The 72,089-nt window shown below is 37.2% G+C and overlaps 1 protein-coding gene across 1 annotated transcript; it reads left to right on the forward strand.

The window, feature by feature from the left end:
• Positions 1-8,335: 8,335 nt before the first annotated feature.
• On the forward strand, positions 8,336-50,487 carry LOC124156653 (WSCD family member AAEL009094-like). Its single transcript, XM_046531312.1, has 5 exons — positions 8,336-8,427; positions 8,510-8,765; positions 38,421-38,631; positions 41,017-41,268; positions 50,004-50,487. The coding sequence occupies exons 1-5, from the start codon at positions 8,336-8,338 to the stop codon at positions 50,375-50,377; spliced, it is 1,185 nt and encodes a 394-aa protein (XP_046387268.1). The 3' UTR covers positions 50,378-50,487.
• Positions 50,488-72,089: the final 21,602 nt, after the last annotated feature.

A 72,089-nucleotide genomic window follows, 5' to 3' on the forward strand; every position in this document is an offset into this window, starting at 1 on the left:
TAAATTTGCTTAAAATGATTCACTATCCAACATCCGTCGAGTACGGCAATTCCCGTGGCCAGCAGCCAGCTCCGGGCGGTGCCGCACGTTCGAAAAATCGATCTTAATTTCGGCGTCGCAAGTGGTCGCAGCTGTACTTCCGATTATCGTAATCTATATACTTTGCAGTATATGTGGTGTAAATATCTCGAGGTAACTCGGTGATCCTTTTTTTAAAATCCTACATAAACACAAAAATTCGACGAAAAACAGAGTCCGCCATTTTGTATCGTATTGGTCACAAATACAACAACTTAGTCGTGAAAGTTGATGGTAATCAATGCTAACAAACCGTTTAACAATTTTGTAAATTTTTGTTGCTATTGAATTACTACTAAAGGTGTGACGTTAGTTTAAACATGCTGAATTTCGAAAAAAATTCAAAGCGGGTAATTTGCGCCGAATTTGTTCAACTCTGAGGCTATGTATTTTATATAAAAAATTAACCTATGAAAAACATTTTGCGTCAAAAAATGCACTAATGTGTTGGCAACAACTGTGCAAAGTTTCAACTTACATACTCAAAAAAACCATTTTCAAGGTTTTGTCCAGCTTTTTTCGATTTCAGCCCACTGTGCGCCGTTTTCCTTTCAAGTCACGTGCCTCGATCCTCACCCCCAAACTCAGGAACACTTCAATGAGGCAAGGGAAGTGAATTTACTCCCCCTCCTCCCATAATTACGTGGTAAATTATAGATATGATTTTATGGTGATCTGTGAGTTATTTGCATCATCATATTAATTTATTATGTAGGCCTCGCACTCCTATTTATCAAATAAATACTGCACTATGAAGAAATAGTTTTGAATTAAGAATAGCCGACAGAGGGATGTTTTGTGCACCATGAAAGCCAGCGCCAAAAATGTGCCCACTTTTTTATGAAGCTCAGTCATCCGTCGATTGGTGTTTTTAGTGATCGTACCTGTTTTAAATATCTGTCTGAAAGTATGTGAAGAGACGTTGATAGTTGCTGCTTTTTTTGGAGTTCATTGAAGAGCTTAATTGTCTCTATTTCTTTGGAAACACGTCTCCGCAATCAGCGAGAGTTCAACCGAGGCGCAAACGAATGAATGCGGACTGATGAGACCAACTGATTGGAAGACCACGCGACGGTCTGTAATCGCAACATCACTTGGTGACGACAACGTCAGAATGGCTGCTCCGTCAATTCCAGCAGATCTCGTCATTTGGGGGTGGAGGGAACCCCGCACCCGACGGGCTTAGCCAAAGCGATCGAGCAGGCATTCTGTGAAAACTCTCGCCTGGATTTGAAGCGGTGCCCACGGGACGGGAAGCCAGCAACGCAGATCCTCCTCCTCGGAGGAGGAGAGCCACGAATAGACGCAATCGTTAATCATCTGCTCCCTCCCTCTGTCTCCGCTGTTTATTTATAGTGAGTGTGTGAGTGGGGGCTGAGCAGAGAGCCGCTCGCCCCCTACTCAGGAAAGGGGGAAAGAACTTTGTCAGCGCATCCCGAATCGGGAGAGGAATTCCAATTCATGAGCGATTGCAATGAAAACGGTGCTAAAAATCAAGCGGTGACATCACTCGAACGATGGTGATGCTTGATCTGAGGTTTCCGCGGCGTTTCTTCATAAGAGTCTTGGCTTCCGGGCGTTCCTCCGCGTTTAGATGTCCGACAGTTTCTCCAGCCATCGTGCTGGCGTCTTCAGGTCAGAAGTAGCGATGCATCAAATTTGGCCGTCCAATGCAGGTGGCTTGGGGATCAGTGGCCGATTTTCAGGTGGGCTCTGATTGGTCATTGATTTTGAAGACCCTTTTCCATGCGTTGGCTAATGTGTAGCCGTCTTCTCTGTTGCAGTTCTCTGGATGCTTAGTTATCTCTATAGCTTCTCGGACTAGCCTAGTACCTATATTAGACGGCAAAATTTTATGCATCGCTACTTCTGACCTGAAGACGCCAGCAGGATGGCTGGAGAAACTGTCGTCACTTATGGACATCTAAACGCGGAGGAACGCCCGGAAGCCAAGACTCAGATGGTGATGCTGTCGAAGTCCAATGGTTCATCTTGGAGAGGGACGGCCTCTTGTGATTACGAAGCTTACCAGAAAGAGCCATTCTCACTCCAGCTCCCGATTCAACATACTCGTCAGAAGTATCCCATTTATTATATAGTTAACAAACATTTGTGGCGTCGATTGTATATCGTCGAAGATTTAGGTCGTATTTCTGAGATTTTGAAATAGTTATCGCGTTCATAGACTCGAACGATCAGACTATCTATGCGCATATTTCTATTGGACGCCCTGCGGGAGGAAAAGGTAAATGTTTTATAAAATTATATTTATGAGTTAGTAATATTAAGGTGTGTCTAGATTGTAATTCATGAATTTCGTCCAATTCAGGGATTGAGTATTTTAGGAAAGGTCAGTAGCGGATGCAGAAAAAATTCAAGGTGGGGGGGGGTGCAAAAGATACATTGAGTTACCTTTACTTTCATTGTAATAAAAGAAATCAAATCACACGCAAAGTTTAAGAAGGTTTTAATTAAAGTGATTACGTAAAATACAAGACAATGCCATCTTATGATGTAAAAAAGTTTAATTGTGGTTTTGCAATGTGTGGCCCCCCAAAAGGAGGGGATCTGTGTCCGCCACTGGGAAAGGTTGATAATAATAAGTTTTAAATCCAACGTTGGCAGCAAAGGGATTTTCATAATTTTTATACAATAAATACGTAACGCAAAGTCTTCGCTGTAAAGTAAGTCATACTTCCCGGCTATATGATAAATCATGAGAGATATTGAAGAAATTTTATTATTAAAGGCGAGTTTTTCGAGAAATATGTGATAAAATCAAAGTGCGTATCAACGGACAAATATTTGTTCGCGAAACGGTCTGAATGCATTTAGCGCGAGGTGACCCACTAACAGATTTTATGGGTCGTCCCGAAGGAACAAAATTTTGCTGACAAACCACGAGGCCTGCAACATTCAATGTCCTATTGGTGTCTGCTATGTCCTAGGCCCACTCTTCGACACGCATTGCGTCGCACGAACATAAGAGGTTAGGCTCGATCCGGTTTGGTTGAACTAAGGATGACATTGGAGAGTATATGTTTAAAAAGCTTTCAGCTGAACCCATTGAACTTTGATGAAAAGTGCTCCTCGATTCGAGGCCATTAAATACGACGTGGTGAATGAACAAGTGAAGGGCGACGACGAAGCGAACGAAGGCGATATTTACGCGCACACTTCATGATGGCGCTGGGCGCACACCCACGGCTCATCGGTTTACTAAAGTCGCCACCCTCGTCGCCTTCATCATGGCGATCCGAATTCCACGCAGCCGAGGGAAGCTCTTGAGGAGCACAGCCGACCATCAGATCAGGGTGGAGAGAGAGCGTCGCAAACAAGACCATGTGCCCATCTTCAACCCTCATTCGCAAGGCCGTATCGTAGTACGTTGTTCGAGACCTCCCTTGCTCATGAAAACATTGGACCAAAGAATCACTAATGTGTGATGATGTAACCCGAAAACACTCCAATTTCTAATTCCTGTAATTTGGATAACAAACAGGCCACACTCTTAATTTTGGAACAATTCCTCATCATTTTTAATTAATTTGTTATGAAAAACTCTTTGTGTTGAGTAGTATATGTATTATCAATTCCACATTTAAAAAAAATTTAATCTCGACATTTTCTCCATGCACGCAGCTTTATTTAATGTGAAAACTTTAATATTGTCAAAAATCGGTTTTGATACGCATTAGGTACTAATTTTATTGCTTTCGTATCAGTTTGTCATCTAATTTTTCACTCTTGTTAAATGTGAATGACAAATGATTGAGGATATGAGAATGAATTTTGACAGAAGGAAGGATTCACAGAATGCGTTGACGCGCGCACGCGTGTGTGGGAACTTTGCGGCGGACGCAGAGTCATCTGGCGGCGGGACGGAAATAGGCCGACGCACGCGGCGCGCGGGCTATATTTACACACACACGGTTGGAGAGGCAATTCACCATGGAGACGGCGGGGAGTGGGGTGGGGTGGGAGGGCAAGGCGGGACTCGAACCCGCGACCTTGTCAGTGGAAGCCGACCGGTGGCGCCACGCAGTGGATGGCGGCGTTCGAACGAAGCCGGAGAGGAGGATCCAGTTCAGGATACTGGAGCTGGAATTCCAGACTGCTGGAAAGTGTGTCGGTGCCACAAAGCTCACTCGCTCAAATGCGAAAGCGCAATCCATAGAAGTAATTCGGAAGTTTAAGAGTGGGCGAATGAGAAAGCCTTTCTCAGCCATTCATCCGAGGGTGCAGAATAAGAAAATCAAGAGTCGATACTGAAGTGAACAAAACCAACCAATCGTCGCGAGGCGCCACTCACGTGACTCGCAACGCCTTCCATATTTACGGAAGTGTTTTTTTTCCTTTCTCTAATGCGCATCTATTAATTATTGGACGCGCGAGTTGTTGTCGGTGGGGATTGGAAGAGGGCGCTGGTCCACATTGCACGCACAAGCGACAGCTATATTGGAAGTCTTCGGTGTCAGCTCTTGGGTACTTACCTACTTCATTGGATGATTTGAAATGATTTTCTCGTGGCCTGAGGCGGGCATTGGGGGCAGGGGTTAAATTCCCTTTATATTGCTTGAAAATTAATTACGGGGTGAAATTGTTAATCCTCCTTGCGAATGCCTACTTATTGTATCCTCTTGAGGCGTGGGACCTGTTATGGTCTCTATGGAAGGCCTGACACTTTTTGTCTGCCGTTTGTTACTTAAGGATCCTTTACTTTTCAATTAGCTAGATTAGTTGTAAGCATTATTTCCACTTTCAAGTAAAACTAGTGCAAGGCACGTAGGTTAAAATATGAAAAGAAATTTTTAAAGAAGAGCAACGTTTTTTGAGGGACTGAATATATAAAAAAATTCTACCCGTATGACAGAGTATCAAAATTATTTAATTCGAATGCAAAAAAACGTTGAGAGCATATTCCTCTGTAACACTCAATTTATACTTAATATTACTACAACGAATTTACGAAATACAATGAACTACATATAACTGCATTTTAATTGATAAATCATTACATGAAGCGAATAAACACCGCAAAAAGTATAGTTAGAAATTCCAGTTTCTGATCGAACTCATCGCTATTGGGATTCATGTGGAGCATTGAATATTCCTGTTACTTTTACATAAAAAAGTTTGATAATAGCAGTTCAATAAATACTATTAACATGGCACCCATCACTTTAATTAACAATTTAGAATGGCAATTTTTTTATTCCCGACACCCCCTTCTATCCAATATCTTTTACTGGTACCGTTATGTTGACGAAATCATCTGCTGCTGGACCGGAAGTGTCATACAATTAGATAACTTTCTGAATCTTTTGAATACCCAACATCATAATATAACATTCACAGTGGAAATAGAATCCAATAAACAAATAAACTTTCTTGATCTTTCCATAACCATAGTTGGTGACAAGCATGAATTTGGTTTACAGATAAAACCCTGCTATAGCGATACAATCGTTCCAAGTGACTCATGCCATCAGACCTCCCAAAAATAATCCTCATTTCATTCCATGTTACATAGATTGGTTAATCTACCGTTAAAAGCAGCACGCATTTCAATTGTGAACTTTCCAAAATTAAATCAATTGCAGTTTCAAATCGATATAGTGTAAACATTATTACTTACCAAAATGCTTCATAGAAAGTTGAAAACGCGAGCCATTTCACAGCTTTGCTCCTTTCCCCTCATCACAGAGAAATCTAAAAAAAATGGCGCCGGCTACTGTTTGTGGGGAATCTTTCCAACCGGCTTGCTCGCAAATTCCCCAAAAATAAATTCAATGTTTCTTTCTACATCCCCTACACTCTCGGTAAAGTGATGTGTCGTATCAAGGACAAAATAGATCCCATCCATCAATCTGGCATTTACGAAGTTAATTGTGAATCATGCAAAATGTGTTACATCGGTCAAACAGGCAGAAGTTTACCTATATATATATATATAAAACATGCAGTGCAGAGTTAAGTCTGTAGTGAACTTAATTAAAAAACCAGTGGGCTTTACTGACGGCTGATTTTGCGAGATCTGGTTAATGCTAACCATGACATTATACAGTTTTTACCAATAACAGTAATATCAGTAATAACATAACCAACCTTACCTGGATGTGGTTGAATGCTCTGGTAAGCTTCAAATCTGGTCTGCAAAACTGACTATAATTTTCAACCACCAATTGGTAAAATTAAAGGCAGTGTCATCTGGCATGTATCGTCAATCAGACATTTTATATCCATCCCTAAATCTTTCTTCTTTATTGCTGATAATATTCCCCAACGCCACACTGGACACTCTTGTAGCCAGAAATAATCAATGACATGTCATATGAATACTATTTGCAGCCGGATGTAATCCATTTTCAATGTTTTACTTTAAAGAATCATAAAAAAATATTCCCAAAAATCAGTTACAGTGAACATACCAAAGAACCTCCAGGCGCATTAATTCCATTTTGAAAATTCAAAAAATGTATTTTCCCGTATCACATGGGTGCCATATTGAATACTTGCATGGGCTCCACAGAAAGCAAGAAGGGGGCAATTTCTGAGGCTAGTTCTGTATATTTTTTTAGGATTTTTCAGATGACCCTTAAACCCATCAAAATCAGCTCTTTTAAAAATGAAAAATTTACGTTCTTTTTTAAAATTTTCAGCGGTATTTAGAGAAAACTTTGCAGTTACTACCCTATGGTCACTTATTCCTTGGACGGTGTTCACGTTTATTACCTGATGAGGTATACTTTTCGCTAATAAATCAATAAAAATCAGCGGGTATTGCAATGTTTCATAGTAAAGGTGCGTTTTTTGCAGTTGCCCAGTATCACAATCGCAATATCACGTTTTCATCAGGATTTCAACTTCGTCTACACTATTGCTGGAGTATTGAATGCTCGTTCGTATGTTCCTGCTGCTCGTTCATCTGCTCTAATCAGAGATCGTTCGTCATGCGTTCCAACGTCGCCCTGAAGAGCGTAAGTGAAGAGCTGCAGCTAGCTGATGCAGTGTTTTCGAAGTTATGTTTGGTTACGCGCGCTCCTTCGTAATTTTAGTCCGGAGTACTTTTAGGGTAAGAAAGCATTATGCTGATGAAGTAATGCTGCAATTCATGAAGAATTGGTGTTTCCATTGCTGGGTTGATCTTCTCACGTCGATAAAGTTAAATCTCAATATTACCAATGAAGTATACTTTGCCAGAATGATTACTATATTATACAAGGCACAAGCTGGCTATTTGCAGGAATTTTATACTTTTGCATCATAGGCGAATCTAGGGGGGGGTAAAGGGGGCACGTGCCCACTACAGACCCTTAAAAATATGCAAGATTTTTAATACGGTCCCATTACCTTTGCGTTCGTTTTGTATCACGAGGTATCCTTGTGCCCCCCCCACGAACAAAATCCTGGATACGGCCTTGCTTGTGCCCCCCCCCCAAAAAGAAATCCTGGATCCGCTCCAGCTGTGAAACTTCAATAGGTAACGATTATCCAATGTGAAGGTGAATGTGATCTACTTAATATGAATTTAAAATAAATTAGAATTTAAAATAAATTAGAATTTAAAATAAATTAGAATTTAAAATAAATTAGAATTTAAAATAAATTAGAATTTAAAATAAATTAGAATTTAAAATAAATTAGAATTTAAAATAAATTAGAATTTAAAATAAATTAGAATTTAAAATAAATTAGAATTTAAAATAAATTAGAATTTAAAATAAATTTTACTTTGTAAAATTATGTATAAATATGTAAAGATGAAGAAATTAGTCATTAAATCGCTCCCTTTTGAGCTGACGTTCCAAATTGCGCGAGTCTCGCCAGCGGAATTATTAGAATTATAGTTTATCTTTGAAATCAGGCATGTCGCACGTCCAGGTAATACCGAACCAAAAATTTGTCTTTCAATTTAGCTTTCAACTTCCGCGGGGCGGCCATTTTTGCCAAACGTGACCACTTTTTTTCTGTATTTCCCATTGTCATCTCTTTGGACAGCAATTGTTTCGGCGGCCATGAGAGGCGAATCGACGAGCATCGAGGCGACCATACCCAAGAACATATGACACGTGTGTTAGTGATTTTTTTTGTGGTCATATTTTCGAGAGACGATAAACGAGCTATCTTATTAAGAACGCCGTTCTCACAACCCAAAGCCTCAACCCACTTCCATAAAATAACGTATGGGTGGATAACGACACATATATCAATTCCCGATCACAGGTGGTGGCGTACTGTTTTTTACATTGTAGGTATGTATGTTGTCTCGGGGTTGGAGGTGGTGCCAATTCTCCGAATGATGCGATTGAGAGTGGTGGATTTGGTGGCCGAGGGCGAATCGATTTGGTGTTCTAGCTCTAATGGAACACGTTGTTGTGTTGCAGTTGGTGCTTTTGGGGGGCGGGTGGAGCGGCGGCAGGTGACATAGGGGCGAGGGGGCGGGGGGCGGCGGCTGCCCCTGCTGCTGCTGCTGCCACCAATCGGCGCAGCCCCTACACTACTCGGGACCGCGCCTCCTCGTGGCGGCTATAGTTCTCGCTTCGGCCGCTTACGGCCTCGCCGCGCTGCTGCTGGCCGCCGCGGAGCATCACCAGCCACCGCACCAACACCGCGTCGCGTGGCACCACCGGGCACCACCACCGGCCAGGCCCTCGCACCAGCCGGCACCACTGCAATCGCACCAGGTGAGCGCACCAAACAGAGTAATGAATGGTCTCACCGAGGAAGGAATTCATGCGGCCGTTGTCTGCGCGCATGCGCAAACCAACGCGATAAAGGACCACTTTTCGTCGGTGGGTGACGTCATCAGGGTGCTGTTCCATTGATTCGTGGGGGCTGATTGGTGGAAGGAGTCGCTCGCGAGAAAAGCGAAACGTGAGGCCGATATGCGATTTCAAGGAGAAGCGGAGAACCACTCGTAAGAGCTTGTGACGTCATCAACTCACCTGCGAAAGGATTAAGGCCGTCGCGCAACGGGTGGGCTGAAACCGAAACTGAAGGCCAGGAGATGCGGCTCCCATCACCAGCCACCTTCCTGCATAGGGAGTCATTTCTCGCTGTCATTCTCAGTGAGAGAATGCCTATTATTCAAAATGCATTGCACTCCTCAACGACTCCACTTCACTCATGTCTATTTTAAAGTTTATGCGCTTTTATAGTTTTTCCATAAAGATTAATGTCCAAAACTGGACTAGAAAATTACGAAGAAACATGTATAATCAAACATAACTTCTCAAGCTGTTTCTTTACTCAAATACTCCTTCTTTAAACGAACACAATCGGTCAAAATGTAATATTCTTGGATATTCTCTTTTTAAACAAACATATGAGTGCATCTTCAGTGTTCTTTACTTCCCCTCTCTAAATGACACTCCCAATAAAGCCAAAGCAAACTCATTGGTTACCACAACAAGCAGCATGAAAACAATCAAATATTAAAATTGTGTTATTAAATGAATTAACAAAATTAAATTAGCCCCATGGAAAAATGAAAGTGGAATTTCTTGAAACATTTCTTTGCTAGATGTAAGAACTAAAATTTACAAACCAAAGACGTAGGAGTGAAATAGGAACGGGGAAAGGGAGCAGAAGAAGAAGGAGCTTTAAAGAAAAGAGGAGAAAGACATATTAGGAAATGTTCTACCATGTAACTTTTGAATAGTCAAATTCTTCATATGAAACATACCAAACTGAGAAATATGTCTTGCACTTTTCTAATGTTTGCGTTTGTCTGTATGTGCTGTCCACGTCGCACAGTGGGCTAGAATCGAAAAAAGCTGGCCAAAAGTCGCTAGAGTCTAAAGAATTGGTAAATTAACGAAACTTTTTACAAATTGTGTATTGTAAAAATACAATTGAACTTATTTAGGATTATATAGGCCACAATATTGTTTAGAAGGGCGATAACAATTAAAATAGGCTAATGTGATGCGGGAAGCAAACTCTACAGGGGCATGCCTACCTTCTGCTAAGGAAATATCAAGGGAAAAATAGAATTTTTCTGCCGTTGTAGCTGTCAAATAGTTGTGCATAAGGTAAATTTTGAGTCCATAAGGTTAAATTTTGAGTTGAAACTTTTCTGGTATGTTTTTCCCGATATGTTCTGATCTTCTAACTTCCTCGTGTCGGGCTCCCAATGTCTCCTCGGAAAGCTGTCCAATAGGAAGAATGTCATGTTTCACAATTCCCGCTCCATGTATTAAAACTTTGTGAATAGTCCCCTCTCTATTTGCCAAGACCACATTATGTAAATCTTGACTAGTCACTTTCGTTGTATCCATAACTGAGCAACTACTCTGTGAACGTCATTCGGCAATTCGACTAGGAATACTGAAAGGAGACTGACTCGGCTAGAAATGAGCGAGCCAATCGCAGCAGGTCTACCAAACACGGTGTCCTGCGGTGAATCTGTAAAAATACGAATTAGTGACATAGAAAAGCGATTCTATGTAAAAAAAAACTATTCATTAAAAATTTTAATGAACGTACCGTAGGTAGCAGGAAGATATTTGTACACTACTTCAGGGAATTTGATTTCTTCCTCTAGCCATTTGCTATTATTAGCTCTAAAGTAGCTTTCCCTTCGCTGCGCCTTATTCCATTTCTCAAAATATCTTGCGAAAAAGTATGCTTGAAGGCACTTCGTCAAAATACCTTTTAAATTAGCATCTCCATTCAATCGATATTTTTCAATCAAAAAATCTATCACAACATTTTTTTTCTCACGTGCCGTGGTACTTTTTTCCTCCACAATTTTGTCATGAAGCTGTAACCGTCACTTTTCTACTCTCCATGGTTTCTAACAAATTTAGTATCAAACACTACTATATGAAATAAAAAAATATCAGGTAATTAGTTCCATCGACAGCCCAACTATCATCAGTCGTACATGGGTAGCAAAAAAAAATTGCGGACTCCAACTAGGAATCCATTTTAAAAATGAAAATTTTGCTTACCATTAGCACTGCTTCTCACCACAATGGAGAGTAAAATCGTTTTCGATGAATGAGGAGTACACTTATTGTAGTCACAAGCAACGGAGGCGGGTGCAAGGAGGCTTTGCTTCCCAGGTACAACTATATCCTCCTTTGAAGTGCTTCTAACTTTGACAGATCAATCCAGTGTTATAACACAGCACAGTCACTTACAGTGGATATTCACTCGACACTCTCTCTAGGACAACTGATGCATGTGGTAGGCAAAAAGAACCGGAAAACCCCTAGGGGCACTAACCGAGAATTCCATTTGTCGGAACAAGTGGCGGAAAGGGTCGGCAAGAGGCAAAAACGTGTAAAAAGCATAACTTGGGATAGCTACCGATGAATTAGGGGAAGTAGAAAAGAGTCATTACCGGCAAGGTTGTAAAACCAGCATTGTCGGGCCAGTAAGTACGGAGGGTCGCAAATCCTCAACCAGCCGGCGCGGGCGCCTGCCGCTGCACGTGCATGACCTTCCCTAAACCCCTCGACCGCAGCCTGCCCATGATGCTTGAGGGAAATCCGAAATTCTGGAAAAATCTTTTCAAACTCTGTAACTCTGCCCATAACTCTGCTGAGAAACCTCCCAATGACCTCCTAATCGTAGAATTGCCAGTCACCAATTTAGCAAGAAACTGTTATCTGCGCCAAGATGTACGTTGAATTTAGCCATTTATAGTATAATATGCTAAAATCAAGGTGATTATTATTCATAAAATATGTATTCAAGGGACTAATGTCATTGAACAAGCATTCCGTCGTCTTTATGCACGGATATCATATCCTTTCCTCGCGTGTGCGTGGACGTGAGTTTCCTCAGTTCTTTCTACTCGCAAATCTTAATTCCGGTTGGGCTAATCCCCCTAGAGTTTGACTACAACTGCGGTTGCTCAGTCGCGTCCGCGATCGTCTTCGTCGGCTCTTGATGCCGTGAGGGCAAAGGATGCAGGTGGCTTCATGTGCCAACCTTCCAAGTTTTCGCATACTACTAAAACGAAAGTACCGACAAAACTGTGGCGAAGGGGGATTGTGTTTGTATGGAGGCTAGAGTGTTGGCTTCCCAACATGTGGGCTCGGGTTCAAATGCAGGTGGAGGCAGTGAATTTTCAGAGACTGCCCGATTCCTACTCGAGTACTTTGTATCGATGGTAAGTCACATTCAAGCGTTTAAATTACAGAAAGTTTTGGTATGTGTTTGAAGTAATTATTAGTATTGTAAAACTAAGCGTCTGAATAAATGTAATTTTCGGTCAATCAGTAAGCGTCAGTTCTTAGGTAAGCGCAAACGTCTTCTTGAGGCAGAACGGTTGAGGCGGAATGGGGAAGTAATAAAAAAATGGAAAAAAAGAATAATGGGATGAAGAGACAACTATATGTTTATACTGCTGTGATTTTCAATAAAAATCATTTGAAGGCTGGGTCACCTGTTCCATTTGTAAGAAATTGGTTCACAACTCGTGTGCAGGAGTGGATAGCGAAGCAAATTATTCTGTACTTGAGAGTGAATGTTGTGATTAGGCTTAAAAAAGACTGTACTGCTCCAAAAAATTCATTCAAATTAAAAGACAAGTACATCCAAATAAAAAAAAGAACATTCACATTTATTTCAAATTCACTTTCAATTATTTCGTCCGATATTAATGCCATGCATCCAAGCCTTCAAGCTGTCTGGATTAAAATCGACGTTTTCTAATAAAAAAAACTTCATCATCACTTGACGAAGACATCTCGGCAACTTAGGACTACAACTTGTTTCCAGCGTGTTACGTGAAAGGCCGCAAAAAATGCCCGCGCTAGTAAAAGCCGGAAATGCTGGTTTTCAGGCGCTCGCAACCAGCGTTTTACGTGAACGCACCCTAAGAAATCCGGACGTAAAGAATAGTGCATTGGCCCTTCCGTGACTGTGCCTAGAAAACTTACGCGAATCTCACGGAGTATCTCAGGTAACACCAGCAGTAATTCATAAACTTTATGTTATATTTTAATATTTCCTGTAACCCAGCACAATGACTCTTTTTCAATGATATATTATCTTGTTTTATATAATTTAAAAATAAATTCTTGGCTTCATTTATGTTTCTACGTTGATTTTGTGCGAAATGGCAGGAATCTTTCATATTTTGCTACTGTAACTGCGTACATTGACTAACATGCTATGAAAAAATGAATACAAAAGGTGAGGCACGTCGAATTCACGTGGAAGTCACGTCACAAGGTCATGTGGAGTACTGGCGTAATTGAAATTAAAATATAATAAAATTTATAGCATTCAAATTTTATCCCTGCACTCATACAACAAACAAGTTTTTATTCCCGCCAACAAATGTGTGGGTTAACTCAGTTACCCCACCTATAACTGAATTTTTCAAAAACAATTTAATGTAAAAAAAATCGTTCGTCACCTAAATGACGACAAATTGGTTGAGGTCAAATACAAAAAAATATCAAAGGGACCAAAAATTTAATATAAAACAGTTATACAACATTACTATAATTTGGGGTAACTGAGCTACCCCGCACAGTCACGGAAGGGTTAACGACAGCTCACAACATCAACAGGTTGTCTTTTTTTGGCCCGCAGACAAACTGGAAGAATCAGCACTGATAGATTACTTGGACCTTCGCAGGTGTTCGCAACAATTGACTTGGAAACCAGAAACATATGATGCACGAATTGTAAATAAAAACAAATTCCAGAAGTATGTGAAGGTTATGAAGGCTGAAAACACTGCTATAACCACGGCTATAACATTATATAATCACTCAGATGACGAAATTAAAAATAATATTGATCATCACAAAATACTGACGTGCAATCGACATGTGTCCGAATTATGGATCGCTAGAAATAAGTATTTGACTCTCATATTAGACAAGGAAGGAAATTTTCATTCGCTAGTAGAATACGTTATCAGTCGGAAGTAAATCAATAATAATAACGCAACGGGAAAAAATATTTTCTCAATGAAATAAAACGAAAGAAAAGTTGAAGTTACATCCCTTGGGCATGATAGAGAAACGCGAATATATACCGGAACGCCAACAATTCACCAACCTCCAACCTTAAGCCTCATTTAATTAGCAATTTAGAGGCTATCGCTAACTTATATCATTCTTAGATTGCCGTAGCGCACACAAAAAGCTTAGAACAATTGCACCATTACTCGCGAATCTGAATCAAAACTCATATCATATCATTCGTCACACGATTTTTTACCTCCGTATGCTCACTCAAGAGAAACAAATGCCTGCCTGAGGCGACGGCAACCGTAATACCAACACTGAAATATTGAATATGCACCTAATTATTTCTCTCGACGTATTTTGGATATTAACACACCGCAGTAAACAAAGTAAATCTCCGTTCCGACAAATATGTTTGGCACAATCACTTCACAATACAGAAAATGTCATCAACCTCACGAAAATGCAATTGGAAAACGAGCGAAGTAGTGCACACTAACCTCAAATATCTACTTTAGAAAACACCGCAATACACTATTTCACGCACAGAAGTAATCATAAGTTAAATTTACATATGGCACCCATACACATGAGGTTAAATTGAAACAATAATCGTAATAATTAAACACGAATAGTTCAATGCAGTGCAAGGCTTAAAATACGCAAAATACAAACCGACAGGAACTCTGGAAGCCAGAAAGTCATTGGAGCTCACGAAAAAATCATTTGCAACTAAATAAATCAACGAAAGAAAGATAAATATGCAATAACACGATATATTCTACGCTCTTACCTTCGAGAACAACATCTATTTACAAACAAACGAAATATATGCGGCGCGTAACCAAGGACAATAATAGCAGTAAGTGAAGCTCAATTTCTCTGAAGGAGCAGAAGTGGCGCCGCTCAATTTGTTAAGAAACTTTTGCAAACCACTGTAAGTACTATCATTTGCAAAAGTCTTGCAACAAATCGAGCGGCGCCACTGTCGCTCCATTGTCGATTTCTGGCCACCACTAAGTTTGAATGATCACTATCTAGGTATGAATCTTCATGGTAGCTCGGGAACGACTCACGAACGGGTCATCGCGACACGGGAGTGAGACGTAGGAAATCATTACGATGTTCAGTTGAGTAAACGAGCGTAGATGTTGTTAAGTCGTCGCGGCGTTTGAGATTATTTTTGTACCCGTAGTTGACTGGAGTAGATAATTGAAAATATTTACCCGTTAAAAGAGTGGGTACCTATGACGCCTGGCTTCCAATGGTAAACCCCATAAGGCCGGCTGGGGCGATTTCGCCATTAGGAACACAGAAATCAACTCGCTCGTAACCCTTTTTTTTAGGGATTCAACGTCGTTCAGGAGACTTCATATTAAGTTGTCGAAATATTTGTTCGATATAGAAGAATTAATAAATGAAAAAAAAATTAACTGGCAATTTTCCGGAAAAAACACGACTCTGTCGTCTCCACCATATTTAATTGATTGGCATTAAATAGTTCTTTACGTAGGTTGAAGCTGATAAAGATAGATCCATGAGCTTTCTTCTTCATTAATTATCACTTTGTTAATTGGATAAATATATTTACACCGTTGGAAATGTTTCTTCGGAAAAAAATGGAATTTTGATTGCCAAAAAAAATCGCTAGGCCTCATCGTTGCTAGCAGAATGTGTCTCTATTTTTACTGTTTACATATCTAGGAGAGGCTTACATTTTTACGATAGCACTAACATATTTAGTGATCATGTCGCATTAATCTTCTTTTTGTTATAATAAATTAGTTATTGTTTCGATTTTAATATTTCGGCCACTATTATATTATTAAGGAAAACCAACGTAAAGAGTGACTTAATAGTACGACTTTTCCCTATCCACGAATGCCTCCAATGGTAAGGTTTCCAATAACAACAACGGACTGAGATTAAATTGAAAGTCAATTTAAACCAATATTCGCCCTTTTTTAGGGAGGGAAATACTTATTTGCGCATCTATTAGGGAGGTAAAATACTTTGCGCATAATTTAGCCGCTCCCTCAGCTCTTACCGCTGAATCGGGTGCTCCCGGGCCGTAGTTTTGGCCAGCTAATAGGTCCTGCACCTCGTCTTGCCCTACATCTTTATCGCAACTTTACCAGCCAGGGACGAGGAAGTAGGTTACCTGGAGTAAAACTTGCAGGCCGTAAGTGATTCTCACGTACTTCCAAAATAGTGTAAATAGGGCAAATTTGTAGCACTATCATATACATGTTGATGCCACAATTTGCTTGAAGAAAGTACGCACTAGATACGATAAATACCTCAAGATAAGCCTTTCCTATATTTAAAAATAAGCACCGTGGTGCGTGCGCGATCAAGGATTACCATTACATAGGTTATTCCTAGGATTGTACTTACTAGATCAGCTAATCTCACATTCTGCCCCTTTCCAACAAAATTACTGTACTAAAAAAACACTGATTGTAGAATACTGAAGCCTAAAGTTTGAAATTAAAATTCTTCACTTAATTTATATCTTTCTCTATCTCTAAGAAAAGTTTCCGTCACTGCTCATTTACGAAACGAAAAAGGGTAAAATTGTTCTGAAAAACTTTACTGGAGAAATTAACTTGGTAGGAAATGGCGACAAGTTGATGACAAATAGGCAGCATACTACATAGACGGACAGCATAATCGCTGCAAAATATCATTCATAATTTTCTTTTTAATCAGATAAAATTGATCTATTTAAGAAATTACGTATATGGAATCTTAGATTATTACGATAGTTCTCATTCCAAAGTGTTGAGCAGTTACGGACCTGTTAAGGAAACCTACTAAAGCACTAGGAATTACATTCACCAGTGATTCTGATTTGAGTTCCTTCAAGAAAACGCAATTAATTCGTCCTACCGCGTTAACTACTCATGATTCCCGTCGCACGGTCATTTAAATTAGAAATTGTTGCAAAAAATGCTCAAATTCAACAGCTGGTACCCTCTTAACATAACTTTCAAAAATAAAAAAACTTTAAAATAAAATACGACTGTGCGGAGGATAAAAAAATTTCGGCCACGGGAAGGACTCGAACGCGGGACCCTCCGATCAAAAGTTCGGATGATTATCCACTGAGCTATTTCTAGCTCAAGGTCATCTTGCGGTAATTTTGATTATTATTTGACACTGAGCTCCTTCATGTGCTTCTCCTACGGCTTCTCACTTGAACGAATTTGATCAAAATAATCACTTTCTCGGTATATTAGTCTTTTATTCGTTTATATGATTATAACTTGAGCACGGAGGCTTTCGCATACTCTTATGTTTCGGCTGGTTAGTATATACAATAGGAATATAATGATGTTGTCGCCTGCGACTTCGGTATGGTATCGTCTTTTTAAGTTATTATTATTTGTTATTATGTTTCAAACTCGGTATTTGTATTTCTAATGAAGCAAGCGTATACATTCATTACAAACAGAAATTCTGTTAGGATAGGCTTATGTCCTTATTACTCGGCTTGAAAGGTTTTATGAAATGTGCTGCAGTTCCACTGATGCCTTAAACATAAAACGTATTGCCAACAAACACATTTCCTAATACAATGTAACCTACTTAATGCAAGTAGATAATTCAATTAATAATCCTAAGTAAGTATCCTACATTATCCCGAATTCATCAGTGTGTATGTAAATGATTGCATCTGAATAAGATAACTTAATCATCAACGACATAGCAGCTTAGAGTTATTATTCGCATTCATACTAATTCAGTAGTAGAACATATTATCAAACAATACCTGTTGAAATCCGACAATCATTAAAAATGGGACTTTTAGCAGGAATTAAGTTTTCCACGTCATACTTCGAATAAGTGGAAAGGAATACATCTATACCGATTGACGGACGTCTCTTAACGGAGAACTCTGTTATTACTTACGCAGCGATTAATGCCGATCAGCTTAACTAATTCATATTTTACGTGTATGCTCAGATATTTATATGACGAAACACTGGGAATTTCAAAGCTGCCTCGTATCATAAGTCGTAGATATTGTATTAAAACATCAACCCGAGTCGATAGATGTAAACAAAACTCTGCCATGTTCACAGTGAACGACTCGTGATTTCCAGCTCTCTGAAAAGAGCTGAGATCACACAAAAAGAGCCAAGCTATCAACTTTTTAAAATCTCTCCGAGGAATTACCTTCGATCTTTCCTACTGCATTAAATGCTACAATGTGTTTGGGGGAATATCATGAACATTAATTTCACTTAAATGGAAGCGGTCAAATCCCGAGACTGAAAAGGATGACAAAATACCTCACCCACCCAATGACCCGTTCTCCATGCATTGAACCATGAAGACTAGTATTGGATTGTTGTATACACCCGAAAACCATAGAATTTCCGGGCACAATCTTTGTGGAGCGAAAGTGGCGCCGCTCGATTTGTTGCAAGACTTTTGCAAATGATAGTATATATAAACGATAATTACCGTTAAACATAAAATTTCATGGAAAATCAACACAGTTTTTGAAAAATTATAAAAATATTAATTTACTAGTAAAATCAAACAAAAACTGTCTCTATTCATTTAATGAAGATCAACTTTATGGATAAAAATACTTTGAAACCAATATTCTTAACAACGACTCCGTAATGTAGCCACAAATTTAGCTATTTTCAACGGAAAAAATCAGGTCACTAAAATCTCTCTGACATGCTCTACTTTGACCAGCTGTAAAAATTATATTAACGCATTCTATGCTCTGTATGGCACCCTATCTTAAAGAGTACATGCTTAATAATAAATATCAACTGTTTTTGGTTGATTTGCGCTAACTTCATTATTCGCCTTTTGGCCAGCTTTTTTCGGTTTTGGCCCACTGTACGTCGGTGGAGCCGTGGGGAAAAACGCGATTATTCTTTGTTGTTGCAATTATTAGCTGATTTCTTCCCTATCAGTGAATTACGCCAAAAGCAGAGCGTAGAAAAGGAACTCGAACGTCGTTCTTTGTCAAATACCTTACTTATAACTACTGTCTCTAAATAAAAGCAACATACCCGAGTGTGAGGAGCTCTAGCGTCTAAACGAAGCAATCGATTTCAATGCAATTGGAAGAGCACACGAAAGAAAATTTGTTTCTCCGATGGAGCATTCAATATTTTTTCTAATCTTCCCCTATATACTATTTCCTGTACTTAATTTTTTCTCAGAAAATTACCTGTTTTTTTGCTCTTAAAATCAAGTTTTTCAACGTTGAGCCCTTGGTATTACCGCAGTTTTCGTTCCCGTAACTTGCAATTTTGATATGAAGAAGCCACATAAGTGAAAAGTGACATGAAAACAAGTTGTTTATTCCGCTAAAATTAACGGAGTTGTTGTGAACAACGCAAACCACTATAAAATATGAAATGAAGTCCACCAATCAAACATTTTGTTCATGACGAGATGAAGAAGACGACCATAGGGTGCTCTCCTATTATTTTTTTATTCATACCTAAATCGAAAGATTATTACTACTGGAGTACGTATTTCACGCTTTTAAAATTTAAATGACGATATCTATTTTTCGCGATTAAATGAAAAGTGAAAATTTTCAAGCGAGCGAAAACGCGACGCGTAAGTATGAATGCCGGGAAATCTCTCCGTATGACGTGTTTCTCGTTACCGCTGCCGCCCTGTGAGGTGACCTTGAAGGATTCTTGAGCGCTGATACGACGCAGAATGCTAGTAGGTACCAGAGTACCCTGCTAGCAGGTAGCGCTTGGCTTAAATGAGGATTATTAATACCTTATCAAACGAAGGAAACTTTCCGATATTAGCCAGTTTGAATAAGTGATTATTAAGACATGTTTCCCTGAGCTCTGCGCCTCATGCATGCATTGGTAACCTCAGGCGATGTATAACTCCTATCCTCTCGTGTAGAAACAAGATCCCTGTGACGTCACGTGGAGTGGCATCGCATGGGCGCCAATTTGGCCTTTTCTCAAATGACGATAAAAATGGACCAATGCCATTCATCTAAACCGGTAAATCTAAAACGAAATAATTTGTATATTATGAATACACTAATGGTGTGTAACGAATCGCAATCAATGCCTTTCGTTTTCTTTGATGAAGGGAACTACCCTATTCCGCCGTTTTATAGTTTTTAGCATAGTGTTCGTCTTTACTCTTTCGACCGCAGAAGATAAAAGTTTACGTTTAAACAATGTTTAATGATTTATTGTTAAATTCGAATAAACAATGAGTAAATTAATTTATTACACGGCTTTGTGGAGCTTCGGCATTTCATAAAAATGGTTTAAGTACAGAAATGTAAGTGTAAATGTAAGTGCGCAAATAGTATTCGTATATTTCATGATGCTCAGTCAAAATTTAGTAAACTCGAAGTATACTTTGACGAAAATTGCGTGTTACCGAGTAAAAAAATGACATTCAAGAAGTTTGCTAATGGTGGTCTACAGCATTTTGATTTTATTAATACCGCTTGAAATCAAAATTTCTACTGTGATAATGAAAGTAGAAACAGATTTTAGTATGTCGGTCATATTGCATAAAAACTTATGTAGCGAACATCGACTATCATGCGGTGATAACCTTTCAGATTATCGTGAACATCATTTACTATTCAAAAATATTTAACTTAACGTAATTTAATAGAACACAAATTGTAATTCCGCATATCAAAAGTATTTTTTGCATGCCACCATTTGTATGCTGGAATGTATTGGCATGAGCTAATACCACAAGCAGCAGTGATCATGGGCTAAAATCGCAACATATAGATAACGACAGGGAATATTCGATGCGTTCCACAGCCGCAGAAGCGAGCACAAGCTGACTGCCCGCTAAGCATTGGCGTCAGTGTTCTGATCCGGAGTGGAGTTCTCGCAGGAAATGCTCCGCTCCGGAGTGGAACACCTCGGACTCCGATTGTCGTCGCTCCATTAGCGAGTGGAGCGCCGCGCAACTGAACTGCTCCGCTCCGACAATGGAGCACAGCCACAGCCACCTAGAGAGAAGGCTTGTTCACAGGCGTGTGACGTCACTCATTGTAGTGCTACCGCCAGAGAGAGCATGGCAGAATGGAAGTAGTCGTGGTTCTGTCTGCGACGGTGGTTTAGCCGCCGTAATGAAAGGATAATTGATACCTAATTTACTCAGTCAATAAGAAAATAGTCAGCGGGTTCCGAGAAAATACTGACACGCATTAAAAAAATATTTTTCAATCTGAAGTTATTCGTTAATATTACGTGTAATCCACGTACCATATAACTTCGCCGCTCTCCAGAAAAAAATCTATTTATAACTGATTCATCAATTGTCGTTGTGACTAGAAGTACTACATAACAAGATTAAAATCTGAAATAACTATCTAGAAAAGGCTCTTTGTATCCAAAGAGAATTTATTCTTCTACACAAAAGCGTCTCGAAATCCGAAAGCATTAAGTGGTGATGTCAAGTATTTGATTAAACCTGGTTGCAGTCCATATACTTTCCTTGGATAAATAATTTCTTTCTGGCAGAGTAAAAGGTGTTCACATAAGGTCCCAAATGGATCTATTAACTTTGAGTAAATTCTTATTTATTTTGACACTGAATTAGATATGCCCATGGGCTATGGAAATCTTACCTTAGAGCCTGACGAAATAAGATTTTCAATGATAGGTACTTGTGAAATATAAGATCGTTGACACATCTGATATTATTACGCTCGAATACATCAAAATGCCTGCCAAAATTTACGTGTAGTCCAGCCTTAGCTAATAAAACGTACTCGTCCTAGGCGCTTAAGTATTTGAAAAATTATTTGGGATGAGAAAAAGTTTCAATGTCACTTCAGTAGATGTATGAATCTAATAAAAAATCTGAAAGTCCTGCCAAATCACCAGCATAAACATTTGTATAAAGAACACGACATCTCTTAAATCACACCTCAGATCTTACTTTACATGCATGAAATAATCACCACAAGGAATTTTGGTGGCAGGAAAGAAAAAAAACACAGAAATAAAATATAATTATTTTGTATTTTCATTAGTCAATCACAATAATACCTGCAATTTTCTCTTATTGCCATGAACTAATTTGATGAAAAAATACTGGTAATCTCTTTTGAACAAAAATTATTTAAAAGAGCACTGGCAGAAGTCACAATAACTATCTTCAATAGTTTTTTCCGACGAATGTCCATTGTCACATTATTAAACTTATATCCACTTATAAAAAACAAATCCACCATAGTCCTATATGTCACTTCAACCACTATGTTATTCTGCCTTCTAGATGATAGTTCGGTAATTATGAAGAAATGGCACCCTCCTCACCATCTGGGCACCTTTAATTCAACACGAATTATCTTCCCCATCTTCTCTGGCAAGGCCATAGATTCTTTCCTGATGTCACTCGCTGTGAAGTGAAGCTCACACCACTAAAATTAATAAATGAGAAAATACCAAATAAATTACTACGTAGTTATTTCATTCCCAATTTTAGGCATTTCTGCATGAGAAATATATCTAATGACAAGGCCAGTGAATATAGGAGACCATTATACACCTTGACGATTTTTTATCTAAAACTAGACCATAAGTTAATTTTAGATGATGAAAGCCGGGCACAGATAAATTACGTAATTCTTCGTTAAAACTTTCGCGGGTGCTCGTCATGTTGAATTAAAACTTTTGGGCTATGTCGCCGCGTCAGATTTTGGGTGGCCCCAACGTTTCCCGACCGATGCTGGTCGCTTTCTCAAGGGAATCTGAAGAGGTGGGATTTAAAATTGGTATATATAGGTATACGTGTCAGGTTCAGATTCCCTTGAGAAAGCGACCAGCATCGGTCGGGAAACGTTGGGGCCACCCAAAATCTGACGCGGCGACATAGCCCAAAAGTTTTAATTCAACATGACGAGCACCCGCGAAAGTTTTAACGAAGAATTCCGAATAAACTTCCACGAAAACAGTACAATGGATATAATCCGAGGAATTTGCGGATGTTTGATCAATTGTAAGTACTGGCAAATCTGAAATATTATCCCTCCCAAAAATAAGATAAGTATACGACAGAAACCACAGGCTTTAATAAGCAGTAAATGTACTTTTCATGAGAGTTGCATCATCGATAACAGCTTCATTAAAAGAAATCATTAAAAGAGGTATTAAGATGGAAAACGATTCACATTTTTCCAACGTATATAATGAACACACACATGAAATCTACATTTCCAGAATGATTACACAATTCTATCGAAACTGAAATTATTTATACGATCAATGCAAAATAATCTCATTAAAAATAAATTTTAAGTTCACACAATTGAACATTTATATTAAAATAGATTCAATTTAGTAAGAGAGAATGATGAGAGCCGTCGTTCATCTTGCATTTTCTCAGTGTTACTTCATTCCTCCACTGCGAATGACATTGACCACTGGAACAACAGAACCTGTAATTTAAAATATGTATATATTTTGGAGCTTTGGCACACCAAAAAAAGGAATCGTACAGCTATTTCATCGCTTCTCAGGATCCTTGGGGACTCTAAAAAGCGAAATCCCCGAAGTCTTGTGGCCATAACTAGTGGTGCAACGCGGTACCACACACGTCCACGGAATTTTCCTTTTTTCAGTAAATCTACAATATATGTCCACGAAATATTAATGTAGAACAATAAGGAAATAATACAGAAAATTAACATACGAAAATAAATTAAAAATAAATCTTAATTAATAACAAAAATCACCATTTCCACTCACCTGTAGCACGCACACAACGATAAGTAAATGGACTTACCCACTAATGCTTGCCCTCCAGAGTACGTGGCGCCGCCCCGGCAAACGTGCGGCAGGTTGAGGAAACGACTTCAATAAAAGACCATGGGTTCCCAATGGAGTGGGATAGGGAGTGACATAGGGCTGGTCATAAGTAGTACTTTGCGTGAGTCTCGGCGGTCGAGATGAGACTTTGATTCGTCGGCATTGTCGGGCCGAGAGTCTCGGTAGATTGATAGAGTTTACTAAGGCATCCCTTTTGAATTTTACGGATTTACTCGCACTATAAAAATACTTTATTTACTCTCTGCATCCATTTTTAAAGAGTGTGCATGATGCTAATAGAGTTCCAAACAAGAGGTCTGGAAAAAATCCATTTCCTTTTCCTGACCTCAATATTTAATATAAAATTTGAATCTTGAAGTGTTGGTCTTTAAATTGAATTGTAAATGATGCCGACGTTTCCGTTTATTTACAAATCATTATCAGGGCTTAAAATGAAATTGAGCACATAATTTTGATGCATGTTAAAGGGTTACATCAATGTTTCTTATTATCGCAATACTAGCTGACCCAAAAAAGGTTGTTTTGCCACATAAATTATTTCTAGTGAATATTTTGGTGATCAAATAAAAGTAACTGATTTATTGTGGGTATGCGGGGATCAAAGAGGAATGGCGCACGGTGAAAGATGACGACGTATGAAAATCACAAAACACCAAACACTCATTTTTTTATTCAATGCTTTTTTATTATTTTAATCGATTACTTTTAAATTACATCCCTTTAACAAATTATGACTGTTAAAAAAAGAAATATTATCAGTATCTTAGTTCAATGGAGTGTACGATATTTTTAGTGAGTCCATCTGTGGCCAACAAAGCAAACTTGGGCCGTATTCTGTATTTCGTCGGTGCCGCACCGGTCGGTTTCCCTTTCAAGCCCACCGACTGGACATCAAACCGTACCGACAACGGATTCCGCACCGACGACGGCACTTTCAGCGATTCTGTAAGGTCGTCGGTTTCAAACCAGTCGGTACGGTTCCTCTTCCTTCCCAAACAGGGAAAATCCGAATATATCCGAAGTTAAAAGTCATCTAACGTGTTACCACCAATGAAAGAAGGGTAAAAACAAGTGAAGACTCATTGGCACAGTTTGTTGTCGTCGTTTTAAATCTTTTTATTTGCGGAAATTACGACTTATTGCTAGATTAAGATAAACGATATTGGATAAGTTGTTAACAATGTGTGGTAGTAATGCTGTACCTACAGAATCGAAGGAAACAATATTACAACATCACAATATAGTTTGTATGTGATGGAGATTGTTGTTGCTGGAATGAATTATTGAAATTATCCTTGAGATCGTAGTTTCTTTTTTTAAATATTGGTTCCGTATAATGCTATTTATTCATTATTTGGTTATATAGTTGTCATTATGTAAGTTCCGTCTAAATGTTATCAACGGAAGGTTATGCCATTGGCACCGTAGCAGACGAAAATAACATACCATGGAACGTGAACGTAGGATTCAAATGCAAATGTAAATGTTATATATGAGGAACAAGTTAGGAAATTGTTATAAAAATATGGAGCTGGGTGTAATTAAAAGAAGTGTAATGACGAGGAAGTAAATAAATTGTGATTGGGTGAAATACATATATGTATAAGTTGCGCATTCCAAGTGAGAGAAAATGATAATATTGACTGTCGTCAAGGGGACAGTATGCCAAAAACGGTAAAATTTCATACTTTTTATGCATTGATTTACAAATTTCACCGAGAGTCACGTGGAAAACGGAAATCGACTGAAGAATAAAAATATTTCTTAAATTTATATTTATTTCTAAAATTTAAAATTCTTTTTCTTTCCAATGATTTACGTCTAAACTAAATGCGACTACTGTCACTAATATACAAAAGAAAAAAGGTCTGGATTCATTACGAACGAACTTTACATGTATTTCTTATGGAAATGAATCAGAGCCCTGGAGAAGAATGAAAAATAGTTTAAAACATATTCTCAGTCCTACTGTGCAAACACACTAAATTGCATAGGAATCGGTCTGGCCGTTATGGAGGAGTTTGGAAACAAAAAACCGTGACACGAGAATGTTAAATCATAATATAGCGGCAATTCGATTGACTGACTGACTCATTGATACGAATTCGCACCCCAAACTGTGATAGGTGTGGATATTTGGCTTATTGGACGTAAAAGTAAAAAAAAAATCATCCGGAGGAAAAATCTTAAAACTTAAAAAAGTCGATTAGTTTTCCAGATGTATCGACTTGAATTAACATGGGAGCCTTATGGGACTAAAACTTTTCCGCTTTTATTTTGTACTTTTAAACGTCTGAGGAACATGATATTCAATGGACATAAACTAGATTTTTTGGTTGATTTTTTGGTATGAATGTCATTGCGATATATTGATATTTAGTATTTTTTATTATTTTTAAACGCTTCCAATGCTTTTCTTATGGGAATACTTTAGGATTTTTTTTGACCAACTAGCAATAATCGATCGACAAATTCCTTGAAATATAAGGTGGAGGATTTTTTGGCTATCTTGGGATTTTCGTATATTGAAACAATTCGTGGAATAAACGATTCCACCTTTACATTGTCGTGATGGGCGAATTTTCAAACTCGGATTTTCGGCCTCTAGACATGTGCCATATGAAAATTTGGAATCTCCGTGCAAAACCGTGTAGGGTGCGAAGCATATCTACCCCACTTTCCCCGTAACCCTCTTGGTTGATTCACAATTAAATTACGAAAAATATCCTGCACGTGAAAAATCATTGTCGCCATTTTTTGTGGCGCATACAATCTTGAATATCTTAGCAACCATTCAAGCTATACGAATGAAATTTTCAGGATAATACTTTTATCAAAAAGGTCAACTTTTTCAATGATGGCCATTTCAGTCGATTGATTCATGTGCGAGTTATATCGATACCAATCTCCTTGAATACGCTTTATTCGCTAATGACTTTGCTGTTAAGCAAGTTTTGAATATGAAGGTCATATATAATACAACTACTAATGTGTTTTATCCGACGAAAGTTAAATCAAGGGAATCGAATGATTAGAACCGTATTAATGATCGATCAAAGTGTGGATTCGATAGAGCCCTTTTTCAGACTTATTTATATAGTTACGGTGATATAAATTTTAACAATTTGTTAAGACAAGGAAGCTATATGCACACACACGTAAATAATTTTGATAGGTAATGATTCCTAATGAATATATATATCGATATGAATTTATATCGATATGTCTCATTTTCTTCTTTGCTATTCACCGTACCTGTCCGAAAAATTCAGGGTAGTGCATGATCGGTAATTTCAATTTTTAGTTATATTATAGGCTCCGTGGCAACAACGTTTTTCATTTCATATCGATAATTAATTTCAATGTAAATTAAATGGGGATACACTCCAATCGTTTATACATGTTTCCCCTTTTACGAGATAAACTAAAATTTAAGGATATAATCCTTATCACTCAGGTGACTATTAGCAATGATAGACATTCCGCTTCATCTTTGAATCAGCAAGAAAAATCATATCGGAAACCCTTGAATTCGATTTGTACCTATTAATTGAGGCAGGGGAATGAAATTCTTGCTGAAAGATAAAATTATAAAGCAAAATAATATAAAATTAAAAGAAAACTAATGCAGTAATTACAGTCGAAGTTATAATCGATACAAGCGTGCATTCGATAGATCCCTTTTCCAGACAAATTTTAATAGTAATTGGGACGCGACTTTAACCAATATTTTAAGAAAGCAATGTACTCTTCATAAATATAAATTATTTTGATGTGCTACGTTACCTTATGTAAATATCTCGATATGAAGATATATCGATAGGTTTCATTCTCTCCTATATTATTGAACTTATCTGTCCGAAATTTTCAGCGTCACACTTTATTAACAATGTGGTTATTCAATGAAAATTTAGTCTCCTTGCCAACCATCGTTTTCATTTTATATCGATATCTATTATCAATGCAAAGTAAAGGCGAAAAAACTCAAAACATTCTCAATACGATTCTATTAATGGGAGATGAACGAAATTTTAATGCTACAATCCTTACCACGGAGGTCGCATTTGTGAGTGATGGGCGCACCAAATAATCGATTTCTCTTGCGAGTTATAAGAGATCGACTTTCATTGGATTCGACTTTTCGCTAATATTTTTTTCATATCGTGAGATACAAGGCTGAAACTCACTAAGATTGTTAATATTTGGCCACCCAGTCAAATTACTGTTAAAAAATCTTGCAATTACTGTTGATGCAATAAAAATTATGGGTGATAAAATGGTACACTTGATGGTTGCACTCAGAAGCATCACTATGGTGGCTACGGAAATTGAATTCATACAGTGCACTTGGACAGAAATATATTAATGATACATATAATATATAATTACCCATGTTGATTTAGTGTTAACATACATTGATTAAGATACATATATCAAAACCATCATATATCTCCTATAGTTTTATAGGCACGTATCATTAATTAACAGATAATTTATACGGTCTCAATGTTTCATAAATAATCGTCCTAAATGTAATGGGCCCCTTTGTGTTTTCCTTTAAAAACGATATTTGTTTTCTGTGTGAATTAAATGGAAATAATGCTGTGATTACTTTACGTTCGATTTCATTCGTGGTTGCTTAGGCGGGACGTGGTTGCTAAGGCGGGATGTGGTTGCTAAGGCAGGATGTGATTGTTGAAGTCTGGTTATCCAACTCCAATTCGCCAAATGCTGTTTTTTAATTTATGTAAAGACGCTGACCGTTTATGATAATTGTCCATTTCCTTACGTAATTCATTGTTTAAAAATGTTTTACACGGGAATTGCATGGGATTCAAGCATTCAAAATTTGATATCTAATGAAGGTCGCGTAAGGCATAACGAAAAGTGAATGCCATAGCAAAAAATTGAATATTTCCGGCGATGACAATTTGCTGTGAATCTGTAAAATTTACTTCGCGATTATTCTCGTTCTTTTCGCTAGAGCGATTTCTTTGTCGTCGCTTACGAAATTTGCACTTGGCGAATGTTTACGTTCGCTATTTGCTCGCCAGTCAGAAAGAGAATAAACTTTTCGTCGCCAGAGACACGAAGCGAAGCAGCTAGCGAATTAAAATGAGAATACGAATGCACACTGCGTTCGCCAATATTTTCGACAAAATGCGTTGGCTATAGCCAGAAAGAATCAGAATCAGGCTCCAGGAGTTCTCTTGAGCTTTGCTTTGGGGAAATAGATTAACATTCTCTTAAATGTTCAGCATTTCTTCGCTCTACAGTGCCATATCCAGTTTTCACAAGGCGTGATATAGGAGACGTGTGTTTTTTCACTACTGTAGCCTTTTCCCAATTGTCTGTGTTTTTCATTTTTACCATTACCATCTCCCCCTTTTAAAGTGTTATTTATTTAACTTCTTTTAGCATTCACATCATGAAAGTGTTTTATTTTAGAACTAGCTTTCGACAGTTCCTTGACAACAAGATGAAATGGGGAAATGACCCAGGGTGTCAGGGACTCATAGGACTCAGGAAGATTGGCGCGTAGTCTCCCATTGAACTGCAGTTGTGATGGTCAAAGGACAATCGCGAAATTCACACAGTAACAACAGATATGATGTTTCAGTTACAGCAGCCTTTTTTAGTATCCCCTAACTTATTTTGACAGCCAAATCATTACCCCTATGACAATCGGGACCGCCTGAACAGAACTTTATCCCATGAGTTTCAAAGAAGAATTCCGTGCACACGAGTGAGTTGAATGGCATATTTTTGTTGCCTTCAGATCTCTGGCCAAGCCATGAGTACTAAACACATTGAGCATGGCATCACCAATCATCAATCCGGATGCAGAATCAGATGGTAACTTACAAATATCAAGCCATTTAGAATATCTATCAATGATCAAGGTAAACAAGGTAGGAGTTACATGCAAAGTCAAGATTATCAATACACGCTTTTTCATAAGGCAAATAAGGCAGAGGATGTTAAAAATTCTCTGAGCGATATTTCACAATAAGTCCATTATCTTATAGATGACAGATACAACGTCAGAAGGCAAAGAGGGCCAATAGAACAGTTGGCGAGATTTCAGTCTTGTTTTTGTCTCTCCAATATGACCTTTATACAACAGAGAAAATACTTGCATAAGATTGTGAAGATCTTGGGACCACTATGTAGTCATTCACAAAGAACATTCCTCCTTCAGCACAAAGACAGTCTTTGCAGGCATAGTGTGGACAAGTATATCTTGTGCCAGTTCTTGCAACCCGTCCAACCTTCCCTTAGATAAGTCAGCACCTTACCAAGTATGGAATCAGCTGCAGTTTCCATCTGAAACTCATTATAGATAAATGCTTACTTACAAAATATACTACATCCAACATTTGCGGATCATCCTCTACAACATTTGTCAGGTAACTTCGTGACAAATGGTCTGCAAAATATATTAACTTATCAGCCAGATAAGTAACTTGCAATGAATACTTAAGAAGTTTAAGGCGAAGAACAGATCCTATCTGTTGAACTCCTTTGACATTTCACTCACGCGTGGCTTGTGATCTGTTTGAACTTTAACACTTCTGCCATAGATAAAGTAATGAAATTTGACTGTGGCGTATTTATATGCCGATAATTCTTTTCTACTTGAGAGTAGTTACTCTCTGAACAAGTCAATGACCTTGATGCAATATGAATAGGTTGAAGACCATGGATTCCATCTTGGAATAAAACTCATCGGAAGCCACTTTGAGGGGCATCAAACTGAATTACCTACAACTCTGATTAAAAGTGGCTAACGCAGAAGCAGTAGCAATAAGCTGCTTCAACTGCTCAAATGCCTTTTGATGCTTAGGCTGCCATTTCCAAGTAACTGATGATTTTTAAAAGATAAAATTTCAAGCCAATAAAAGTGGTGAAGTTGTTTTTTCATTGCTGGGTTTACCCAAAAATGGTGTGCTTGTATCATTGCCCAAGATGATAAGTTGGTCAGTAGGTCTTCAATGATTCATGCATCATAATAAAATTATGGAAGACGTCAATGCTAAACCTGAAATTATCAGTCACTACAACTGCACCAAAGGTGAAGTCGATTTCCTTGACCAGTTGGTACATACGCACATGAGTAAAAGGCGCTCAAATAGTTGGCCTTTTGCATTTTACATGAGTGACTTGGATGTGAGTAGAGAGAGTAGCAGCGTATGTTGTGTGGATGAATACGGATCTAAAATTAAATTTTGGTCAAGATCATTCAAGCAGACTATTAACTCAAAGTGCATCCGAGATTCTGGTTGAGGTCCACATTGAAGGACGATCCAATTTGGGTTTGTATAGGACTTATTGATGAAGGAATTTCTGAGCTAAGACATTCATCAAATTGTAGTACAACGAAAAATGGGGTAATATATATATGCCCATAAACAAAATATCATGAACAAAAAAAGGTGTATCAAGTGTGAGAAATCGGAGTGCAATGAGCATAGAGACGTGGAACGTGTAAATCAAAAGTGAATAAAGCTTTGAGGGGTAGTCTATCCTCAACTCGTTGATGAAATGTTGTTTTTCTCTCTAACAATAAGTTTTGATATTGCTACACTGTCTCGTATCATAAGTAACTAATATTCAATGTATCTCTTATGTTAATTGATTCGAAATTTAATTTATCCCCTCAGATATCAATTTTATGAAGGATGAATCATAATTTTTTTAGATTTCAAATTTTTGTTACTAATTAACATGCAAATTTTTCATTTATGAACATTAAAAAGTATTTGAAATCATTGATTTTGTGCAAATTGGCACTATTTGGCCAAAACAATGACATTTATGCTGGCAGGTTGGTCCACTTGAGCCAAAGGAGAGAATTAACAAGGAGGGTCCATCGGGCACTGCTTGCCCGGTTACGTTAGAAATTCGAGGTGCCCGGATAAGGGTTAAAGATATCCATTCTCAATTGTTCAAGCAATGTAAGCCTAGCGCGCAGTCTCCGAGTCACCAGCGGCTACTAAATACGGTCGACGAATCTGTAACTAAATATCGCTCGCATGCTTGCTTGCTTCTTTGCTTGTGCTGCCTCTGGTGGTGGGTGTTGAGAGGCCAACGCAATGCAGGTGGTGCCAGCACCCTGGAGTGCAAGCCCTGCCACACACCCTACATTTCGTTCCCCAGAGGTCGTCTCGTCTTTACAATCGATCGCAAGTGTTGCGTCTCAATCTTCACGTGTTTGTTAAGAATTTAGTTGGTTTGCAATTTAGTGGAGACGGGGGTGGGAAGTATTCATTTGTTGCAAGCACGATGCAACACGAGTGAACCATCTCGAATCTGGTTTGCCATCGTCCCGACCATTTGCGCGAAGTGATTTTTCTTGCGCATTCCATTCGTATCTCGCGGCATTTGAGAAATGCCTCATCGTGCATGCCAAACGTACGCGAAGGCACGAGAGTGCACTCGCGAGGCGTTGTGAGAAGCGCCGAGGCGTCAGACGAAGTGGAACACGGGGACTTCGAACGTGCGGTGGGAATGCCTGAGCCCTGAAGAAGCGGCGATTCGTTGGAAGGGCGGAAATGTGAAAGACAAGACGCGATCACCACGCTCGGCGTGCCGGAGCGGAAGGAAGTATTTGACTGAAGTGAATGAAATAAAATACGACGAAAAGCTGTTCGTCTAAAGCTAGTGCTTACCAAGAGAGGATTTTCTAACCTTTCTAACGTAAGCACATTTATGCAGAGGCTAGATCTTGCCATCAGGAACGAAGACTTTGCGCGGAGGAGTGGAGGGGAAATCTGTGGCAAGTGGTGCGGGCCGTACCTCAGCGGGGCGGGGTAGCGCCCTGGGGGGGTGGATTGCATTACGACGGGCGATATCTCGTAAACGCTTAGAGATAGGTGAAAAAATAACAGAAATTCGGACTAACAGGGCTTTACTTTCGCGATGTACATACATATAGTACTTTTTCTCCCCAAAAGTCTCAATCGAGGGTCCTCAGTACTTAGGGCCCTTGGGGCACGGGTTCCCGTTATTTTAAAGTATTCAAATTTTAACACGTGAATATAGTCCTCATTTGGATCATTTTGAGACTAGGAAAACATAACTTTTCTCAATTCCGAAAAATAAGAGCCGGCCTTAATAATGCAGTTAAGAGCAGATATCTATGAGAGTGACTCGAAGAACATCTTCGGGTCTCGATATTTCCACGTCCAACATAAATTATTGAGTGAGAGAACATTTGAACAGAACGGAAACGAAATGAGTAGCTTATGTTTCAAACAAAAGTTTGTACCGCTGCATTGTAAAAATAGCAAACTTTTGATAATTTTATGATTTTTTTTTGTTTATGACTCGAAATTTTTTTACTTTAATGATATACGAGTTTCGTTTCTCGTAGTTTCTCATTCCAAATTAAAGGATCTTTTTTTTCAAATCTCCGGTAGGAATATTTTTCCCTCCGACCATTTCCATCTCTGCGCCATTTTAAATGCAGTCCAACTCCATCTTTCTGCCAAGGCTGCACATGACCCCTTTCAATCTGGCGTTCATAAGTGTTTTTTAGAACACAATCCGCATTACTTGAAGCTACAGATGATATCCGTGGTGCAATGGATCGTAGTATGGTAACCATTATGGTCCTCTTTCATTTCAGCAGATTATTTGAACTCTGGTGCAGACCAACCTCTCCTTCAGCAAAAATTGAGAAACCTCAACTTCTCCTGTCATATTTTTACTTGGTTCCACTCATACCTAGAAAATCGAGCGCAGCCAGTCTTAGGAGGCGACAAAAGGAGATCGACTTGACTCAGTGATCCATGCTGAGTGCCGCAAGGGTCAGTGTTGGGCCTTCTATTATTCAGTCTTTAAATCCGTGACATTGCAAAGAGCCTCCGAGATTTCAAATGAATGCTTTATGCCGATCATCTCCAGATTTATTTTCATGCCTATCCGAATGAATTGGCAGCCGCGATCTCCCTTACCAATGAAGACGTTTCAGCAATCCATGCAATGTTCCAGGATTTTTTTTAAATTTTTAATTCTACATCTACACAATACCCCGCAAGCCGCCTAAAAGGCGTGTGGCAGCGGGTGTTAGGATACCAGCCGTTTACAGCTAAAAAAAAATGAAGTGCTATAACGAAGTGGGGTCTAGCGTTCATTAAAGTCCTGTATGGTTCGGGGGAAAAACGAATTGCCATATCTTTCCGTTCGGCCTCTTAATTTATCGCTTCTATCGGACCTGGAAATATAGTGTGGCTCCCATAGTATGTTCTCTATGTCGCTCTTAAAGATATCCATTCTTAATTGTTCAAGCAATCTAAGCCTAGCGCGCAGTCTCCGAGTCACCAGCGGCTACCAGCCTAATTCGCTTAACATCTGGGTAACACTGTCTGTACGCCCGTAGCAGTTTTTGACGAAACGCGCAGCCTTCCTTTGTGTTTTATTCAGTTCGCGGATTAAGTCTTTCTGCACCGAATCCCATACGCTCGCTGCATATTCAAGGTGCGGTCGGACGAGAGCGAAATAGCACCTTTCTTTTACTTCCTAATCCGGAAATCTTCCCACAATACGCTTGACGAATCCTAATTTCTTCAGGGCTATGCCGCAAATATTCTTTATTTGTTCCCCACGTGAGGCTTGAGGTAACTCCCAGGTACTTCACTTTCAGGTACTTTCACACCAGGTACTTCACAAATTCCTCCAAAGCTCATGCAAACATTTTTTGTATCGCCAGAATACTCGGCAAAATTTACTTTTCCTTTCACGTCAACATTGAAAGCGGTGACGCCGATACTGTATTTATTTTGTAACACTGTTCGAAACCTCGGTGTTATTCTCACGAAGGCGGTAGGTATTATCTCTCATGGTAAAATCTCTCTTATAATCATCACACGAATGAAATCTGTAATGAGGTCAATAAAATCTTATATCAGCTGAAGCAAAGCTCCCTTCTTCCTAACACTTCTCCTTCCCATCTCGAAATAACTCGTGAAATTATCTTTTCCCCCCCTCACCTCACCTGATGACGCTGCACCTCACACGACGCTGTAATCGCTGCTCAAAAATCATATTTTATAAGTAGCTCGATGACATCTTTCCAACTTTTTTTGTTTTTACTGTATAACATGAATCTAATGACTGATCCGGGGAGTTTCTTTGCACAAAGTCGCGGAGACTGAAAAATAAAAAAATGAGCTAGTCGTAACGCTTCTGTAAAGAGGGAGAATTTTTACTGAAATCAATTGATTACGATAAAAAAGTTAGATGCTGGACATAAAAATTAGTTATTTAAGTACAACTCTTAATTTGAAACTCAAAATTAATTTTTACACATTCTTTGACGTTCATTAACTGTTAAATTCGTGACAAAATTCGTTCTGGGATAACACACATAACAAATCACCCGGTTATGAAGTTATGTTTTGAAAATTAAGATTGGAAATATACAACTTGGCATTATTATTAATAAACCATAATATCTTTACATAAATAGATAATTCGTTAGGAACATCCATAATAAATTCATCTGTCCACAATTAATAAAAATACGTTACACTATAAATTCACAATTGCCGCTGTACTCATCTGAAATTTCCCTCTCCACTACAAGTAAGTTTCCTATTTCCTTTGAAACATTTCTTTCAACATTTTTATTTCCAAAACTGTTAGATATTCCAGGATCTGAAGTACTATGGTGGCGCCTTCGGAAAAGATTGCCCATTTCAACTAAGCGCGAAATTTTTCGCGAGGGGTGCTCTGTGTTTCTTCTTGTGTGTTTGTGGTGAGATTGCAAAGCTTCCGAATTGGAAGCACTTTGCAAGTGATGCTCCCGGAACAGCAACATTGTGCGGCGTGAAGTGCCACGGATACGGAAGCCCATGGATAGGGAAGCAGTTGCTGAGCAGTAGTCGCTGAAATTCAAGTCCAGATGGCAGAGCTTATGAAATTGAGGCAAACCTTGAGACGAGTTTCTCGTCAATGCCTGTTCGAAAAAGAATTAAAATGTATTTTCCATAACTATCATTTACAATGAAATCGTGTATTTCTTTACTTTCATGCGCTCCATTTTTCTAATCCGAAATAGCAAGAGTGTGAGCCAGCGAAGAGGAAAATCGAAATTATAATAGAATATTTTTTAACCAAAGAGATAGAAGCATTTGTGGAAAACCCCGTGCTATCGACTTCGCAGAAATGGACCGAGGAGACATTGAAGAGAAGCGGTCCTCAAAAGTGCAAAAACACCGAAGGAGGCGACTAAGCAATTTCTGACAGATGTGCATCGAGTACCAAACTTCTTCAACGTTAGATAAGAAGCTCGTTCGACTGAGGTGCGAGCTGAATAGGGTCGATCGGTACCTAAGGTGCTAAGGACCCTTCGCCGCTCTGTGCCCTATCCAATGTTTGAGCTGATGGCCTATGAAGAGCGTGTGCTTAGCGGTAAAAAATGGGTTTTCCAAGAATTAGAAAGTATTATTTCGCAGCCGCCCGCTTCCCCTTCTATATAGTGGTGTGCCCATCGAAAAATTGGAAAAATGAGACTTATTATAATGAATATAGAATGCATACAAGTGTATTAACCTGTAATTTCGTCTCACTTATAATGAATTATCCTCAAGTATAACAAGTCCGAACAAATGTCCGCGTCGCCGTCAAAATGATAAGCTGCTGCACTTTGCAAATTTATATTTGGGCCTCGGTGCATGCCATAGTGACGTCACTCTAAAGATAATTCTAATCTGAACTAGCTTCGAACTAAGGCGAACGTCGTACCACCTAATTATCAATTAACAATTTAGTTACACTATTTATAAATGAAGATAGACTGTACTGATTCATATATTTTTATTTATTATAATAAATTAATAAATAAAGTCAATGAAACTTCAAAAATAAGCATTACAATGGCTTGTTAGAAATATATTTTTACGCGGATTTATTTCAATGAATTTTCTAATTTGTAAGTGATAACGTAGGAAATTTTTAGACATTGTGGTTTCATAAAGCAGTTAACGCAATGTCAAAAATGTATTATGTTTTCAGTTGTCGGCCTATTTTCATTTCTAACCGTGAAAAAGTGTTTTTGACACAAACCTTGAACCTGAAGGTCGAAGGAAAATGTTTTCGTCGCAGTTCACCCGAATATTTTTTTTAAAAGTTTCGATCGCAAGGCGTAGAAACGCAGCAACTATTCACGTTTTTTCATAATATGCATATATAATTTATGCTAAATGTAAATCACGTATTTTCGGATCACATAAACATTATAAACAAATTAAAAAGTGTTTATATAAGCTTTAATTTTCATTAGGTGTCGGACTAGATTAGTTAATTAACAACAAAATATGCGTTATAAAATACGCCAAAGCTGTTTTATTTATTTAAACTAATATGTGAAACTTATTGTGGAAGACGAATGCTGTATGCGTATTAGTTTTTTCCTAGGTGGAGTTACGAAGTTCATGAAGTTGACAAAACGGATGATTTTACGGTGCACGGAGTCATTTATTGCACTCGCGTGTCTTGAGTTCTGAATTTTTCATGATACAAATAATAAATCAGAATTGAGAATGAAACTTCCTTTGAAATGACGTATGATTCATTAGTATGGCATACAATAAAGTCCAGAGTGCAGCGGCGGCAGCATCATTTTGAGGTCGAGTGTAGCCAGCCTCCAGCATCATCCGACCCTCCCTCCCTCCCATTTGCCCCCCCCCATTCGCCGTTTCACCAGGGAGGTTGGACACTCACGCGCAGAAATTCATAGGAGAGCTGCGGTTTTAAGTTGGGGTAAAATTTACTTTTGAGAATTAAATTTTGTACTCTGTTTTACAGATGGTTGTGAAAAATGAAAATGTTTGCGTAATAATGTAAAAAAGATAACATTTTCCTCTACATTATTTTAAAAAGTACGTGAAAAATTGGACATTTTAATTTTTTCATAAAAAGTAACAAAAAATATCAGTAGAATAAATATTTTTCACTACGATGGATTTTTTAGCATAGAAAATTGTGCAAATGTATTTTTTAATATGTTATATGAGCAGAAATTGCTGTATGTGTTTTTTCTATTTTCTCTTATTTTTTTGCATTTCTATTTGCTCTTCTTTTTTATTTACATTTCTATTTGCTGTGGTGGGAAAACCCAGAGCATCGATAAACCTTCATTCAACTTTCATTGATAAATGTCGAATGAATTTCCATTATTATCCGATATTTTTTTTCAGTGTACTTCTTATTCAATTTATTTCTACTAATGCAGTTGATTGATATGATAATTATGCCTTTGAAACCTCTTCTCTGTTCATGCACCCGAATTATAAAGTATGTAAACTGATTGCAGCCATTATTGCTTCGAATTTCATTTCAGGTGCCTTGCTGATTGCAATCAAAAAGTTAACTCATTATATTCAATGTTATTTTCAATTTTAAAATGTCGAGTGCATTACGATTCGTTTGCGCCATTTTTATTTTTGGAAATCTTAATATTTTCAATCCTGGTTGGAGACAGACGCCATTACTTGGTTGTGGGCTGATTCACTTTCAACGTTTCTTTCTCCTCTCGTCCTCCGCGTCGTGGTTCCTCATCCTGCCACAGGCGGAGCTGGCCTCTGGGGGCCTGGTTCGTGCGGGGGGCCGCGGCCTGGAGCTGTTGGGTCGTGGGGGCCTTGGTCCTCAGCCGCGGAGGGCCCGCTTGCACTGGTGCAGGCCCTTGCGCTTCCTGTCTCCGCCGGGGCCCGTCGTGGCGCTGGCCTCGTTCCCTGGGAGCGGAAACACGTGGCTTCGCTACCTCATCCAGCAGGCCACGGGTGAGTGCTTTCACATGCTAAACTTCGTTTCACCCAGATAGTGACGTCATTGACAAATTTTGTCGTGGCAAGTTTGCAGCAAACTCATTCCAGCTTGAAAGCTGTCTTCAAGCTTAAGCAAAGCTTATTAGCTAAGTGAACACATACTGGCGCTAGACTTGTACTTCACACCTGCACAAGACCTATCTATTATCAGACCTATACCAAACTTGTCATATCACACCTGCTGCAAACAGCAGGCTGTACCTATGTAGACATATTAAAGAAGAGTGAAAACACTCGTCATCCGAGTCAGATATAAGGTCGATGGTCACCGCGAAATTTCTCTGCAATAAAAGTAAATTTTGGTGGCAAGCGGTATATTAGATTTGATTTCATTCTCTCGTTTTCCATTTTCTGTGATATGATTATCAAACTACCGCACCTGTATTACAATTATCGATCTATCGAGTAGTCATCGATACAGAATGTCCGCTGGCAAGATGTTACCGGAATGGTTTATGTGCATCAACTTTCATTCTTTGTACTACTCTCTCCCCATTCAAGTTGCAATCATTTGCACTGAGATGCGAATCATCTGACTTTTGGGGCGATTTGTTTGACTTTTGTGGAATTCTTCCAGATCTCCCGAAAGGGTATCAACCGCTCATTGGGTGAGTAGATTATTTTGCTACAACTATCTGAGTTAGGCAGAGTGTACATATACTATTCATTTGCTGTGGACAATTTTTACCAAGTGGATTTTTTGAATGTATCTTTCCTGTGCAAATATATCTGGTTGGCCTGGGTTTACACTTAAATTACTAATCAGATCTTATAATTGCACTACAATCAAAATCCTTCTTTTTATCTAATTAAATGTCTATTCTGAAAGCGCGATTCTATAAGGCTGGAATCTCTACAATAGATAAACTATAGCCTAATGTAGCCATTCCAGGCTTGAGGCTACGCGCATTATAGAATAATGTATTTAAAAATATAATGCGCATTATATATATTTTAAATATATTATTGTAGTGACTCACTGTCAGCCGATCGGTTTCGGCCTCAGGGCTGTACGTACTGCACGAACTAGCTTCGCTACTGCACAATTTCGATAATAGAATATTGGCACCCTGGAGGATTACGATTTCAATGAAGGCGATTCGATAAAGTGCATTATGAATAACATGACTCTCTATTAAGAGCATTAAATATTGCTTGGTTTGTATGATAATTATGACTTGATATGAATTTGATCGCATCGGTATTGTGCAGACGAAAAAGCTCCGCAATTGCCTTCGCGGTATGAGACGTCATTTCGTGCATCAGCTTGTATATATAACGTAGGTATCTCAGTTAAGCTGAACTGCGCGTGCATTGGTGGATCTGATAGGAGTTAAGGAACATACGTTTAAGTGCTTATCATGGAATTAGTTTTACTGAAGACTTCTTCAAATAATATCATCATACAATAATATAATATATTATTGTAGTAGTAGACCTTAATTTAAATGAATAATTTTTTTCTCGACTTCCATTATTTCTATTATATTTTATACCCTCGAGAAAATAATTTATCACATGGATTTTTGCTCTATAGTGACTGCATGAATATTCATGATTCATTATTTAATTTTACGCACCTGCTGATCTTCGCCTGAGGATGCAATGGCCGTGACAAAGCAGCTGCTACCGACAACAATGAATGTCGCCGCGAAAGCCTACGTTCCAAACGATTACTTTTCATTCATTCGGTATCTCCTTCTCGTAGCATTTGCTGGGTCAATTTTTAAGTTGGCTGGTCTTCTGCATTTCTTCACAGCATACGTACAAGTAAGGTACAATTTTTTACTGTGCCGTGTTACGACTGACCACCGATTCATTTCATATAGTATTTAACGATGAACTGAGTGGGTAACTTTAGTGGTGGACTAGAGTAGATTCCACCTACTTATTTCCCCTTTAAATTTTTAGTTCGATAGAGAGTTCTTGTCGACAGCGTAACCGAGAAATAAATGAATTTAAAGATGTAGATGATGGCATGACCATTCGTTGATTCTAGTCCACGATTCCACGACATGCCTCCTTTCCAAACTCAGTATATGCTGTAGAGAGGCTCACCCCAGTGAAAAAAATATGCTTGAAAACATAATAGTACGAAATGACGTCACTGCCCTGAAAATATGGCTGCCTGTTGTTTCAGCGTAGCGTTAACTTTGCCAATTTTAATAATTAATATCTCCCTAAAAACGTACCCCACTGTACTCAGACTCGGGATTTGGCCTGAATGAGGTTTAATTTATGTTAAGATCGCTTCCCAAAAACGTGCAAACACTCTATTGTGATTGGGTCGGCAAAAGATGTTTTCCTCGACGGTGCTTAGCATTCTCTGTGTGTTCGCAGGCGTGTTCACGGGTAGCGTGTACAAGGACTACGGGCTGCTGAAGAACGGCTTCCCGGCCGAGTCGGTGGTGAACGGGTCGGTGGCGGTGGTCAAGACGCACGAGTCGGGTCCGGGGGCCCGGGCCCCTTTCTCGCGGGCCGTACTGCTCATCCGATCTCCAGGAGCCGCCATTCACGCCGAGTTCAACCGACAGAGCGGCGGGCACGTTGGCTTCGCCTCTCCCGATAGGTACCGCCGCAATCGCGGGAAGTGTAAGTATCGGCGTGACTGTCGCTGCTTTTCCTCTCCTTACGCTCCCTCCGCCTACGCGACGACGACATCGAATGTCGACGGCTACCGGCTCATTTCGTTCTCTGACCGGCTCGACGTAACCGCAGTTCAATGTCTCCTGTGTCGTGCGCATTGTCGTGGGCGTCGCTCCGCTGCGCTGATTGGCTCTGCGTGTGAATCGGCTCAAGAACCGTGCATCTGCTGACCGTGGCGTCAAACGCTCACCCATCGTTTTGCGATTTTTGCGCTTTACGTTAGCAAATAGTTGGAAACTGGCAAAAATTGAAAACGAACGTTTGTGTTTAAGTTAATACAAATTTATATGACTCTCTTAATTCGTTTGTGTGTATGTCTCAGACGCCATACAATTGTGCATTGCGTTCTATGGCCGCGGTACAAATTTACAATGAACTTAACTTCTGTTTTGTGTCCACTAAAGTCAATCATAATGTTACTCCACCAAACCTCAGACTTGTCATTCTAATTCCCGCACCCAGACTTCCTATATTGAGTGAAAAATATTTATTTACGCATGAAAAATCTGAGACTCTGCTCTAAGACTTGTCGTTCTCTATGTCAAGTTCCACTGGGGTTGACGTCATTCCGATAAATATTATTTAACTTTCTAAATATGCCCTATTACCTTGTATACTTACTTGAAATATTTAACTACTCTTTTGATCTCTGATTATTACTAACTACGCGGATAAAAGAACTTAACCTCTTATGAAAAAATCCAAAATTACTTTCGGAATTTCGGCCAATATTCTGTGGGCCCTGTAAAAAATTAATTGGGAGAATTGCTTTCGAACAAACCACCGAGAATTTATCTGACAAAGACAAAGTTGACTCTCTGCAACCTGTTTTTCGGCTTTGAATCCGGCTCTTAATGTCACGGTGACCGATGACATTTGTCTAGTCCTTTTCGATTTCAGTAAAGCTTTCGATCGAACAGATCGTAATCTTCTCATGTACGAAATGGCTAAGATTGGTTTCTCATGTTCAGTTTTTAACTGATTGTGCTCATACCTTGACCGCGATAGATCACATGTGGTCTTGAGGCCTGATATGGTCATTGGGTTTTTGTATCTTGTGGAGTTCCCATGGGATATGTCTTGAACGTAATACTATTGTCTATATTTGCCAATTACATTTCGAACGCGATTTAAAATATTAATTATATGATGTTCGCAGATAACTTTCAACTTAACATCCATTCCTCAGTTGACAAAATTACTGACATAATCGATCTATGGAATCAAGATGTCACAGATGTCATAAAATGGGCGAAAATTACCCTACAATTAACTATTTAAAGACGAAAGCTTTAATCGTCGGGGACTCAATAATTCTCGACATATTGGATGAAAATCACCTTCCTCCAATTGTAGTCAGTGATTGTCAAACACTATTTAGGGACTCAGTTGTACTACCTTGTATCTTGATTTTTATCTGTCAAGGTTGTTAGTCTTTCCTATTATCTGGATCGTAATTATTATTATTATTATTATGTTTTTTCTTTAATTTTCTTCAGTTTTCACTGAGTAGCTTTAGTGTTAAGAGCACGGGTTTTCACCAAGGTAACTCTTCACTGTTGAATTGCGTTGAGAAATTTTCTGGTAATATGACATGTTGAAATTATTACAGCCTTTTGCAGTTTGATGTATGTATTTGGATGGAGGTTGAGTATTTTGAAACTATTTTGTATATGTTTTGGGATGATACCGGTAGCTGAGATGACAATTGGAGCTATATAAACCTGTTCCATATTCCATATTCTTTTTATTTCTATTGCCAAATCTTGGTACTTGTTAATTTTTCCTGTAATTGTCTATTCGATGTTATGCGACAGTGGCACGGCAATATCAACAATGTTGCAAGTTTTATTTTTCTTGTCAATCAACACTATATCTGGTCTATTATTAACTATAGTTTTATCTGTTTGAATAGGCAGATCGTAATAGATTTTAAATGCGCCGTTTTCAAGCACTGTTTCAGGGTGGTACACATAATATGGGGTCTTAGTATCTATTAACTTGTGTTGGAAGGCCAGTTGTAGGTGGATAATTTTTGCAATTTGGTTATGTCTACTTAAATATTCTGTATTAGCTAGCATCTTACAGCCAGATATAATGTGCTGGATTGTTTCAGGTACTTGAAAACACCTTCTACATTTGTCATCTGTTATGCTTTTATCACCAAGGATGTACTTTGCATAATTTTTAGTGCGGATAACCTGGTCTTGTATGGCAAGCATGAACCCTTCGGTTTCTCCATAAAGTTCACCCAATGACAACCATTTGTTTGATGAGATTTTATCAACATATGGTTGATTGAGGTCATTGATGTGTCGTCCATGTAATTCCTTCTGGGCCCATACTTCTGCCTTTCTATTTAATAGAACAGCTCCTGTGTTGGTTGCTTCATCGGTCGTGCCATTTTTTATTATTATTATTATTTAATATATTTTCACAGCATTTTTGCTGGTTTTAGGCGAGTAACGGGTATCAACAAGTACTCTCGTCTTTTTACTCTGTGTTGAAAATTTTTCTGACAATCCGGCAAGTATTTAAAATTGCTGCTTCTATCTCTTAATTTCATCTTTAAGTTCTTCAAACTTTTCCATTTTGTTGATGCAGGCTGTAGTGATATCATGCGAATTAGGTACGGCAATGTCTATCAAGTACGTTTCATTGTGAGTTTTATCTTGCACTACTAGATCAGATCTATTGATATGGACTGTTTTATCGGTAATAATAGAACGGTCATAATAAATCTTACAGTGCTCGTTTTCAAGGATGGTTTTAGGTGTGTACTTATGATTAAGAACTAAAATTTTATGTGTTTATACTTTAGAGCTAATTTCTGGTGGATGATGTTGCATATTTGATTGTGACAGTGTAGATAGTCTTTTTGGGATAAGTTATTGCATCCACTTGTGATGTGCTGTATCAACTCGGAGAAGTTATCAAATTTTCTGTATATGTCATCCAATAAATTTGGGTTATTAATTATATATTTTTCATATTTTTTTTGTTTTCACCACCTGGTCTTGTATTGCGATCATAAATCCTTCTGTTTCTGGGAAGAGTTGCCCATGCCTGAGCCATGCGTGCGATGCATCTTTATCGATTTCAGGGGCCTCCAGGGCATGAGGGTGTCTTCCGTGAAGGGATTTAGCTTTTCATATTGACATTTTACTGTCTATAGTAACAATGGTTTCACTAATTTGCATACTTTCGTTAGATAGGTTTAACGGTGTGTATTTATTATCTGAGTCACAGATAGTTCTCAGGAGATTCGAGGTAGATTTCTTGCTGAAAAAATATTTCCGTAACTGAGAAAGTTGTGAGTTGTGCTGATTCTTGATGTCTACGATTCTGTTCCACTAAATTTTCTGGGCAACGTGCTCCTCTCTATATTCGAGTTTTTATGGAGCATATTTTTCTCTGTCATTTGGGACCGGATTTCTTTGTAGGTCGTCTAGATCTGTTTGTGACCATTTGATTATACCAAAGGAGTATGTCAGGAGAGGGATGGCAAATGTATTAATTGAATTAGTGAGGTTTTTGCTGTTCAATTCCGTGCGAACAAATTTCTTGATTCTATTTTGGAATTCAGTCGAAAGCTTTTGCTTTATCGTAGAGTGGTCTAGTCGTCTTGCTTGTTGGAATCCTAGGTATTTATAGGTATCTCCCTCATCCATGGCCTCTATTATTTGCCCATCCTGTAGTGGAATATCATTCCTTTGTACTTTACCTCGGATTATTGTGATAGTTTTACATTTATCTATTCCAAATCCCTTGTTTATATCCTGAGAAAATATATCAGTTAAACGGACTAATTGATTTATATTATTATTAGATCCGGCATACAGCTTGAAATCGTCCATATAGAAAAGATGTGATAGAGTATGGCATCTTGGTTCTTTTCCTTTTATTTTGACTCCATATTGAATATTATTCAGGAGATTTGATAAAGGGTTTAGCGCAAGGCAGAACCATAACGCACTCAAAGAGTCACCTTGAAATATTCCCCGTTTGATTTTGATATTATTTGTCTGCAAAAGACCCTCGTCAGTTTTTATGTGCAAGATGGTGCTCCATTTTTTCAACACAGTATGGAGACATTCAATAACTTCTGGGTGAATTTTATAGATGTTTAGTACTTCAATAAGCCAGGAATGGGGAACAGAGTCAAAAGCTTTTTTGTAATCTATGTAGCAACTGTGTAGGTTCCTATTCTTTTCTTGTATTTTTTAAAGAATTATTGAATCAATTACCAACTGTTCCTTGCAACCTTTGCTTCCTCTGCAACACCCCTTTTGTTCTTCCGTTAAAATGTGGTACTCATCTACGAGTATATGGTTGTTGATTACTTCCGTTATGCAAGAGGTGAACATTTTATAAAATGTTTGTAGACAAGTTATCGGTCTATATTTTGTTGGATCGTTTTTTGGCAGTAAATATGTTTTACCTTCCATTAAAAAAGCTGAAATATTTTCTGGAAGCTTCAAAAATTTGTTTCTATTTTTAGTAGATGCTTATGGCAGCTGGTGAATTTTTTGTACCAAAAGTTGTATCACTTCCTGGGCTTTTCCAGTTATGGGTTCGGCTAAGAATTTTTTTTCCAGAATTTCAATTGTAATCAAGGGGAGAATCATAGTTTCTATGTTTTCCGATGCTGCTCTTTCATTTCTCATCCAGGTCGCATTTCCATTATGGGATGTATCATTCGACCATATATTTGATCAAAATTTCTCCGCTTCCTGAGAGTTAAAATTACTCAGGTTTTTTTCAAAAGAAATGGATTTCTTCTGTTTGTTATTGCCCAATGTTCTGTAAAAATTTCGTTGATTATATTCAAATTGGAAATTCTGTTGTTTTCTTCTTGTGCATTTATTATATTTTTTGAGTCTCATATTTGTGGCTGCAAGTTTTTGCTTGAGGGTGTCAATAATTTCTTATATATTTTCATTTGGTTTGTCCTATTGAGTGTGCGAACGGTATTTTATGAATGCCTTCTCAACTTTTTTTTAAATGATGTACTGGGATTACCAGTCGAAAACTGGATTAAACGTGCAAGGTCTTGTCTTAATGCATCCACTTTCCGTTCTAACCGGACTTTCCATTTTGGTTTGCGCCAAATTTATTATTATTAAAGTTTTCTACCGATTAAGGTAGGTTTCCATGGAGTATTCAGGTAGTGATCCGGGAGCCTCCCTTTCCTTCCAGCACTTCCTTCTTTAACTCACAATAAGGCCTACTCCCTTTCATTCTGTCTAAAAAATCCTATTATTTTCCTTCCTCTCCCTGGTTTCCCGAACATTCTACCCTCCAACACCATTTTCAACATCCCCTCACCGCTAAGCACTAACTCCATCCATACCTTCTGTCTCCTCCGTATCTCATCTAAAAGCTGCCTCTCCTCGCCCACCATGTCCAGCACTTCGTCGTTCCTTTTCCTCTCCGTCCATTTCACTCTCTCCATTCTTCGCCACACCCACATCTCGAATATCTACAATCCTCTCTCGTCTTCTTTCCTCAGTGTCCACGTTTCCGCACCGTAGAGAGCTACACTCCAAATCAAACTCTTCACTAACCTTTTCTTTAAACTCTTACATAACGGTCCTCTCAGAAGCTCCATCCTTCCTGTTCATGAAGGCCTCCTTTGCTAGTGCAATTAGCTTCCTGATGTCCTTGCTACTGTGTCCGTTTTCCTCTAATGTGCTGCCCAAATAGTTAAATTGCTCTACCTGTTCAAGTTTTTCTCCACCCACCTTTATCTTACATTCTCACATTCCTCGCTCGTGATGCTTTACAAAAACGCATAACCTTAAGTCTTCTTGTGATTAATCTTCATCCCATACTCCTCGCAACGCTCGTATAACGCATCAACTAGAGCCTGAAGCCCCCTCGCTGACTGGCTGATCAACGCCTGATCATCCTTGAATCTCACTGATTTGAACATCATTCCTCCCACTTTTATTCCAGCTTCTAACTCATCCCACGCTTCCCTTACCATCTCTTCAGTGTACACGTTAAAGAGCAGCGGCGATAGAGGAGAGCCTTGACTTACTCTTGGCCCATTTCCCACCCAGATTCTCCGTCCGCTACCCTCACTTTCGCAGTCTGGGCCATATACAGATTACGAATCAGTCGCCTTTCCCTCCTCACTCTATCAAATGCTTTTCAAAATCCACGAAGCAGGAATACACGTCCTGCTCATATTATAGGTTCCTCTCCACGAGGGACCTCATTATTGCTATTGAATCATGAGTTTACTTCCCTCTATTGAAACCAAACTGATCTTCCCCCAAATACTCGTTTGCCCTCGCCTCCATTCGTCTGTTCAATATCCTCAGCACCACTTTCGCCGCATGCGATATTAGGCTGATAGTCCTATAAAATCCGCATTCCACAGCTTTCTTCTTTTTCGGAAGCGGAATTAAAACCGTCTTCACGAAATCCTCCGGCCAACATCCCTTCTCATAGATCCTGCGTCCTAGTTTGAAAAACCTTTTCTTACTATCCCTCCCGATTTTCTTCAGAAGCTCACACGGGATATTTTCCACGACCATTGCTTTCCTAGCCTTCATATCACGAAGTGCTTTCTCTATTTCTGAATCTAATATCCGCGGCCAAAGATTATCCTTTTTTACTGCACTTTCCTCCTATAAAGTTAATCTCTCTGGTCTGTTCATTCCGTCATACAGATCCTCCACGTATTCCTTCCATCTACTCTGTACCTCTTCTCACTCGGTTAGTATCCTCCCATCTTTAACATTAATTTTCGACATGACTTGCCCTCTTTTGCCGCCCGATAGCGACTTTACTTCGGCGCCTACTTCTCCATCCTTTTGGAACTTTTCCATTTCCTCACACTCTCTTTACCATCAAGCCTCCCTTGCTCTCTTTGTTTCACGCCGTAATCGATTATTAATTTGTCTATACATTATTTTGCCCTGTTCTGTGCCCATGTTCTTCCCTTCCCTTTCCCTTATCATGTTCTCAGTTATCCACGGCTTCTTTATTCTTCTACTGTCAACGTAACCAATTGACTTCTCAGCCGCTTTGACTACTCCAGTTTTAATATTATCCCATATTTCCTCAACAGTCTTAGTACCTTCAATCTCCCGTATACTAATGTCCACTAGTTCCTGATATTCTCTCCTCATACTCCCCTTCAGGGCTTATACGTTCCATTTCATCGCCTTCCTTACTTTCATAAGTCTTTTGAATATTACATTGCATTTCATAAGTACTAGGTTGTGGTCCGAATCCGCATCTGCTGCTGGGAAACTGCGCGAGTTTTTCACACTATACCTAAACCTCTGTCTTACCATAATGTAGTCTATCTGATATCTCCCAATGTCCTCTAGACTTCTCCACGTGTACCTTCGCACTTTGTGATGATGAAACCAAGTGTTTGTGATGAATAACTTGTTTCTCCTGCAAACTTCTGCTGCTTTCTCTCCCCTGTCGTTCCGAATTCCTATACCAAATTCTCCTACTTCGTTTTCATCCCTCCCTTCCCCAACTGAAGCATTCCAATCCCCCATCACTACCAGATTTTTCTTACCCGGAGTTTCTCTAATTTATTTGCTTGAGCTGTTCATACACCTAATTTACTTATCAATGATTACTAGTGGGCAAGTAAACTTGAACCATCACAAGGTTGGTGGGTTGTGCCTCTATTTCTACCACAAGAAATCTATCGCTTACCTAGTCTATACCTACCACACGCTTACCCATCTTTCCGTTTAATACTAAAGCCACCCCTCGTTGACTTTCTTCTCCACTGCTATATATAACCCTGTACCCGTCACCGCAGTAGTCCCCGCTGTCCCCCCTCCTAATTTCGGATATACTCAGGATATCTATCCTCCCTTTCTGCATATCCCTTTTTATATTATATATTTTACCCGCCCTCACCATCGTCCTCACATTCCACGTCCCTACATTCATAAATGCCTTTTTCTTCTCCATCCTCTTGGTCTTCTTGTCCTCCTCCTTGGATGCTGTCGCTGATGCTGAAAAAGATGACGATGTCTCTACAAGAATTTCGCATGATACGGACCCCAAGGGCCTTGCCAATAAACAATGCCACCTACGACACCCACCCTTAAGGGCTGGGCCCTGCGATTTCATCCGAGGCTCGTTCGATTGAACTCCATGTTTTCAGGGAAGAGATAGTCGTTAGGGTATCCCACTTCCATTCCAACAGTGTTTATTACGTGACACCATCACGTGGACTATGCAATGTTGGGCAGTTAATAAACATCCCTCATTTGTAGTTAATGTCTTAAGCGTAGGACATCCGTAAAGATCCATGTCAGCTACGCAAATTGCCCTGGGAAGGAAAACACGTGAGGAAATATGTCGTTTAAATTCTATTCACGGACTGATTTGCACCCGGTGTTCGTGTGGCTGTGGTGGGCGCCAGCCGTTTACAAAAATATGGAATTAGGGAGGCCTGATGTAATGGCATTTATTGCCGAGTCATCATGGCGGAGGGAATGTCCACCTGCTCGCATTTTCGTTTCTGTCGCAGTGGTGTTTTGCTCGTCGTGATGCTCTGGAGCTTGCATGACTTCCAAAGATTTCGTCAGCCTCCCAATGAAACTGTTCCCAGCCGCGTTCGTGCATGGGCTGTGTTTCCTCGCTCGCCGCAGTCCTTTGAGCCTGTTTTCATTGTGGACGTGTTTTGATTGCAGATTGGCAGGACTTCGTGGCGGATAAGCTGATCACCTGGCGTCGCACCAACCTCGACTGGCTGGAGCACTTCCGTGGCCCCATGCACGTCGTCCTCTACGACCGTCTCGTGACGCACGTCGAGCAGGAGTTGCGCGCACTGCTCGCCTTCCTGGGCTTGCGCGCGCCGCGCACCGCCATCGACTGCGCACTCGCGCGCAGGGAGGGCATCTACAAGCGCCGGCGCCGCGCCCTGCCCTTCGACCCGTACACTGGCGCCATGCGCGAGGCGCTGCGTGCCGCCGAAGACCAGGTGATGGTCGCGCTGCGGCGCCTCCTGCAGACGGCGGCCGCCGCCTCAACCACCGCGGCAGCACCGTCGCCGCCCACCCAGTGACGTGGCAGGGACAAGTCTTGTTTTCTCGAGCTGTGAGAGAGAGAAGTGTGTATGATGTGATATTATGTGTATCTCCTCCCTTCCTGTCGATTAAATGTTCATTGTTTGTAGCCGAGGGCACTTTCATTTGCTCACCTGGCGAGGCTGATGCGAGGCCTATGGCAAGTTCTTGCAGTCTTCTAATCCCGCAGGCACTGCAAGTAATATTTTCGGCAATGGTTGTTGGAAGTCGATTGAGGCAACAGTGGAATTGATGGCTCTATTTGGGCTTGCCATTTGTTAATTTATCTTATATTTGATACAAATGAGCGATTATTTGCTCCTTTAATCGTATTTGTTTTGAGAAAATGTTGGATAAAACATTAATTAGCGGTGACTTGCGGAAGAAATATCCCAAAATCACATTTAAGCAGACGCTGGTAATGACAAATTCCATGGCACACCGTCGAATTTGCGATACAAGTATTCTTAGGGCCAACCATTTCCATCGAAGCTGTGACCGCAATGTGCACTCTTAAAACATGTATGAAAATCCACGACGAATACTTAGCTGGAGAAACTTAATCACATACGAAAACACGTAACTCCTGTGAAATTACAAAAAAATCTGTTGCTCTCTATTGTTTTGATGTAAGTGTTCGGAAAGTTAATGCCACTTCATAGGGCATAAGAAAGGCACTTTTTGAAATAATGAAAAATAACTTTTAGGCGGTTATCTATGAAATGCAATTGACAGTTAAAGAAACACAAGATATGCTCATATTGTTCAAAGAAACTTTTATTTCATGATACTGTGACCGAGTTTCACCATTTTTCTTGGTTTCACGAATACACAATCACAGCAAAACAGTCTGCACACAATACATATGTGAGTTCTCGAATTGGTTCCGCTGTCAACGCACACACACACAAGCTACGACGCATTTCAATACGATTGAAGCGTTGACATGGGGAAGGTAGTGAGTCAGAAAAAATAGAAAATTCCATTTTTCGGGTAGAAGCTATAGCTAGAGCATGGCAAGGACGAGGTAGAAAGTCAATTGGTATAATATATACCTATCAGTTGCTACGATTGACGAAGTTTGTACAGTAATATAAGCTTCACAAATTTTAGGCAAACCTCTCTCTCTCTTTCGTCTCCAGCAAAATTCACATTCAAATTCACATGGTTTCAATTACGGTTACCGCTTGGCTGACGATTGAATTCTTTACCAATATAAATACTCCGCCTCCAGCTCGAATTATTCTGTCTTTCCTTTAAACGGTGAACGATTTTGGGAAGATCTCATTGTCTGTACCATCATCTATTAGCCAACTTTCAGTTCCAATAATAACGTTTCACTTCGTACTATGAATTAAATGGTGGAATTCGGGACTCTTATTCCTTAAATTACGGCAATTAACCACAGCCACGATTATTACTTCGGAACAAGTATTATTGCGATTCGGGACTATTTCTAATTTGCTCTTGTCTTGATTAGGCTATTCTTAGGCTCTATATCCCTCCATAATGGAAATGCAGATTTTTTATCTCACCATATAAACTTCTTGATACTATAAAATTATGACTCAACTGATGTCTCTCTTGTTTAAAGCTACAGCACGTATAATTGGACCGTGTAGTTAGTGACCTCCGCGGGAAATCCGTGTGCCAAATGTTAGCGAAGTTTATTTGGCAACATCTTGACAACCAGCATACCTGATGATATGGTTTTAACGTCACCAAAGTCATTGGCGAGGTCCAACGATCCCTCCTTTCAAATAGATGACCGCAAACAGATTGGCGGGGTCAAAGATCACAGAAGTATGGGGTGGATTATCAGGACAACCAAGGTATCAAACTCTAGGTTTGGAAGGATGGAAAAGTCAATGAAGATGTCCTTACGTCACCATCCTGCAGCCATTATATCTCCAGGGATCGTGTTGGAGTCAAAGGTCACCAGCCTATGCATGCATTCGTTTACGGAGGGACTCAAATAGAGCCAACCTTTTTCAATTAAGTGCGCCAAAAATAATGGACAAGTGCTTCGCTTCAAACTGCCCTTTAGTTGACCTTCTATGTTTATGGGGAGGTCATTGGTTTACAAGGGTTTAGCCACATCACGAGGACATCAACGTGGCGCACAATAAATTTCTATTGGAGCTCAATTTAAAGGTAAGATCAACCAATAAGAAGCGGAAACTTGATGACGTACAAGAATATTACTGAGGCAAAGGTCTCCCAGGAGGCGTCGTCGTCGGGCTCCCATCGCGGCGGCGCCTCCTTCCTTTTTCCTTCCAGTCCTCCCCCTTCTGTGGTGCAGAGGTGATAAGCTAACGCTTCCAGACCCTGTCTCCAGGAGTGCAACCGGCGAGCCCGCCCTTTGAGGCAAAGGTCATCCGACGATTTGATCGATGGATCGATCTTGTCTTTAATAGGAAAATCCGCCAAACTCGTTGGCACATTAATGGCTGATGCCTGGTTTCGCTATTTATTTTGGCCCTTTCCGCTTCTATAGCGGTACAGTGTTTCACCCCGTCTCTATCCCTATCCCAGAGGCGTCGACGGGCTCCTTACCGCGGCGGCGCCTCTTTCCTTGTTCCTTCCCATCCAACCCCCTCCCCGGGTGATCGGGCGAATCAGCACGACTGCTGGGTCCCGGTGCGTTGTATCTTCGCAGGGCTCCCCTCGTTCTCTGAGGCAAGGCGTTTGACGGGCCATCATTGTAACAAATAATAAGATTACTTGCGTGCTAAAGACACTAATGCCTAGGGCCACTTGATCCCTCTTTTTAAGTCCTCATTGGTTCTCACGGGTCAAAAGTCAACGATGAAAGTGGCCACCAATAATGGTATCCAACAAAATGTTCAAACGGACGGCAAAGTTCATAACGTGATGTTAAGATTCTTCTTTTCAACTATTTAATATTTTAGTGACAAGCTGTGCTTAAAGTTCAGTGCCTTAAAATTAAAGTTAAAATAACATTCTTTTGCTTTTAAAAAAGCCCAGTTTGAAGTAGGGGATCACAAATTCCATTTTTATTCATTGACTCCCAAAGATCTTTTTTACCATCAGGTCGCTTTACGCCATCTTTAATTGAACAAATTGATGGTGCTATTGGTTCATATGTCATCATTTCAGAAACTCATGTCCCAACAATTCAATCAAAGTATTACTTAGTTCTATTGAACTCTATTGATTATATTACATTGAAAGTTTTTGACCTATTGCAGTATTAAAAATGAGAATTAAAAATAATTACAAAAAATAAAAAAATACAGATAGTAAAAATAATTAATTGTTGATTCATAGTCAGTCAATTTTGATGAAAAATATTTGAAAATCATATTGAAGCACTAACCATTTTTAATAAAATGAAAATTCACAGAATAACTTTGGAAAATTCTCAAAGGGGGCAAAAAATCTATTTGGATGAAAAATATCCAGGAAATTTAAAAAACCCAAAAAGTGAAATAATAAGAGACTCCTTATCATTGATTTTTGTGTATAAATAAAATAATATTCATTAAAATATATTTATTAACATAAACTACAATTGGTATGGTGTAAAACACTTGGTATGAATGTATGAAAATTAATTTGAAGAATATCAAGGAAGGCAAAAGACCTCTCTCATTCGATTTAAATTGGCTTGAAAAACAAGGAGACGTCGCGAGGTTGATCTCTGCGTTACATTTTCTGAAATTATACAGAAAATGTGGCGAAAGTGTCGCGGCTTTTTCCTCATGAGATGCCTTTCGGGGAAATTAATACTGATGAGATGGAAAAAATGCGAATTTATGCTTTATTTCAAAATTGTTAAACGATGCACAGTTTCACTGCCAAGGAGAAGAAAATGCAAAATGACTCCAACAAGTTAAAATTCTAATATAATAACAGTTTCACAGCTGAGATGAACAAAATGCGGATTCATGCTTGTAATTAATAATTCTAAAACAATGCACAGTTTTCTCCTGAGACGAAGGAAATGCGAAATGACGCCTAGAATTTAAAACTGTAATACAATGAAGAGTTTCACAGCTGAAATGAAAAAAATGCGAATTCACACCTATAATTTATAATTCATACACAATGCACAGATTTACTGCTCAATCGAATAAAACGGGAAATGACGCCTAGAACTTATAATTGTAGTACAAAGAAGATTTAGCTGCTGAGATTAACAAAATGCGAATTCATGCTTATAATTCAAAATTTTTACAAAATGCAAAGTTTCACTTCTGAGACGAAGAAAATCGAAATACCGTTTAGACCTTAAAAATTTAATACAATGAATAGCTTTACTGCTGGGATAAAATAATGCCTATGAACACCTTTAATTTAAAAATCTTACACAATGCACAGATTTACTGCTGAGACGAAGAAAATACGAAATGACGCCTAGAATTAAAAAGTATAATAAGATAAGTAAGTTTCACTGCTGAGATGAAGAAAATACGAAATGACGCCAAGAATTTAAATATTTTAACAAATCGAAAAGTTTGAATGCTGAGATGAAAAAAATGCGATTTAATGCTTATAATTTTTTATTCTTACACAATGCACAGTTTTACTGATGAGATGATGAAAGTATGAAATAATACATAGAATTTAAAATTCTATCACAGTGAACAGTTTCAGCGCTGAGATAAAAAAATGCGAAATAATGCTTATAAATTAAAATTCTTACACAACTCACATTTTTATTGCTAAGATGAGGAAAATATGAAATGGCGCGTAAAATTTAAAATTTTAACACGGTGAACAGTTTCTATGCTGAGATAAAAAAAGCGAATAAATGCCTATAATTTAAAATTCTTACATAACGCTCTAATAACTGCTTATATAAAAAAAATACCAAATGACGCGTAGAATTTAGAATTCTAACAAATTGAACAGTTGTAAGTCTCAGATAAAAAAATGCGAATTAATGTTTATAATTTTAAATTCTTACAGCAATCACAGTTTTACTGCCGAGATAAAGAAAATATGAAATAACACGTAGATTTATAATTTAAACGCAGTGAACAGTTTCACTACTGGAACAAAAAAATATATGAATTAATGCTTATAATTTAATATTCTTACACAATGCGCAGTTTTACTACTGAGATGAAGGAAATATGAAACAACGCGTAGAATTTAAAATTAAAACACAGCGAAAAGTTTCACTGCTGAGATAAAACAAATGCCAATTAATGCTTATAATTTAAAATTCTCACACAATGCCAGGTTTTTCTGCTGAGATGAAGAAAATATGAAAAAACTGCTGATATAAAAAAATGTGAATATAATCTTATAATTTAATATTCTTACTCAATACAAAGTTTAAATAATGTGATGAAGAAGATATGAAATAACGCGTAGAATTCAAAATTCTAACACAATGATCTGCTTCACTGCTGATATAAAGAAATTGCGAATTAATAATTATAATTTAAAATTATTCGCAATGCGAAGTTCTTCTGCTGAGATAAAGAAAATATGAAACAACGCGTAGAATTTAAAATTAAAACACTGAGCTCAGTTTTACTGCTGAGATAAAAAAAATGCGAATTAATGCATATAGTTTATGATTCTTACACGATGCAGTGCTTTTCTTCTAAAAGGAAGAAAATATGAAATAACGCGTGGAATTTGAAATTCAAACACTGTGTCCAGTAATACTGCTGAGTTTAAAAAAATGCGAATTAATGCTTATGGTTTATGATTCTTACACGATGCAGTGCTTTTCTTCTGAGAGGAAAGAAATATGAAATAACGCGTAGAATTTGAAATTCAAACACTGTGTCCAGTGTTACTGCTGAGATAAAAAAAATGCGAATTAATGCTTATAGTTTATGATTCTTACACGATGCAGTGCTTTTCTTCTAAGTAGAAGAAAATATGAAATAACGCGTAGAATTTGAAATTCAAACACTGTGACCAGTGTTACTGCTGAGATAAAAAAAAATGCGAATTAATGCTTATAGTTTATGATTCTTACACGATGCAGTGCTTTTCTTCTGAGAGGAAGGAAATATGAAATAACGCGTAGAATTTTGAAATTCAAACACTGTGTCCAGTGTTACTGCTGAGATAAAAAAAATGCGAATTAATGCTTATAATTTATGATTCTTACACGATGCAGTGCTTTTCTTCTGAGAGGAAGGAAATATGAAATAACGCGTAGAATTTGAAATTCAAACACTGTGTCCAGTGTTACTGCTGAGATAAAAAAATGCGAATTAATGCTTATAGTTTATGATTCTTACGCGATGCAGTGCTTTTCTTCTGAGAGGAAGGAAATATGAAATAACGCGTAGAATTTTAAATTCAAACACTGTATCCAGTGTTACCTCTTAGATAAAAAAAATGCGAATTAATGCTTATAGTTTATGATTCATACACGATGCAGTGCTTTTCTTCTGAGAGGAAGAAAATATGAAATAACGCGTAGAATTTGAAATTCAAACACAGTGTTCAGTGTTAGTGCTGAGATAAAAATATGCGAATTAATGCATATAGTTTATGTTTCTTACACGATGCAGTGCTTTTCTTCTAAAAGGAAGAAAATATGAAATAACGCGTAGAATTTGAAATTCAAACACTGTGTCCAGTGTTACTGCAGAGATAAAAAAATGCGAATTAATGCTTATAGTTTATGATTCTTACACGATGCAGTGCTTTTCTTCTGAGAGGAAGGAAATATGAAATAACGCGTAGAATTTGAAATTCAAACACTGTGTCCAGTGATACTGCTGAGATAAAAAAAATGCGAATTAATACTTATATTTTATGATCCTTACACGATGCAGTGCTTTTCTTCTGAGAGGAAGGAAATATGAAATAACGCGTAGATTTTGAAAATCAAACACTGTGTCCAGTGTTACTGCTGAGATAAAAATATGCGAATTAATGCTTATAGTTTATGATTCTTACACGATGCAGTGCTTTTCTTCTGAGAGGAAGGAAATATGAAATAACGCGTAGAATTTGAAATTCAAACACTGTGTCCAGTGTTACTGCTGAGATAAAAAAATGCGAATTATTGCTTATAGTTTATGATTCTTACGCGATGCAGTGCTTTTCTTCTGAGAGGAAGGAAATATGAAATAACGCGTAGAATTTGAAATTCAAACACTGTGTCCAGTGTTACTAATGAGAAACAAAAAATGCGAATTAATGCTTATGGTTTATGATTCTCACACGATGCAGTGCTTTTCTTCTGAGAGGAAGGAAATATGAAATAACGCGTAGAATTTGAAATTCAAACACTGTGTCCAGTGTTACTTCTGAGGTATAAAAAATTCGAATTAATGCTTATAGTTTATGATTCTTACACGATGCACTGCTTTTCTTCTGCGAGGAAGGAAATATGAAATAACGCGTAGAATTTGAAATTCAAACACTGTGTCCAGTGTTACTGCTGAGTTAAAAAAAATGCGAATTAATGCTTATGGTTTATGATTCTTACACGATGCAGTGCTTTTCTTCTGAGAGGAAGGAAATATGAAATAACGCGTAGAAATTGTAATTCAAACACTGTGTCCAGTGTTACTGTTGAGATAAAAAAAATGCGAATTATTGCTTATAGTTTATGATTCTTAGACGATGCAGTGCTTTTCTTCTGAGAGGAAGGAAAATTGAAATAACGCGTAGAATTTGAAATTCAAACACTATGTCCAGTGTTACTGCTGAGATAAAAAAAATGCGAATTAATGCTTATAGTTTATGATTCTTACACGATGCAGTGCTTTTCTTCTGAGTAGAAGGAAATATGAAATAACGCGTAGAATTTGAAATTCAAACACGGTGTCCAGTTTTACGACTGAGATAAAAAAAATGCGAATTATTGCTTATGGTTTATGATTCTCACACGATGTGGTGCTTTTCTTCTGAGAGGAAGGAAATATGAAATAACGCGTAGAATTTGAAATTCAAACACTGTGTCCAGTGTTACTGCTGAGTTTAAAAAAATGCGAATTAATGCTTATGGTTTATGATTCTTACACGATGCAGTGCTTTTCTACTGAGAGGAAGAAAATATGAAATAACGCGTAGAATTTGATATTCAAACACTGTGTCCAGTGTTACTGCTGAGATAAAAATAGCGAATTAATACTTATAGCTTATGATTCTTACACGATGCAGTGCTTTTCTTCTGAGAGGAAGAAAATATGAAATAACGCGTAGAATTTGAAACTCAAACACTGTGTCCAGTATTACTGCTGAGATAAAAATATGCGAATTAATACTTATAGTTTATGATTCTTACACAATGGAGTGCTTTTCTTCTGAGAGGAAGAAAATATGAAATAACGCGTAGAATTTGAAATTCAAACACTGTGTCCATTGTTACTGCTGAGATAAAAAAAATGCGAATTAATGCTTATAGTTTATGATTCTTAAACGATGCAGTGCTTTTCTTCTGAGAGGAAGGAAATATGAAATAACGCGTAGAATTTGAAATTCAAACACTGTGTCCAGTGTTACTGCTGAGATAAAAAAAATGCGAATTAATGCTTATAGTTTATGATTCTTACACGATGCAGTGCTTTTCTTCTGAGAGGAAGAAAATATGAAATAACGCGTAGAATTTGAAATTCAAACACTATGTCCAGTGTTACTGCTGAGATAAAAAAAATGCGAATTAATGCTTATAGTTTATGATTCTTACACGATGCAGTGCTTTTCTTCTGAGAGGAAGAAAATATGAAATAACGCGTAGAATATGAAATTTTAAGCACTTTGTCCAGTGTAACTGCTGAGTTAAAAAAATGCAAATTAATGCTTATAGTTTATGATTCTTACACGATGCAGTGTTTTTCTTCTGAGCCGAAAAAAATATGAAATAACGCGTAGAATTTGAAATTCAAACACTGTGTCCAGTGTAACTGCTGAGATAAAAAAAATGCGAGTTAATGCTTATAGTTTATGATTCTTACACGATGCAGTGCTTTTCTTCTGAGAGGAAGAAAATATGAAATAAGGCGTAGAATTTGAAATTCAAACACTGTGTCCAGTGTTACTGCTGAGATAAAAATATGCAAATTAATGCTTATAGTTTATGATTCTTACACGATGCAGTGCTTTTGTTCTGAGAGGAAGAAAATATGAAGTAACGCGTAGAATTTGAAATTCAAACACTGTGTCCAGTGTTACTGCTGAGATAAAAAAATGCGAATTAATACTTATAGTTTATGATTTTTATACGATGCAGTGCTTTTCTTCTGAGAGGAAAAAAATATGAAATAACGCGTAGAATTTGAAATTCAAACACTGTGTCCAGTGTTACTGCTAAGATAAAAAAATGCGAATTAATGCTTATGGTTTATGATTCTTACACGATGCAGTGCTTTTCTTCTGAGAGGAAGGAAATATGAAATAACGCGTAGAATTTGAAATTCAAACACTGTGTCCAGTTTTACTGCTGAGATAAAAAAAATGCGAATTAATGCTTATGGTTTATGATTCTCACACGATGCAGTGCTTTTCTTCTGAGAGGAAGGTAATATGAAATAACGCGTAGAATTTGAAATTCAAACACTGTGTCCAGTGATACTGCTGATATAAAAAAAAATGCGAATTAATGCTTATAGTTTATGATTCTTACGCGATGTAATGCTTTTCTTCTGAGAGGAAGGAAATATGAAATAACGCGCAGAATTTGAAATTCAAACACTGTCTCCAGTGTTACTGCTGAGATAAAAAAAATGCGAATTAATGCTTATAGTTTATGATTCTTACACGATGCAGTGCTTTTCTTCTTAGAGGAAGAAAATATGAAATAACGCTTAGAATTTGAAATTCAAACACTGTGTCCAGTGTTACTGCTGAGATAAAAATATGCGAATTAATGCTTATAGTTTATGATTCTTACACGATGCAGTGCTTTTCTTCTGAGATGAAGAAAATATTAAATAACGCGTAGAATTTGAAATTCAAACACTGTGTCCAGTGTTTTACTGCTGAGATAAAAAAATGCGAATTAATACTTATAGTTTATGATTCTTACACGATGCAGTGCTTTTCTTCTGTGAGGAAGAAAATATGAAATAACGCGTAGAATTTCAAATTCAAACACTATGTCCAGTGTTACTGCTGAGATAAAAATAGCGAATTAATACTTATAGCTTATGATTCTTACACGATGCAGTGCTTTTCTTCTGAGAGGAAGAAAATATGAAATAACGCGTAGAATTTGAAACTCAAACACTGTGTCCAGTATTACTGCTGAGATAAAAATATGCGAATTAATACTTATAGTTTATGATTCTTACACAATGGAGTGCTTTTCTTCTGAGAGGAAGAAAATATGAAATAACGCGTAGAATTTGAAATTCAAACACTGTGTCCATTGTTACTGCTGAGATAAAAAAAATGCGAATTAATGCTTATAGTTTATGATTCTTAAACGATGCAGTGCTTTTCTTCTGAGAGGAAGGAAATATGAAATAACGCGTAGAATTTGAAATTCAAACACTGTGTCCAGTGTTACTGCTGAGATAAAAAAAATGCGAATTAATGCTTATAATTTATGATTCTTACACGATGCAGTGCTTTTCTTCTGAGAGGAAGAAAATATGAAATAACGCGTAGAATTTGAAATTCAAACACTATGTCCAGTGTTACTGCTGAGATAAAAAAAATGCGAATTAATGCTTATAGTTTATGATTCTTACACGATGCAGTGCTTTTCTTCTGAGAGGATGAAAATATGAAATAACGCGTAGAATTTGAAATTGAAACACTGTGTCCAGTGTAACTGCTGAGTTAAAAAAATGCAAATTAATGCTTATAGTTTATGATTCTTACACGATGCAGTGTTTTTCTTCTGAGTAAAAGAAAATATGAAATAAGGCGTAGAATTTGAAATTCAATTACGGTGTCCTGTTTTACTGCCGAGATAAAAAAAATGCGAATTAATGCTTATAGTTTATGATTCTTACACGATGCAGTGCTTTTCTTCTGAGAGGAAGGAAATATGAAATAACGCGTAGAATTTGAAATTCAAACACTGTGTCTAGTGTTACTGCTGATATAAAAAAATGCGAATTAATGCTTATATTTTATGATTCTTACGCGATGCAGTGTTTTACTTCTGAGAGGAAGGAAATATGAAATAACGCATAGAATTTGAAATTCAAACACTGTGTCCAGTGTTACTGCTAAGATAAAAATATGCGAATTAATGCTTATAGTTTATGATTCTTACAATTTGCAGTGCTTTTCTTCTGAGAGGAAGGAAATATGAAATAACTCGTAGAATTTGAAATTCAAACACTGTGTCCAGTGTTACTGCTGAGATAAAAATATGCGAATTAATGCTTATGGTTTATGATTCTTACACGATGCAGTGCTTTTCTTCTGAGAGGAAGGAAATATGAAATAACGCGTAGAATTTGAAATTCAAACACTGTGTCCAGTTTTACTGCTGAGATAAAAAAAATGCGAATTAATGCTTATGGTTTATGATTCTCACACGATGCAGTGCTTTTCTTCTGAGAGGAAGGTAATATGAAATAACGCGTAGAATTTGAAATTCAAACACTGTGTCCAGTGATACTGCTGATATAAAAAAAATGCGAATTAATGCTTATAGTTTATGATTCTTACGCGATGTAGTGCTTTTCTTCTTAGAGGAAGGAAATATGAAATAACGCGTAGAATTTGAAATTCAAACACTGTCTCCAGTGTTACTGCTGAGATAAAAAAAATGCGAATTAATGCTTATAGTTTATGATTCTTACACGATGCAGTGCTTTTCTTCTTAGAGGAAGAAAATATGAAATAAAGCTTAGAATTTGAAATTCAAACACTGTGTCCAGTGTTACTGCTGAGATAAAAATATGCGAATTAATGCTTATAGTTTATGATTCTTACACGATGCAGTGCTTTTCTTCTGAGATGAAGAAAATATTAAATAACGCGTAGAATTTGAAATTCAAACACTGTGTCCAGTGTTTTACTGCTGAGATAAAAAAATGCGAATTAATACTTATAGTTTATGATTCTTACACGATGCAGTGCTTTTCTTCTGTGAGGAAGAAAATATGAAATAACGCGTAGAATTTCAAATTCAAACACTGTGTCCAGTGTTACTGCTGAGATAAAAATAGCGAATTAATACTTATAGCTTATGATTCTTACACGATGCAGTGCTTTTCTTCTGAGAGGAAGAAAATATGAAATAACGCGTAGAATTTGAAACTCAAACACTGTGTCCAGTATTACTGCTGAGATAAAAATATGCGAATTAATACTTATAGTTTATGATTCTTACACAATGGAGTGCTTTTCTTCTGAGAGGAAGAAAATATGAAATAACGCGTAGAATTTGAAATTCAAACACTGTGTCCATTGTTACTGCTGAGATAAAAAAAATGCGAATTAATGCTTATAGTTTATGATTCTTAAACGATGCAGTGCTTTTCTTCTGAGAGGAAGGAAATATGAAATAACGCGTAGAATTTGAAATTCAAACACTGTGTCCAGTGTTACTGCTGAGATAAAAAAAATGCGAATTAATGCTTATAGTTTATGATTCTTAGACGATGCAGTGCTTTTCTTCTGAGAGGAAGAAAATATGAAATAACGCGTAGAATTTGAAATTCAAACACTATGTCCAGTGTTACTGCTGAGATAAAAAAAATGCGAATTAATGCTTATAGTTTATGATTCTTACACGATGCAGTGCTTTTCTTCTGAGAGGAAGAAAATATGAAATAACGCGTAGAATTTGAAATTGAAACACTGTGTCCAGTGTAACTGCTGAGTTAAAAAAATGCAAATTAATGCTTATAATTTATGATTCTTACACGATGCAGTGTTTTTCTTCTGAGCCGAAGAAAATATGAAATAACGCGTAGAATTTGAAATTCAAACACTGTGTCCAGTGTTACTGCTGAGATAAAAAAAATGCGAGTTAATGCTTATAGTTTATGATTCTTACACGATGCAGTGCTTTTCTTCTGAGAGGAAGAAAATATGAAATAAGGCGTAGAATTTGAAATTCAAACACTGTGTCCAGTGTTACTGCTGAGATAAAAATATGCAAATTAATGCTTATAGTTTATGATTCTTACACGATGCAGTGCTTTTGTTCTGAGAGGAAGAAAATATGAAGTAACGCGTAGAATTTGAAATTCAAACACTGTGTCCAGTGTTACTGCTGAGATAAAAAAATGCGAATTAATACTTATAGTTTATGATTCTTATACGATGCAGTGCTTTTCTTCTGAGAGGAAAAAAATATGAAATAACGCGTAGAATTTGAAATTCAAACACTGTGTCCAGTGTTCCTGCTAAGATAAAAAAATGCGAATTAATGCTTATGGTTTATGATTCTTACACGATGCAGTGCTTTTCTTCTGAGAGGAAGGTAATATGAAATAACGCGTAGAATTTGAAATTCAAACACTGTGTCCAGTGATACTGATGATATAAAAAAAATGCGAATTCATGCTTATAGTTTATGATTCTTACGCGATGTAGTGCTTTTCTTCTGAGAGGAAGGAAATATGAAATAACGCGTAGAATTTGAAATTCAAACACTGTCTCCAGTGTTACTGCTGAGATAAAAAAAATGCGAATTAATGCTTATAGTTTATGATTCTTACACGATGCAGTGCTTTTCTTCTTAGAGGAAGAAAATTTGAAATAACGCTTAGAATTTGAAATTCAAACACTGTGTCCAGTGTTACTGCTGAGATAAAAATATGCGAATTAATGCTTATAGTTTATGATTCTTACACGATGCAGTGCTTTTCTTCTGAGATGAAGAAAATATTAAATAACGCGTAGAATTTGAAATTCAAACACTGTGTCCAGTGTTTTACTGCTGAGATAAAAAAATGCGAATTAATACTTATAGTTTATGATTCTTACACGATGCAGTGCTTTTCTTCTGTGAGGAAGAAAATATGAAATAACGCGTAGAATTTGAAATTCAAACACTGTGTCCAGTGTTACTGCTGAGATAAAAAAAATGCGAATTAATGCTTATAGTTTATGATTCTTACACGATGCAGTGCTTTTCTTCTGAGAGGAAGAAAATATGAAATAACGCGTAGAATTTGAAATTCAAACACTGTGTCCAGTGTAACTGCTGAGATAAAAAAATGCAAATTAATGCTTATAGTTTATGATTCTTACACGATGCAGTGCTTTTCTTCTGAGTAAAAGAAAATATGAAATAAGGCGTAGAATTTGAAATTCAATTACGGTGTCCAGTGTCACTTCTGAGATAAAAAAAATTCAAATTAATGCTCATAATGTACGATTCTTACACGAAGCAGTGCTTTTCTTCTGAGAGGAAGAAAATATGAAATAACGCGTAGAATTTGAAATTCAAACACTGTGTCCAGTGTTACTCCTGAGATATAAAAAATGCGAATTAATGCTTATAATTTATGATTCTTACACGATGTAGTGCTTTTCTTCAGAGAGGAAGGAAATATGAAATAACGCTTAGATTTTGAAATTCAAACACTGCGTCCAGTGATACTGCTGAGATTAGAAAAATGCGAATTAATGCTTATAGTTTATGATTCTTACACGATGCAGTGCTTTTCTTCTGAAAAAAAAATGAAATACGAAATAACACGTGGAATTTTAAATTTAAACCCTTGTCCAGTGTTACTGAGAGGAATAAAATATGAAATAACGCGTAGAATTTGAAATTCAAACACTGTGTACAGTGTTACTGCTGAGATAAGAAAAATGCGAATTAATGCTTATAGTTTATGATTCTTACACGATGCAGCGCTTTTCTTCTGAGAGGAAGGAAATATGAAATAACGCGTAGAATTTGAAATTCAAACACTGTGTCCAGTGTTACTGCTGAGATAAAAAAAATGCGAATTAATGCTTATAGTTTATCATTCTTACACGATGCAGTGCTTTTCTTCTGAGAGGAAGGAAATATGAAATAACGCGTAGAATATGAAATTCAAACACTGTGTCCAGTGTTACTGCTGAGTTAAAAAAATGCGAATTAATGCTTATAATTTAAAATTCTCACACAATGCCAGGTTTTTCTTCTTAGATGAAGAAAATATGAAACAACTGCTGGGATAAAAAAATGTGAATTTATGCTTATAATTTAATATTCTTACTATATACAAGAATTAATTATTGTGATGAAGAAGATATGAAATGACGCGTAGAATTCAAAATTCTAACACATTGATCTTCTTCACTGCTGAGATAAAGAAATTGCGATTTAATAATTATAATTTAAAATTATTCGCAATGCGAAGTTTTTCTGCTGAGATGAAGGAAATATGAATCAACGCGCTGAATTTAAAATTAAAACACTGAGCTCAGTGTTACTGCTTAGATAAAAAAATGCGAATTAATGCTAATAGTTTATGATTCTTACCCGATGCAGTGCTTTTCTTCTGAGAGGAAGGAAATATGAAATAACGCGTAGAATTTTTAAATTCAAACACTGTGTCCGGTGTTACTGCTGAGATAAAAAAAATGCGAATTAATGCTTATAGTTTATGATTCTTAGACGATGCAGTGCTTTTCTTCTGAGAGGAAGGAAATATGAAATAACTCGTAGAATATGAAATTGAAACACTGTGTCCAGTGTTACTGCTGAGTTAAAAAAATGCGAATTAATGCTTATAATTTAAAATTCTCAACCAATGCCAGGTTTTTCTTCTGAGATGAAGAAAATATGAAACAACTGCTGGGATAAAAAAATGTGAATTTATGCTTATAATTTAATATTCTTGCTCAATACAAAAATTAATTATTGTGATGAAGAAGATATGAAATAACGCGTAGAATTCAAAATTCTAACACAGTGATCTTCTTCACTGCTGAGATAAAGAAATTGCGATTTAATAATTATAATTTAAAATTATTCGCAATGCGAAGTTTTTCTGCTGAGATGAAGGAAATATGAATCAACGCGCTGAATTTAAAATTAAAACACTGAGCTCAGTGTTACTGCTTAGATAAAAAAATGCGAATTAATGCTTATAGTTTATGATTCTTACCGGATGCAGTGCTTTTCTTCTGAGAGGAAGGAAATATGAAATAACGCGTAGAATTTTGAAATTCAAACACTGTGTCCAGTGTTACTGCTGAGATAAAAAAAATGCGAATTAATGCTTATAGTTTATGATTCTTACACGATGCAGTGCTTTTCTTCTGAGAGGAAGGAAATATGAAATAACGCGTAGAATTTGAAATTCAAACACTGTGTCCAGTGTTACTGCTTAGATAAAAAAAATGCGAATTAATGCTTATAGTTTATGATTCTTAGACGATGCAGTGCTTTTCTTCTGAGAGGAAGAAAATATGAAATAAAGCGTAGAATTTGAAATTCAAACACTATGTCAGTGTTACTGCTGAGATAAAAAAAATGCGAATTAATGCTTATAGTTTATGATTCTTACACGATGCAGTGCTTTTCTTCTGAGAGGAAGAAAATATGAAATAACGCGTAGAATTTGAAATTCAAACACTGTGTCCAGTGTAACTGCTGAGATAAAAAAATGCAAATTAATGCTTATAGTTTATGATTCTTACACGATGCAGTGCTTTTCTTCTGAGTAAAAGAAAATATGAAATAAGGCGTAGAATTTGAAATTCAAATACGGTGTCCAGTTTTACTGCCGAGATAAAAAAAATGCGAATTAATGCTTATGGTTTATGATTCGCACACGATGCAGTGCTTTTCTTCTGAGAGGAAGGAAATATGAAATAACGCATAGAATTTGAAATTCAAACACTGTGTCTAGTGTTACTGCTGATATAAAAAAATGCGAATTAATGCTTATATTTTATGATTTTTACGCGATGCAGTGTTTTACTTCTGAGAGGAAGGAAATATGAAATAACGCATAGAATTTGAAATTCAAACACTGTGTCCAGTGTTACTGCTAAGATAAAAATATGCGAATTAATGCTTATAGTTTATGATTCTTACACGATGCAGTGCTTTTCTTCTGAGAGGAAGGAAATATGAAATAACTCGTAGAATTTGAAATTCAAACACTGTGTCCAGTGTTACTGCTGAGATAAAAATATGCGAATTAATGCTTATAGTTTATGATTCTTACACGATGCAGTGCTTTTCTTCTGAGAGGAAGAAAATATGAAATAACGCGTAGAATTTGAAATTCAAACACTGTGTCCAGTGTTACTGCTGAGATAAAAAAATGCGAATTAATGCATATTATTTAAATTTCTCCAAAATTCAAAATTTTTCTGCTGAGATTAGGAAAATATGAATTTACGCGTATATTTAAAATTGAAACATAACGAACTGTTTAACTCCTGAGTTTAAAAAATGCGAATTAATGATTATAATATAAAATTCTCACACAATGCCAGGTTTTTCATCTGTGATGAAGAAAATATGAAAAAACTGCTAATATAAAAAAATGTGAATTTATGCTTATAATTTAATATTCTTACTCAATACAAAGTTTAATTATTGTGATGAAGAAGATATGAAATAACGCGTAGAATTCAAAATTCTAACACAATGATCTGCTTCACTGCTGAGATAAAAAAATTGCGAATTAATAATTATAATTTGAAATTATTCGCAATGCGAAGTTTTTCTGCTGAGATGAAGAAAATATTAAATAACGCGTAGAATTTGAAATTCAAACACTGTGTCCAGTGTTTAACTGCTGAGATAAAAAAAATGCGAATTAATGCTTATAGTTTATGATATTTACACGATGCAATGCTTTTTTTCTGAGAGGAAGGAAATATGAAATAAAGCGTGGAATTTGAAATTAAACCCTGTGTCCAGTGTCACTTCTGAGATAAAAAAAATTCAAATTAATGCTCATAATGTACGATTCTTACACGAAGCAGTGCTTTTCTTCTGAGAGGAAGAAAATATGAAATAACGCGTAGAATTTGAAATTCAAACACTGTGTCCAGTGTTACTCCTGAGATATAAAAAATGCGAATTAATGCTTATAATTTATGATTCTTACACGATGTAGTGCTTTTCTTCAGAGAGGAAGGAAATATGAAATAACGCTTAGATTTTGAAATTCAAACACTGCGTCCAGTGATACTGCTGAGATTAGAAAAATGCGAATTAATGCTTATAGTTTATGATTCTTACACGATGCAGTGCTTTTCTTCTGAAAAAAAAGGAAATATGAAATAACACGTGGAATTTTAAATTTAAACCCTTGTCCAGTGTTACTGAGAGGAATAAAATATGAAAAAACGCGTAGAATTTGAAATTCAAACACTGTGTACAGTGTTACTGCTGAGATAAAAAAAATGCGAATTAATGCTTATAGTTTATGATTCTTACACGATGCAGCGCTTTTCTTCTGAGAGGAAGGAAATATGAAATAACGCGTAGAATTTGAAATTCAAACACTGTGTCCAGTGTTACTGCTGAGATAAAAAAAATGCGAATTAATGCTTATAGTTTATGATTCTTACACGATGCAGTGCTTTTCTTCTGAGAGGAAGGAAATATGAAATAACGCGTAGAATTTGAAATTCAAACACTGTGTCCAGTGTTACTGCTGAGATAAAAATATGCGAATTAATGCTTATAGTTTATGATTCTTACACGATGCAGTGCTTTTCTTCTGAGAGGAAGAAAATATGAAATAACGCGTAGAATTTGAAATTCAAACACTGTGTCCAGTGTTACTGCTGAGATAAAAAAATGCGAATTAATGCATATTATTTAAATTTTTCCAAAATTCTAAATTTTTCTGCTGAGATTAGGAAAATATGAATTTACGCGTATATTTAAAATTGAAACATAACGAACTGTTTAACTCCTGAGTTAAAAAAATGCGAATTAATGATTATAATTTAAAATTCTCACACAATGCCAGGTTTTTCATCTGTGATGAAGAAAATATGAAAAAACTGTTAATATAAAAAAATGTGAATTTATGCTTATAATTTAATATTCTTACTCAATACAAAGTTTAATTACTGTGAAGAAGAAGATATGAAATAACGCGTAGAATTCAAAATTCTAACACAATGATCTGCTTCACTGCTGAGATAAAGAAATTGCGAATTAATAATTATAATTTAAAATTATTCTCAATGCGAAGTTTTTCTGCTGAGATGAAGAAAATATTAAATAACGCGTAGAATTTGAAATTCAAACACTGTGTCCAGTGTTTTACTGCTGAGATAAAAAAAATGCGAATTAATGCTTATAGTTTATGATATTTACACGATGCAATGCTTTTTTTCTGAGAGGAAGGAAATATGAAATAATGCGTGGAATTTGAAATTAAACCCTGTGTCCAGTGTCACTTCTGAGATAAAAAAAATGCAAATTAATGCTCATAATGTACGATTCATACACGAAGCAGTGCTTTTCTTCTGAGAGGAAGAAAATATGAAATAACGCGTAGAATTTGAAATTCAAACACTGTGTCCAGTGTTACTCCTGAGATATAAAAAATGCAAATTAATGCTTATACTTTATGATTCTTACACGATGTAGTGCTTTTCTTCAGAGAGGAAGAAAATATGAAATAACGCGTAGAATTTGAAATTCAAACACTGTGTGCAGTGTTACTGCTGAGATAAAAAAAATGCGAATTAATGCTTATAGTTTATGATTCTTACACGATGCAGCGCTTTTCTTCTGAGAGGAAGGAAATATGAAATAACGCGTAGAATTTGAAATTCAAACACTGTGTCCAGTGTTACTGCTGAGATAAAAAAAATGCGAATTAATGCTTATAGTTTATGATTCTTACACGATGCAGTGCTTTTCTTCTGAGAGGAAGGAAATATGAAATAACGCGTAGAATATGAAATTCAAACACTGTGTCCAGTGTTACTGCTGAGTTAAAAAAATGCGAATTAATGCTTATAATTTAAAATTCTCACACAATGCCAGGTTTTTCTTCTGAGATGAAGAAAATATGAAACAACTGCTGGGATAAAAAAATGTGAATTTATGCTTATAATTTAATATTCTTACTCAATACAAAAATTAATTATTGTGATGAAGAAGATATGAAATAACGCGTAGAATTCAAAATTCTAACACAGTGATCTTCTTCACTGCTGAGATAAAGAAATTGCGATTTAATAATTATAATTTAAAATTATTCGCAATGCGAAGTTTTTCTGCTGAGATGAAGGAAATATGAATCAACAGGCTGAATTTAAAATTAAAACACTGAGCTCAGTGTTACTGCTTAGATAAAAAAATGCGAATTAATGCTTATAGTTTATGATTCTTACCCGATGCAGTGCTTTTCTTCTGAGAGGAAGGAAATATGAAATAACGCGTAGAATTTTTAAATTCAAACACTGTGTCCGGTGTTACTGCTGAGATAAAAAAAATGCGAATTAATGCTTATGGTTTATGATTCTTAGACGATGCAGTGCTTTTCTTCTGAGAGGAAGGAAATATGAAATAACGCATAGAATTTGAAATTCAAACACTGTGTCTAGTGTTACTGCTGATATAAAAAAATGCGAATTAATGCTTATATTTTATGATTTTTACGCGATGCAGTGTTTTACTTCTGAGAGGAAGGAAATATGAAATAACGCATAGAATTTGAAATTCAAACACTGTGTCCAGTGTTACTGCTAAGATAAAAATATGCGAATTAATGCTTATAGTTTATGATTCTTACACGATGCAGTGCTTTTCTTCTGAGAGGAAGGAAATATGAAATAACTCGTAGAATTTGAAATTCAAACACTGTGTCCAGTGTTACTGCTGAGATAAAAATATGCGAATTAATGCTTATAATTTATGATTCTTACACGATGCAGTGCTTTTCTTCTGAGAGGAAGAAAATATGAAATAACGCGTAGAATTTGAAATTCAAACACTGTGTCCAGTGTTACTGCTGAGATAAAAAAATGCGAATTAATGCATATTATTTAAATTTCTCCAAAATTCAAAATTTTTCTGCTGAGATTAGGAAAATATGAATTTACGCGTATATTTAAAATTGAAACATAACGAACTGTTTAACTCCTGAGTTAAAAAAATGCGAATTAATGATTATAATTTAAAATTCTCACACAATGCCAGGTTTTTCATCTGTGATGAAGAAAATATGAAAAAACTGCTAATATAAAAAAATGTGAATTTATGCTTATAATTTAATATTCTTACTCAATACAAAGTTTAATTATTGTGATGAAGAAGATATGAAATAACGCGTAGAATTCAAAATTCTAACACAATGATCTGCTTCACTGCTGAGATAAAAAAATTGCGAATTAAAAATTATAATTTGAAATTATTCGCAATGCGAAGTTTTTCTGCTGAGATGAAGAAAATATTAAATAACGCGTAGAATTTGAAATTCAAACACTGTGTCCAGTGTTTAACTGCTGAGATAAAAAAAATGCGAATTAATGCTTATAGTTTATGATATTTACACGATGCAATGCTTTTTTTCTGAGAGGAAGGAAATATGAAATAAAGCGTGGAATTTGAAATTAAACCCTGTGTCCAGTGTCACTTCTGAGATAAAAAAATTCAAATTAATGCTCATAATGTACGATTCTTACACGAAGCAGTGCTTTTCTTCTGAGAGGAAGAAAATATGAAATAACGCGTAGAATTTGAAATTCAAACACTGTGTCCAGTGTTACTCCTGAGATATAAAAAATGCGAATTAATGCTTATAATTTATGATTCTTACACGATGTAGTGCTTTTCTTCAGAGAGGAAGGAAATATGAAATAACGCTTAGATTTTGAAATTCAAACACTGCGTCCAGTGATACTGCTGAGATTAGA

The sequence above is a fragment of the Ischnura elegans genome, chromosome 3 (genome assembly GCF_921293095.1).
Source record: "Ischnura elegans chromosome 3, ioIscEleg1.1, whole genome shotgun sequence".
Classification (NCBI taxonomy): domain Eukaryota; kingdom Metazoa; phylum Arthropoda; class Insecta; order Odonata; family Coenagrionidae; genus Ischnura; species Ischnura elegans.

Excerpts from the sequence above, each read along its gene's own strand:
- LOC124156653 (XM_046531312.1), top strand. The coding sequence starts at position 8,336 with ATGTATGTTGTCTCGGGGTTGGAGGTGGTGCCAATTCTCCGAATGATG. Across the intron at positions 38,632-41,016 it reads CCTCATCCAGCAGGCCACGG|GCGTGTTCACGGGTAGCGTG; the intron begins GTGAGTGCTTTC and ends GTGTGTTCGCAG. Across the intron at positions 41,269-50,003 it reads CCGCCGCAATCGCGGGAAGT|ATTGGCAGGACTTCGTGGCG; the intron begins GTAAGTATCGGC and ends TTTTGATTGCAG.